At 38.0% G+C, this 71,499-nt stretch overlaps 6 protein-coding genes across 7 annotated transcripts; 3 read left to right on the top strand and 3 right to left on the bottom strand.

The window, feature by feature from the left end:
• Nucleotides 1-18,658: 18,658 nt before the first annotated feature.
• LOC104113406 (PLAT domain-containing protein 3) lies at nucleotides 18,659-19,906 on the top strand. Its single transcript, XM_009623553.4, has 2 exons — nucleotides 18,659-18,838; nucleotides 19,192-19,906. Exons 1-2 carry the CDS (start codon nucleotides 18,752-18,754, stop codon nucleotides 19,681-19,683), a joined length of 579 nt encoding a protein of 192 aa, XP_009621848.1. The 5' UTR covers nucleotides 18,659-18,751; the 3' UTR covers nucleotides 19,684-19,906.
• Nucleotides 19,907-22,628: 2,722 nt separating this feature from the next.
• Nucleotides 22,629-25,848, top strand: LOC138892934 (uncharacterized). The gene is made up of 5 exons (XM_070176691.1): nucleotides 22,629-22,794; nucleotides 23,371-23,499; nucleotides 23,556-23,737; nucleotides 24,993-25,184; nucleotides 25,282-25,848. Exons 1-5 carry the CDS (start codon nucleotides 22,629-22,631, stop codon nucleotides 25,846-25,848), a joined length of 1,236 nt encoding a protein of 411 aa, XP_070032792.1.
• A 4,932-nt stretch (nucleotides 25,849-30,780) lies between these two features.
• Nucleotides 30,781-31,344, bottom strand: LOC138892933 (uncharacterized). Its single transcript, XM_070176690.1, has one exon. The coding sequence runs from the start codon at nucleotides 31,342-31,344 to the stop codon at nucleotides 30,781-30,783; it is 564 nt and encodes a 187-aa protein (XP_070032791.1).
• Nucleotides 31,345-51,331: 19,987 nt separating this feature from the next.
• On the top strand, nucleotides 51,332-51,859 carry LOC138892932 (serine/threonine-protein phosphatase 7 long form homolog). The gene has a single exon (XM_070176689.1). It carries the CDS (start codon nucleotides 51,332-51,334, stop codon nucleotides 51,857-51,859), a length of 528 nt encoding a protein of 175 aa, XP_070032790.1.
• Nucleotides 51,860-53,026: 1,167 nt separating this feature from the next.
• Nucleotides 53,027-57,572, bottom strand: LOC104113407 (inactive TPR repeat-containing thioredoxin TTL3). The gene is made up of 5 exons (XM_009623554.4): nucleotides 55,940-57,572; nucleotides 55,644-55,839; nucleotides 55,380-55,552; nucleotides 54,387-54,720; nucleotides 53,027-53,643 (listed from the first exon to the last, which is right to left on the bottom strand). The coding sequence occupies exons 1-5, from the start codon at nucleotides 57,031-57,033 to the stop codon at nucleotides 53,518-53,520; spliced, it is 1,923 nt and encodes a 640-aa protein (XP_009621849.1). The 5' UTR covers nucleotides 57,034-57,572; the 3' UTR covers nucleotides 53,027-53,517.
• Nucleotides 57,573-58,776: 1,204 nt separating this feature from the next.
• On the bottom strand, nucleotides 58,777-65,130 carry LOC104113408 (protein SCO1 homolog 2, mitochondrial). Of its 2 annotated transcripts, none has more exons than XM_018776752.3 (8): nucleotides 64,756-65,130; nucleotides 62,612-62,732; nucleotides 62,411-62,489; nucleotides 61,630-61,830; nucleotides 61,428-61,517; nucleotides 61,101-61,233; nucleotides 60,824-60,976; nucleotides 58,777-58,980 (listed from the first exon to the last, which is right to left on the bottom strand). In XM_018776752.3, the coding sequence occupies exons 1-7, from the start codon at nucleotides 64,821-64,823 to the stop codon at nucleotides 60,868-60,870; spliced, it is 801 nt and encodes a 266-aa protein (XP_018632268.1). In that variant the 5' UTR covers nucleotides 64,824-65,130; the 3' UTR covers nucleotides 58,777-58,980; nucleotides 60,824-60,867. The 2 variants fall into 2 exon arrangements, with proteins under 2 accessions (XP_018632268.1, XP_009621850.1); XM_009623555.4 differs by having other exon boundaries at nucleotides 60,839-60,976; nucleotides 64,756-65,129.
• Nucleotides 65,131-71,499: the final 6,369 nt, after the last annotated feature.

Below are 71,499 nucleotides of genomic sequence, written 5' to 3'. Positions count from 1 at the left end.
AAGTGGGAGAGTGACAGAGTAGCATATGGGTTCTGTGGTAGGATAGCTGCACGCCTTGAGGAAAGTTTAGAGTGATTTCGGATTCATGGTGTGGACAGTGACTAGGTCTACGAGCTTATTTTAGAATATTGGATGCTATTCGGAGGAAGGTTGGATACGACATAAAGGAGTTGCTTGATATGAAGAAGGATACAACATGACTTTGGATTGGAATGTATTGTCGCACCTTTAGTTGGTGTCCATGAGGAGTGAACGGACTTGTAGAAGCCGGTGAATGAGCACGAGCTCAGGATGGTTTAAGGATTTCATAGTAATTGTACTCAGTGCAACGTTGTTGGAAGGTCTCAGCATGGACTTTCCACAGGTGGGTTATCTCCTGTGAGCAGGCTAGTGATTTAGAGTGTTCATAAAATGTGTAACAGAAAGATTTCGAGGAATTTGGCGGGTTGATTGAGCGAGGTCATATCAGTGAGGAAGAAGGAATCTTGGTGGGTTCCAGGGCTATGTAATTGTAGCTTCAGGCTAAGTGGGAGAGCCCCACCATCTACGATTGGATTGCATGGTTGTCTACTTATGAGGTTTCTGTTTATCAACATATTAGTAGGTTATTACGGCTAAGGAAAGAGAACATTAGTGGTAATTCGAGCAAAGTATTTAGGGAAAATGTGTACTATTTGGCATTAATCGATTCATGTTCAGGCTTTGGAAAGACTCAGAGTTTATGCTTCATGTAGATGTGATGTATAAGGAAAGTGATTTGGCCGGGTGCTTCCTTGAGAGGGTGTTCATGTGCTAGAAGAGCCTTAGAGTCGATTATATTCGAGACCAAGTCAGAGTGGGTGACTCTCAACAATAGTCCTAGTGCGGTGCCTAAGGATTTCGAGTCCGTAGTGTGGTTAAGTATCGAGCATTGCAGCAGATTATGAAAAGGGGCTTGGAGTGTTCTATGATACCATCGGTCTGCGATGTAGCACTGGATGAACGGGAGAAAATAGCCCTGGATTCATAGAGAAATTATCAGAATGGGTATACCAATTGAAGATGTGAATATGCGCATAAGGAGGGTATGAGATGGTTTGTGAGTTTTGAGACAATGTGATCTCGTGAAATGAGGTCACTCCGGATGAGTGCGGATTTGGGTTCGTTATGTTTGAAATGGAGCTACTATTATTCCTAAGGCAAGTTCAAAGTAAATTAGGAGAAGTCGGATCGGTTAGCAATGGTTGAATTGGCATGCTGGTGGCATCGATTAGTTCCTTCAGCATGTTAAGTTATGCACGTGATTTGTGGTGTACGTATGAGGCTTGACGGCCGCCATAATTGATTTTTTTTTGGAGGCATTCAAGTATTATGGCCTGTTATATGTAGATAGATCCCGGAAGAGTTATGGCGATTTAGACCACTACTAGAGGATAGTAATTTCTGTTGTTATGTGAATTCGGTCGCGTGTTGCTATGGTTCTCCTGAAATGAGTTAAGTGAAAGGTTCCTATATGATGAAGTGTTTATCCTACTAGTGGTTTTGGAATTATGATGAAATTCTTATACTCTCACGTATTGGCATGTTTGGTGCAGTGAGCGGCTTGGGAATCTGAAGTTGAGGATCAAGGTTGCAGTTTGGTGTCGACAAGAATGTCACGAGCTCGGATGAGAAGGAAAGAATTCAGATGTTTAGAGTAAGCTAGTACTGTCTTCAGCGTCACCTGAGATCAGTATCATGTGTAAGAGGCTTTGTGTACGGATTTGCGGATCCTTGAAAGGTTGTTAGCTCAGTACAGTATGATCAGAATCGGCTTGAGGTTCGTGAATGGATCTAAAGGTGAATGTGTTCTCTATATCGGGCCGGATGTGTTCATTTCAACATAGCGTTACTTGCGAAGGAGTCTTCAGGCCTGGGATGTAATTTCTGTCGATAGCCATTCTGTGTAATCTCTATTGTGCCACGTGGGTTGCGAGGCGGTTTGATTATTCGCACTCGTGTTGAGATCCCGTGTAATTTGTGGTGTTGTGAGGACAGGATAGCTCTCGAGATACAAGTCATTTATTGCACCTTAGTTGTGCTCGGGTTTCTTAGCGTATGGTGCTATCCGTCTCCCCGGGATTTGTATTATGCACTTCGCGTGCCTGTGGTTGATATTCAAGTATTTCGTAGGTATAAACATTTTTGGCTTAAAGGGTATTTCCCTATTTATTATTATGTGTGGATCGGGTTGCACGCCGCCACGGATATGTTGTTTGGATCGGGTGGCACGCCGCCACAGGTATCATGGTTGGATCGGGTTGCATGCCGCAACGGTATCCTGTGTGGATCGGGTTGCACGCCGCAACAGTGTGATATTGAGTACAGTTTCCCAAAGCTATTCTTGTGTGTTTTGTGTCTCATTTTTTAGGAAGGTTCATAATATCTTTTCGGTTATTAAATTAGTTATGTGGGTTGAGTAGTTCATTCCAGAGTTTGTTTTCCTTATGTATCATATTCGAGTTTGTAGCTTGTGGGCACATTGTGGCATATGAGATTTTTGGTAGTATCTAAGGTGGCTTATTGCCTGAGCAGCTTACTAGGTGAGATGAGATTATTGGACCTGGGATCAGTGCGATCAAATTTATATGAAGCATATTAAAGAGTAAATACTGTTATTCAATCCAGAATGAGGTAATGGTTCTTGTCGAGAGGAGAGACTCATCTCTATCGTGGCAGTATTGCAAGGGTTAAAGCAAGGCTTAATTGGTCATGAGGTACAATACGGGCTTCGGGTCAGTGAAAAGTTTAGTTGTTGTGCTTTGGAAAGATTGCCTTGGGAAAATGAGTTACGCGGTGCATGGTAAGAATTTAGTAAGGGTATACACTCGTGTTTGGTGCAGTGTGTAGTTATTGATATGGTGTTCGTATGTTAGAAACAGGCCTGGTGGAGAATTCCGGATGTTGGAATTTGGCACTAAGGCTTATTTGACTAAATAAAGGGAGGATCTTCAGACTGGCTCAAGCTAATGTGCTCAACTGAGTTGTGGTAGCATGGGTAGGTGCACGAGGTGTTAAACAGTGATTTCGGACAACTCTAGAGCATTTCTTAGCGTGTTCGAGGATGAACATATGTTTAAGTGGGAGAGAATGTAACGACCCGACCGATCATTTTGAGCTCTAGCACGCCATTCGGAAGTTTGAGGCCTTGAGCAGCTTCACTTCAGGTATTACGACTTATATGCATGGTCGGAATTGAATTTCAGGAAGTTCGGAGTTGATTTGGAAAGAAAATTCTCATTTCGGAAGCTTTAAGTTGGAAGAATTTACTAAGGTGTAATTTTTGAGTAAACGACCTCGGAATCTGGATTTGAAGGTTTCAACAGGTTTGTATGATGATTTTGTACTTGAACGTATGTCCAGATCGGGTTTTGGATGACCCGGGAGCGTTTCGGCGCCTATTGTGGAAAGTTGGCATTTTGGAAGGATTTCATAAATTTGAGTTGAAGTGTATTTCAATGTTATCGATGTCCATTTGGGATTTTGAGCCTGTGAATATCTCTGTATGGTGATTCTGGACTTAGGCGCGCGTCAAGAAGTGGATTTGGAAGTCCATAGGTCGTTTCGGGGTCATTTGGCGAAAATGGAAATTTGAAGTTTTTGAAAAGTTTGACCGAGGGTAGACTTTTTGATATCGGGTTCGGATTTCAGTTCCGAAAGTTGGAGTATGTCCGTTATGTCATTTAAGACTTGCACGCAGAATTTAGCATCATTCCGAGTTGATTTGATAGGAATTGGACGCGCGGGAGTATTTTTAGAAGTTCTTGAGTTCTTGGGTTAATCCATGCATTTTGGCGTCCGATTCGTCGGTTTTGATGTTGTTTCAGTGTTTCGATCGCTCGAGCGAGTTTATATGATATTGTTAGACTTGTGTGGGTGTTTGTTGTGGAGCCCCGAGGGCTCGAGTGAGTTTCAAACATTTGAGAGGATGAGAAACACTTCAGTTTTTCTGGTGTTTCTTGGCAGTTGTTGCAGGTCTCGCAAATGCGAGAATTTATTCGCATTTGAGAACCTCGCATTTGCGAACCTCACATTTGCAAGAAATTCTTTGCATTTGTGAAGAAGCCTGATCTGGGCATAGCTTGCATTTGCAACCTTGACAGGGTTCGCATTTGCGACCTTGGCAGTGGGAGCCCAGTTTGCATTTGCGATGTTTTGTCGCATTTGCGAACCAGATGTCGCAAATGCGACATCTGAGACCTATGCACAGCTTTATTAAATGCGAGACTTAGGCCATTTAGCTAATTTTATTTCATCTCTTCGGCAATATTTGGAGCTGTTAGAAGAGGGTTTTCACCTAGCACTTTGAGATAAGTAATTTCTACACAACATGAGTTAAATACATAGATTAGGGGTAGATTAACATGTAAATATTGATGAAATCAAGGGTTTAGATGAAAAACTTAGGTTTTGGATAGAAATTGGATTTGACCACGAAAATGTTTATGGAATTTGGTGAAAACCATATATTTGACTTCATGAGGTTATGGGTAACACTTTTCTTCAAAAATTTTCGGAATCCGGGCATGTGGTCCCGGGGGTGAATTTTTGGAATTCCTCAATTTGGGTTGGAAAATCACTTTAATAGTTAGGAAATGAACTCTTAAACATGTATTGACTATTTTAAATGTCATTTGTCTAGTTTCCGGTAGTTTGGCATTGAGTTGAGGGTTTAAAGCCCAATTGTGGACCGGAAAGTAAGCTTTGAGGCGAGATAAGTCTCATGTCTAACTCTGTGAGGGGGAAAGTACCCCTAGGTGATGTATTTGATGTGCGTAACTTGTTGCGGGGACTACGTACGCATGAGGTGACGAGAGTCCGTATGTAATTAGATTCATGTTATGGTCCGGGTAGACTTAGGTTTACATCATGTTGTACTTGTACTATAGGGATTATCCTTGCTCGTTTAATTCTTTTATTTCGCATTTTTGACTTGAGACTAGACATGCGTATAGTGATAGAATTGCTATTGTAAAGTTTCACGAGTTTTATTATTTGCCCCGGAATAACGGTGTTCTTTTGCGGATTTCTCGCGCGGTATGCGTTTTCATTGAATAATTTTCCTTAAATATTATAACTCACATGTTCATTCGTGAGTGGGGGGTCAAGGACCCGGTTACACTACTTATTTTAATGGGATCGGGTCGTTCGCCTCCGCGGAATTTATGAACCACACTGTAATGGGATCGGGTCATTCGCCTCGGCAAAATTTATGAACCACACTCTAATGGGATCGGGCTGTTCGCCTCGGTAGAATTTATGAACTACACTCTAATGGGATCGGGCCGTTCGCCTCGGCAGGATTTATGTATCACACTCTCACGGGAGCAGACCGTTCGCCTCGGCAGTTTAATAAATGCATCTATGGTTCGTGTCGTTCGACCCTCGGCAGTGCACAATTTAATATTTATGTTGGATCGGGTCATACGCCTCGGCATTTCTATAAAATATCCTCATGGAATCGTGTGTAATATTTGGCAAGAAGCCAGGGTATCTGTGAATCTTTCCCTGATTGGTGAGGTCCATTATATACATATACATGCTCCGGTTGAGGAGGAATTTGCTAATTAAGAGCTTGAGTTTATTGTAAGGAGGATAATTGTACCACATATTTACACTTGTTTATTTCATTTATTTACTTTGCCTCATATTTGTTCACCTCCTTATTATACATGATATTATTGAACCACTAGTGAGTGTCGATGTTAACCCCTCATCACTACTTCTCCAGGGTTAGATTAGATACTTACTGGGTACGCGTGGATTTACGTACTCATACTACATTTGTTGCACATTTGTGTTCATATACTCTTATGTCCGGTGGTCCTTTGAGCACGGGGCACGGATGATGGGGGGACTTGTCGCGAGTTGCATTTCAGGTTACGATCCGCAGCCAGTAGAGTCTCCTTCAGAGTTATTTGTATTTTTCCTGTCTAAGTTGTATTCCAGACAGATGTTGTACTTTATTATTACTTCTTAGTTGATGCTCATGCACTTGTGACACCGGATTTTGGAGTGATTATGGGTTGTTCTATATTGAAATTGTTAAAAATATTATCATTTACTCCATAAATTCCATCTTTTACTATTTAATGGAAGTAAAATATGATTTCAAAATATTAAAATGAGAACCAAATTAAGTATTTATTGTTGGCTTGCCTGACAGCGGTGTCCGGTGCCATCATGACCTTAAATTGATTTTGGGTTGTGACACCTGCGGCCCCTAACTCCGTTCCTGCGGACTTGCTTCTGCGAGCCACCAAACTGCTTCTGCGGACCCGGTTCCCATTTCCATTTCTGCTTCTGCGATCCCATTGCCGCATTTGCAGTCACGCAGGTGTAGTAATTCCTTCGCACATGCGACCACGGCACACTCCCCTCCAAAAGTCACATCTGCGCAACACAACCCGCACCTATGAGCTCCCACCTGCGATCAAAGCTCTGCAGGTGCGGTTACACCAGTAGAGTCCCAGCTTCAGCAGTCTTTCAAACTCAACTTTGATCCGAAAACCATCCGAAATCAACCCAAGGCCCCCGGGACCTCAACCAAACATACCAAAAAGTCCTAAAACTCGATACGAACTTAGTCGAGATCTAAACTCACATCAAACAACATCAAAAATACGAATCGCACCCCAATTCAACCCTATTGAAACTAAGGAATTTTAACTTCTACAAACGACACTGAAACCCATCAAATCACGTCCGATTAACCCCAAATATTTCACACAAGTCACAAATGACACCACGGATCTACTCCAACCTCCGGAACTCCAATCAGAGCCTGGTATCCACAAAGTCCACTTTCGGTCAAACTTTTCAAAAATCCATTTTTCGCCATTTCAAGCCTAATTAAACTACGGACCTCCAAATAACAACCAGGACACACTCCTAAGCCCAAAATCACCGAACGGAGCTAACGGAACCATCAAAACTCTATTCCGGAGTTGTTTACACGCAAGTCAATATCCGGTTAACTATTTTAACTTAAGCTTCAACCTTGAGATCAAGTGTCTCATTCATTTCGAAATCCCTCCGGACCCGAACCGACTACCCCGGTAAGTCATATAATAGCTATAAAGTAAAAAATTAGCAGTAAATGAGGGAACGAGGCTACAACTCTCAAAACGACCGGTCAGGTCATTACATAAAATAATCCTCACACAGAAGGCAAGTAGACAAGAGTACGTATAATGGACAATAACCCCAGGATTCATCTTCTAAAACCGATATGGGTGATTTAATTATGTGTATGCTTGTGCAAGTATTCTACCACAATTCAAGTCAACAAATAAGAATAGAGACAATGAATAGCTCATAAGAAACGATCACCACAAAATGTACAGTGTAAATAAGACAGCAATGAAGTGGACGCAACGACAAGCACAATAAGATTGACAACATAGAACTAAGCAAAGATTGCAACACGGAGGAAGACAATTAAAAGTACGTTGAGGAAAACAACAATCAAAGACAAGTACAAAAGAATGGGTAAATGACAACAGGAGCCCTACTGAGGTACCGCCTCGTAGTCTCAAATCGTAAAATGAATCACTTCTTTTCCTTATATCACTATTGGAGCCTATATATATAGTTTTTGAAAATTATTTTTCTCAAAATAGCATCCTACGTTTTAGCCCACCTTAACGCACTGCATGGCTTCTAGTAGTTACCCTACTACCCACGCTTTTCAAGCCCACCTTATCTCACCGCGTGTGTTTCAACACCCAGACCTTATACCACCGCATGCGTATCAATAATAACAACAACATGACACAAACCTCATGCAACACAATAACAACTGCCGGCAGAAACCTCGTGCAAACACAATAATAATTCTCTCAACAACAACAAGTGTGTCAAGCATAACAACTCAAATAAATGACCTTCACAATATATGCACACATGCCACAATATTTCCTCAAAATAGTCAACATCACAACCACACATAGCCCTCGGCTCAACAATACTGAATACAATAGCAACAACGACAATAACACGAGAATACGGCAAGTAAATCAACTCAGGAATTATATAACACAAAAAGACAGGAGAACGAGCTCACAAAGAAGAACACAACAGGGAATAATAGTCTCAGCAAGGAAGATATAATGTGTAGCAATGATTCTGCAAAAGTACAATTCGACGATAAGAGAGATAACACGAATCAATAATTCCTAATAAGGATAAGTCAACAATGATAAGGGATAACAAAACTTCATTTTAGTTGAGCAATTTCGGAAAAGATACAACAAATTCAATTAGGGATAAGTGATTACGGAAAAGATAATAATAACTTTAATTAAGGATAGATAATTTACGAAAAAGATAATAATAACTTCAATTAAGGATAAGTAATTTGGGAAGGATAGCATGGCAATAGAGGAGGCAACAACTTCAGTTAAGGCACATAAGAGTATAATCAGCAATAAGGGTGGAACATGAAGTAATTAATTCCAATTAAGACACGTAAAGGTAAAACTAGTAAATGGAGAATTTAACATGACAAACAACTTCACATCTAATTAGCAGAAGAACCTAAGAGCCCTAAACGGTCAAATTTCCACAATTAAGCTCGCACACATACTCGACACCTTGCGTGCACGGCCTTCACATGACACAAGTAGCACAAATGACTCAAATCCTAAGGGATAGTTCCCCCACATAAAGTTAGGCAAGATATTTACCTCAAGGAAGCTAGACCGTTACTTTAAAATGACCTTCTCGATTGAAACAACCTCTGGACGGCCAAATCTAGCCAAAATAAATTCAAATCATAAATAAAACTCATAGGAAATAATTTCGGATAATAAAGCTTTAATCTTTAACAAGAACTAAAAAGTCAATCCCCGAGCTCGCACCTCGGAACCCGATAAAATTTATAAAACCCAAACATCCATTCCGATACGAGTTCAACCATACCAAAATTATTAACTTCTGATATCAATTCGTCGTTCAAATCATTATTTTACACTTTTGAAAGGTTTTTTATAGATTTCCAACTTAATTCTCTTATTCAATGATGAAAACAAAGATAAAACCATGAAATAAAATCAAAACACGGTAAAGATCACTTACCCAAAATCAAAACAGTGTAAAGATCACTTACCCCAATCAACCACGTAAAGAACCCCTCAAACATCGCTCAAATTCGAGGTCTCTAGCTCAAAAGATGAAAAATGGACAAAACCCATGATTTTGGAAATATATTCTGACGCCTAGTGATTTACATATCGCGATCACGGAAACGCAATTACGATCGCGAAGAAAAAAATGACCACTGCCCAGAAATTGTACTACGCGGTCGCGAACAAATACATGCGATCGCGAAGAAGGGAACAACTGATGCCCCAAGAATGTACTACACGATCGCAAACCAGAATGTCTGATCGCGAAGAGAAAATACACCAGCTGCTAAAGATGAGCTACGCGAACGCGGATCTCTGAACGCGAACGCGATGCAGGAGAATGTACACCTTAATGATCGTGAACCTTATACTGTGAACACGAAGAAGGAAAATGGGTCACTCACCAAAAAGCCTACGCGATCGCGTCTGTGCCTTCGCGATCGCGTAGAAGGACATTAGACACCAGAACTTTAGCATTCCAAAACATAAGAAAATGGCATGTGACCCATCCGAAACGCACTCGGGGCCCCCGGGACCCCGTCGAAACATGACAACAAGTTCCATAACACAACACGGACCTGCTCAAGGCCTCAAATCACATCAAACAACGTCGAAACTATAAATCGCACTAAGGGTGGTATGTGGGCCGGGTCCGGTCCTAAGTGGGCTTCGTGGGCCCGGTCCTAAGTGGGTCGGTCCTAAGTGGTCCCGGGCTTCGCGGGCTTCTTGTTGGAACCAGCCCGGGACCACGAACTAACGGTCCCGGGCCTAAGTGGGCCCAAGTGGGCCTAACTGGACCCAACGGATACTTTCTATTTTTTTAAAAAAATTTATAGAAGTTAGAGAAAAAAATGGTAATAAAAATATCTAAGGCAATTCCTTGTAAATTATATTATAGAATTGTGACCTAAATTTTTTAATTCAAATTTAAAGACAAAAATAAGACTATATTCGATATATATATATATCGAATATAGCTTATATATATACTACATTATACTATATATACATGTTAAGTGTATCGAATATATATACTTACTTCGATATATACAGTATATATATAGCTTATATATAAACTATACTATATATATATATATATCAAATATATCTTATATATATACTATACTATACACTATATATATATATATATATATATATATATATATATATATAAGTGTATAGTATAGTATATATATAAGATATATTTGATATATATATATATATAGTATAGTTTATATATAAGCTATATATATAATATAACTATATATATATATATATATATATATATATATATATATATATATATATATATATATATATATATATATAGTGTATAGTATAGCTTTTTACTATATATATATATATATATATATATATATATAAAAGTTATATATATATAAGAAAAAGTATAATTATAAAAATATTAGGGTTAAAACAAAGTTGGGGGTTTAAATGGCTATTTTATAAATAGTCAAAGGCTATTTTGGCAGGTAAAACGGCCATATTTTAAATGCCATAACGGCTATAATGTGGCAAATTATTTTAAAAAAAAAAATTAGCCATGGGCCCGGATAGGCCCGTTTAGGATCGCTTGAACCGGCCCACTTCCCAGCAGGTCCCGGTCCCAACCGGTCCCGGTCTCGCGGGCCTCGCATATGGGACTTGCCCACTACCCAACCCACCTCCCTACAGTCCCAGTCCTATCCGGTTAGGACCGTTTAGGCCCACCGCCCATTTGGGCTTGCGGTCCTGGGCCGGGACCGATCCTAACTGGCCCACATGCCAACCTTAAATCGCACCATGAATTGAACTTATAAATTTTCAAATCTTCTAACTTCTATAACTCGCGCCGAAATATATCAAATCAACTCGGAATGACGCTAAATTTTGCATGCAGGTTTCAAATGACATAATAGAGCTAATCCAACTCTCGAAATCGCATTCCGACACTGATATCACCAAATGCAACTCTCGGTCAAGCCTCTCAACCTTCCAAAGCTTCAATTTTTCAATTTTCGCCGAAATATTTCAAATTACTCTACGGACCTCCAAATCCAAATGCGGACGCATGCCTAAGTCAAAAATTACCATACGAAGCTATTGGAATCATCAAAATGCCATTTCAGAGTCTTCTACACAAAAATCAAATTCTGGTCGACTCTTACCACTTAAGCTTCAAAAACAAGAATCATTCTTCCAAATTGACCTCGAATCATCCGAAAATGGAATTCGGTAACACACGCAAGCCATAACACATAATACAAAGTTGATCGAGACCTAAATTCCCCGAACGGGATGCTAATTCTCAAAGAGACAGGTCGGGTCGTTACATCACTATGCTTGGATATTCTTAGTAGGTGGAACTCCACCTACTTGATGTTAAATGTCGCAAAAGAATTCAAGCATGAATTTGCAAGTTATGGTGCTCTTGCTCATAGATTATTGCATTATCTTCTTACTCATGTGTGTGAAGATGAAAAATCGATATGTTCTCTTGTAAGTTCTGATTGGGAAAGTGTGAGATTTCTTGAAACTGTTTTTGTACTTATCTTAAAGATCTCTGGTTCACTTTTTGTTACATCAAATATTCACTTTGTTGAAATATGTGAACTTCATTATAATTTGAAAAGTTTGATAGCAGAAGATAATGTTGACTTGAGTTCAATGGCAGGGAAGATGAAAGAAAAAATTGACAAGTACTGGGGTACTCCAGAAAAGATGAATAACATGATCTTTATTGCATATATTTTGAATCCGCGCCATGAGTTTGAGTATGTTACTTATGCACTTGTGAGCATGTTCAGGGAAGAAACAGAAAAATATATAGTAGGCGAAGTGAAAAGTTACATGACTTCTTTGTTTAATGAGTATGTAAAGAAACATTCAAAAATGATCATGCTTCATCTTTTTCATTTACTTCTTCATCAAGTAGCTCATCAGAGATGTCAAGTGCAAGTAGTCATGGAACTCAATCTAAAACTTTAAAGGCAACATTTTCACAGCAAAACAAGAGGCACAAAGCTGAAAATGAAAATTCAAATGCTAAAATAGAGTTAGAGAAGTATCTGGATGAAGAATGTGATGATGGAGGTGATGGTTTTGATAACTTGCTTTGGTGGAAGGTGAACAAACCTAGATTTTCGATTGTTGCCGAGATTGCTCGTGATGTTTTGGCAATTCATTTGTCTAGTGTGGTATTAGAGAGTGCTTTTAGTACGGGAGGTTGTATTCTTGATTGTTTTAAGAGCTCATTGACTCCCAAATTAGTACAAGCTCTTGTGTTGTCAAGATTCGCTTCGAAATGAATTACTTCCCGTTAGAGTTGAGGAAGATATAGATTATCTCGTACAATTTGAACTTGGTAAGAATATTTTATTTGTATGCATTCTATATTTATATTTGCAATTAGTTTATTGTTCATATTGCATAAAATATTACCTTGAATTCTTTTTAGGATTGCCCAGCAATGGAACAGAGCCTTGCATCATTGATGTATAGTTGTTAGTTAATAACAGATATGGTAAGTAAGATTTTATTTAGTTGATAAATGTAATCAATTTATTTTGTTAGATATTAGATTAATTTTAATATTCTGTCATCCTTGCAACACGCAGTTACCAGAAAGCTTCAGGAGAATATTTCTAGTTCTATGCTCTTTTGTTAAAGCTTGTGCGCCACCTATTTTTGTCTATGTAGTTAATGAATATTACACGAATGATTTCTATAAACAACACTTGTGAAAAACTTATTGTGGTCACATTTTGAGAAGCTTACTTGTGTGGTGCATTATGGAGATACAAGTTAGAGCTTAGACCAGACATATTTGCATGTTGATGAAGTTTGTAAACATTATTCTAATCTTATGCTCTTGTTTATAGAATATCCATATATGATGTGTAGTGTTGTTGTATTCATAAGATTGATTTTCCTGGCTAGTTAAGGTGTTATTCTCCCTTAAATATAATGTTCAGAAGCTGCTTTAGAACCGAACAAACCGAAGTTACGTACCGAGTAAACCGAAACCGAAAGAAAAAAAATCGAACCATATCGAATTTAATTAGGTACGGTACTTATATAGCATTTTAGAATACCGTATACTAAAAATACCGAACCGAAATATCTAAATATCTTACCGTACCGACCGACAAATAGATCAATATTTTATTTAGCCGCAGGTATTGCAATTATGAACTCTGATTCGTAATTGTGATGTTCGCATATGCGAACCACTGATCACAAAAGCGATCAGTGACTCAATGCCTCAAATGATGCAAATGCGACAAATTGATCATATTTGCGAAGAGCCAAGATCTCGCAAAAGCAGCCCCTCCACCGCATCTGCGAAAATCCCTTACCCAAACCTGAGTCGCAAAAGCGATTGCAATATCGCAAAAGCAGAAACACAAGATCGCAATTGCGACTGTTTCTTCACATTTGCGAAGAAAACCATCCCCTCCAATTATCGTATTTGCGAGTCCGACTTTACAAAAGCGGGACTCGCAATTACGAACAGGTCATCCCAATTGTGAGACCTCCAGACCTGGTGCAACAGCTTCCCAACAACAATTCCAAAAATTATTAACGCATTAGAAATTCAACTGAGCCCCTCGGGCTCCAAACCGAACATGCACACAAGTATAATAACATCATACAAATCGCTCGTTGCCTCAATCATCAAAATAACATCTAAAATCACAATTCGTTCATCAAAACTGAAGATTTTCAAGTTTAATGCAGAATGTTCTAAGTTTTCACATAATGCGCCCAAATGCTCTTGGGTCACCCAGAACCCCAACCAAACATACGTACAAGTTCAAAATTATTATACGAACCTACCGAAATCGTCAAACATCGATCCGAAGTTGTTTGCCAAAAATATTGATTGTGGTCAATTGTAATCATTTTTAAAGTCAAAACTCCACTTTCTTTAAAAATTCATATTTAAAGTTTTCGAAAATCGACGCGGACCACACACGCAAGTCATAAATCATCAAATAAAGCTATCAAAAGTCTCAAAACATAGAAAGGAAAGTTAGTACTCAAAACGACCGGTCGGATCGTTACATAATATTAGGACTTCTACTAATACTCAAGATCATATTTCTTTTGTCAACCACCAATTTCTTAAAGTGCTTTTAATTTTCCAAAGGTTTTATCAATAGCCTATTGTTTTGGTAAACAATTAGTTCTGGTAACTAATTGTTTATCACTTAAACTATATTTTATTTCAATGAACGTCCAAGAAACCATCATTTGTATTAAAATAGGTGTAGTAGTTAGAATTCAAAGGCTATTTCAATCACAGCTGGTATACTTTTGCCAAAAAATTATAAGGGAATATTGATGGTGCTCATATATATTCTTTTTCTTTAAAATCTTCTTTGCAACTGAGTCACATACAAATATATTATATTTTCTATAAATACACTCAAATTTGAGTGTTTTCTATATTTTTCAATGCAAATATAATATTTTTTGTATTTTCGCCTATATTTATATATTTTGAAGGTTATTTTTTGTGGTAGATCCCTGTATTTTTTGATTTTTTTATTTTTTGAATACAGCCAGATTAAATACAATATAAAAGCAGCTACGAATGAATACACTGAATTGAATACAACCGAATATCACTTTTTTGGTGATTTTTTATTGTTTGAATACAGTTGAATTCAATATAATAAAATTGAATGCTATGTAAAATAGTTAAGAATGAATATAGCCAAATTGAATACAATGTATACAGTCAAATTGAATAGTGTGGTATACACTCTATTTCTTAATTTTTTGTTGTTTGAATACAACTAAATTCAATATAGTGAAATTGAATACAATATAAAATATATAAGAATGAATAATCCGAATTGAATACAATGTATACAACCGAATTAATTACAACAATATACATCCCACGGCAAGTAATTATTAGCTACAGAATATAATTAGCCAAATTATAACTATGTCCAACAATAAACCTCCTAACAATAGTCATTTTCTAAAGTTCTCCTTTTTTTTCTTTTTCTTTAATTAGCATTGACCCGTAACCTTTGGCTGTCACGTACACATACAATAAAATAACGTGAACCACCGCGGATAAAAAAGATTTATCCGAGATTTCTATTTTACACCTAACCCTGCGGGGGAGGGGGGGTCAAAGAAAACCCAGGACAAAAAAAATGAAGCGATTTAATTTCTTAACCCCGAAAAAAAAAACATCTATCTATTTTATTATGTACCCGAAGGAACTAGGAAGTGTGGGCATACCGTGTTCGATAAAATTAGGAATAATGTTATTCGGGACATGGCACAGCTGAAATTTACTGAGGACATGACCCTTGCTAGAAGGGTGTGAATGTCGAAGATTAGTAGGTAGTCGAGTGTTTTCATTTGTCTTCCTCAATTCGATAGCATAATTAGTGCTAGTATGATATCTTTTTATTTTTAGATTGCTATTACTACCAATTGTTTAATTGTTATCTTGACTTCGATTTTCTTAATATTTTATTGTTACTACTTGTTGCCTCTACTTCATTTCATTTTTTTTAACCGAGGGTCTATCGAAAACAATCTCTCTACTCTCTCAGAGTGGGGTAAGTTTGCAAACATCTTATAAGAACTTCTTAGACCCTACTTGTGAAAATTTCCTCCTCTCCCAGATTTGTTGCAGTTGTTGTCGTTGCTTTTAATTTTCCAAAAGTTTGACCAATAGCCTATCAAGTATTTTGGAAAACAATTAATTCGAGGATTCGAATGATGAATTGTTTAGCAATTAAACTCTATTTTTATTTCAATAAACGTCCAAGAAACCATAATCTGTATGAAAGTAGTGGAAGTAGTTAGAATTCTAAGGCTGTTTCCTCTCACAATTCAACAACTGTACTATATTATAGCTTATAAATATATCACAAAAGCTATGAAATTTTCAGAACTTCAATATATAAACGAATCAAAACAAAAGGCGTGGACAACCTGCGAGTGATTTAACGATTTAATTTTAACTATGAATGCGTAGTTATTTTTTTTAATTAGCATTGACCGGTAATCTTTGGCTGACACGTGCACATGCAATAAAATCACGCGAACCACGGCGGATAAAAAAGATTTATCCGATATTTCTACTTTACACCAAACCAAGCAAAGGGGAAAAAAACAAAGAAAACCCAGGACAAAAAAATAAATATAGAGATTTAATTTCTTAACCCCGAAAAAAACAGCATCTATCTATTTTATTATGTCCCGGAAGGAACTAGGAAGAAAGAAAAACATCTATCAAAAATGACAGTGATTCATCGACTCAGCTCGAGTCTAGGGTGTTTTTGGCACGTAGGAAAATATTTTTTAATTTTTCTATGTTTGATTGTCTTAAATATTTTGAAAAATATTTTTCTCATGAACTCAAATTGGAGGAAGATGTTTTTCCTATCAAGGGAAGGAAAAAGATTTTCCAAAACTCCTCTCAACCATTCCACCCTATTCCCCATCCCTACCAACCAAATAGTGTCAGAAATGTACCGATGGCTTTCCAATGGGGTCCATCGGTAATAATCGATTGTCAGTCGATTTTACCGAGGAAAGATTTACCTACGTACCATTTATCGACGGACTTCCTTCGGGAAAGCCTTGTTACCGACGGACGTCCCTTGGTATTTTGCGTCGGTAAACAGTTATTTTTTAGTGGGTACCCAACCCGCGCCCCACCCCACCCTAAATAAAAATATTATTAATAGTACTTTCTTTTCATATTATAGATAGATTTTTTTTTATTTTAACAAATGAGTATTTTTTTTTTCATAATATAAAAAAGCTTTTTTTTTTTTTTACCAAAAAATACTTTATTTTCATAATGTAGAAAAAGTATTTTCTTTCATTTCAACAAAAAGAATATTTTCTTTTCATGATGTAAAAAAAAGTATTTTTTTCATTTCGACAAAATGAGTATTTTCTTTTCATGATGTAGAACAAGTATTTTCTTTTATTTCAATAAAATGAGTACTTTATTTTCATGTTGTAGAAAGAGTACTTTCTTTTTCAATAAAAAAAATATTTTTTTTTGTTATAGAGCACAAATTTCAACGTTATTTCTACGTAAAAAAATAAAGAAGCACATTAGTTCTTTTGGGTTTAAGTGAATTTTTAGAAGAATAATTAACTACTTGAATTAGAAAATAGGAGAATAGCATGGGGATTTGGGGGAAGAGGGAAGGGGGTGAGGAGAGTAGTATAAAAAAATATTTTCTACTCTCTAACCAAATATTAGAAAATATTTTTCGAAAAACGTTTTCCACTTGCCAATCAAACAAGAAAAAATAAGTGATAAAATCACTCATTTTCCATGAAAACATTCATACCAAACACACCCTGTATCACATTTAATTTTCTGTCCACTTGTAATGGTTGGTTACTATATGTCCTTTTATTTGAAGAGATGATACCCTTCTAGTTCTCTACTAATTTGTTTGGTAAGTTTCTATTATCACACATCAATTTAATCCATTTTTATAACTAAATCAAAATTAAATTAATTGATATTTTTTCTAAAATCAAATTTTCATTACCAGAAACAACACAACTACTGTAGAAGTCTTATTTGGTAAAGAGAGAATTAATATATTTTAAAATTCATTAGTTTGAATCTCAAGTGCTAAAATTAACAAATACTCTGGAACAAAAGGAGTAGCTTAATTTTATTTTGTTTACAATTCATATTTACGGGTATGTTCAGAAGATATTGGAATATGTCAAATATTTAAGACATTCCAAAACAAAAAGTTCATTTTACCGTCTTGTTGTTTTATTCTGCTTTTATATGACTTTTTGGTACTGTCTTTTCTTGCCTATATTTTCATTAATGTGGTACTTATACTATCCTGAGCCGAGGGTCTATTGAAAACAGCGTCTCTATCCTCACAAAGTAGGGGTAAAGTTTGCGTACACACTACCCTCCTCAAACCCCACGGTATGGGATAATACTGGGTATGTTACTGTTGTTGTTGTATTCCAAAACAAAAAGTGTATAAAATGCTTGACATTCTTTTACTGAAAATGCAAAGAGAATTCAGTTAAAAATTAAAGAAAAGTTTCGATAATCGTTATTTGTAAAATCATGTAAAACATGGGAGAACGTTTTAATTTTTTTTTAGAAGTATCCTATGAATTTGGTTTGTTACTCAGCAGTCAGGAAGTAGGATTACTGATGGACTCATTAGAAGTAAATGTGCAAATTAGCTAAAAGCAAAAACTTAAATCATCTACTCTATATTGCAAATCTAATTAGGCATGATTCATATGGATGATTAATCCAAGATAACTCGATCTATTCTCTAACATGTGATCATTGTAACACTGTAAACTGTAAAGTGCTACCATGTGTAATGTGCTGCGAATATGCGTGGTACCTTGCTTATTGAGAAGAATTATGAAATAAAATAATACAATGGTACAAATATTTGTCTACTTCCAATTTAATATGGTCCCTTAATTAAAACTTGATGTGATCTATATATATCAAACTAGTATACTGTTGATACTACTACTACTACCACCACATTCTAGAGAGAAGACCAGAAAAAAGAGAGAAAAAAAAAGAAGAAAGAGAAAGCTGAAGAGCCATGGGAATAGCAGCTCAAGTCAACCAGTTTTGGTTCCATCTTTTCATCCTCTTCTTCTCTATCTCCATCTCCTCTATTTCTGGATCCGTAAGCCACCCTTACTAATTCTCACTCAGAGTTTAAGTTTTATACATTAATGATATAGATAATATTTATACTATTGGATCACTTAAAATATAATTGCTAGTAATTCTATTTAATACTATGTATTGTTCATAATCTAGTCTAAAATAAATGATAAATAACTTGTTATAACTTTTACAGGAGTAATAGGTTAAACTACAAAATTTCTTTCATTTTTATACTCCTGACTCCTAGGAAATTAGAACCTGGAATAACCCCTATTGGTATCCAATCCATATTCTCATTCCTTTTTCTTTTTCTTTGTTTTTTGGAAATCTATAATTTTTTAATTTTTCTGGGATGGAAACAAAATGCAGGAACCAGATTGTGTATACACAGTTTACGTCCGAACGAGTTCGATAATAAAGGGAGGAACCGATTCGATAATCAGTTTAACTCTCTACGATGCAAACGGATATGGTATTAGAATCAAGAACCTCGAGGCTTGGGGTGGGCTTATGGGCCCAAATTACGACTATTTCGAGAGAGGAAACTTGGACATTTTCAGTGGCCGAGGCCCATGTTTGACTGGGCCTGTCTGCAAAATGAACTTGACTTCCGACGGAACTGGCAAAGGCCACGGTTGGTACTGTAACTACGTCGAAGTCACGGTCACTGGAGTCCACAAAGAATGCAACCAACAGAATTTCCAAGTGGAGCAGTGGCTTGCAACTGATGCGTCTCCTTACGAGCTGACGGCCATTAGAGACAACTGTAAGAAGTCCAAGTCCGATGAGAAACTGTCCATCTCCGGCGAGAATTTGCCCGTTGCCGATACTGAATCCATTCCTGATGTCGCTGTAATTTAATTCATCATTTATTGGGCTTTATTGGGCCTGAGCCCATATTTTATAGATTTACGATTAGTGTGTGAATTTAATCAGGGGCAGAAATCAGGGTCAACGTTGCTCTGATGTTGTGGTTTGAGTGTAGTAGTATTGAGTATTAGAGAAGACAATGCAGTAAATATGTATGTTGAATAATACGGCCCCAATATATAATGTCATGAGTACGGACCCTTCAGAAAAATAAGAGCTTGTCTCTTCACTATTGCTTATGCTATGCTTTCACGTGCTATAAAATTATCACGACTACGTCTAGATTTTATGTGCCTTAACTAAAGACTGGTGAAGTGTAGATAATGGTTAGGAAGGTTAAGGTTTAAAATGCTGGCAAGCAGGGGCGAAGTTATGTTGGCCAACCCTTTGTCGAAAAATTATACTACATATAAAGTAAAATATTACTTGTTATTGATTAAAAATAGACTTTGAATACCCTTGCATAGCCCACGAGCAAAGGATGTTCAAAATTTGAACACTCTTACTGAATTTTCTGGTTTCGCCACTGCTGGCAAGGCATACGCTTGTGCCCAACATATATAACTACTCCCTCTGTTTCAAAAAGATTGGCATTTTTCTTTATTAGTCTGTTTCAAAAAGGTTGACACCTTTCAATATTTCTTTAATAAGAAATATTTATAGTCATACAAATGCTACAACAGATTTCAGACCACAAGTTTAAAATTTTTTACAATATTCTGCTCGCAACAATCCAATAAGTTCTCCGGGTGAAAAAATATTAGATATTCCATCTTCTGAAACCAACACTTTTGATGTTATTTGACGTACAATAATTTCTATATGCCTGTTATGAATCTGCACCCCCTAAACCTGTTGGATTTCATTAACCAAAGAGATTCGGCTTTGCGGGGTCGATCAGAGTACCCTTCCTCCTATTTGAGGCTATTAGGCCTCCGATCAGTCTGGGGTTGACATGAGACCAGATTTTTTGGGAATCCATTCTTTGCCTTATTGTCTGTGGTAAGTCAGTCTGCTTTGCCTTCTCGCTCGAATTATTTTCAACCTCACAAATGCTATAGTTTATTTAATATTACATATCTCAAAAGGCTTTCTTTTTTTATTAAAATTTATGACAAGTCAAACTAAAACAATCTTTTTAAAACGAATGGAGTATCTCTTTTCTAGTATGTGCCGAGTGAGCACCTTTGCTTATTTTATATGAACTTATTTGTTTATAAATCAGTTTTACTGTAGCATTTAAAACTGTTTTTTGGAACTTGTACAATCAGCTACGAATTGGGTTAGTTTGAGGTGTACTACTGTCAATCATACTATATTAATCATAATATATTATAAGTGTGTGTGAAAATTTTTAGTTAAATTATTTTATTAAAATATCCTTTAGAAACTGAATAACAGTATTGCCCTCTTAATTTACACTTTAAATTATCTCCTATTAAATACTTTATGCCTCTTTCTCCCTTCTTTCTATTCCTCCCTGCGAAATGTTTTAAAATATTACTCATAAATTAGGACTTTAATTAATTTACATTACTACATTGTTTTGTTTGTAGGTTATTTAAATATTTTGTAATTTTAATCCAGTTGGGGATTTATTATATATAATAGCTACTAGGGTAATAACCTAGTAGTATATTTGCTAAAAAAAAAATAAAAAATTACGTTCCATCTAAATGTATGATACTTCATTTTGTATGAATTGGAAATTAAATTAGCTATTTAATTAGAATCCTATTAAATGGTTTATTATGGCTGCCTTGAACGTGGGAATTGGACATTTAAACGACCAAAACGTGTTTACCTCCAACATCAACTTAATCTACTGTTTACCCGAAAAACGGATAGAGTTGAATTTATACGTGGTTCTAAAGATACGTAGTATAACTTGATGCAAATCGGAAAGATAAGTAGAAATATATCGAATATTGACTGTAAAAAGGAATGAATACAAACCCAAATCGAGTAGAGAATGACTTATAAATGAACGAGATAAATCAATACCAAAAGCTCAAAAAAGGAAAATATTAGCTAGATGCTACGTAAATCTCAATAATTTTTGAATATGAGAGTGTATGAATATATGAATGAATCTGTGAATGAATCAAATCCCCTCCTAAATCAATGATAACCTACTCCTAATATAGTGGAGAAATCCTACTTTGGATATAATTAAAAATACATAGTGAGGATCCCATGATAGATTAATTAATAGGTTTTTCCTTGATTTCCGTCGATATTCTCTCCCTAAATGCGATTATAATGGCTCTTTTGTTCCTTGGCTCCATCCCGAACTCGGCCGCTCTCGATCGTGATCGGCCTCTATTCCTTCGACCTTTATCTGGGCTCGATCTGGGTCTCGGCTGATTTCGGTCTCTATTTGCTCGACCTTTATATGGGCTCGATATCGATCTTTGTTGATCTCGACCTTGGTCAGTTTCTAGGGCTCGAACTCAGTATCTCGACATCACTTCAAAGCTCGATAATGACGAACCTCGGTCCATCATGCCCCAATATCGATTAATCACACGAAGAGAAAACTCGATTTTGACCGTATACAGATAGTCCTCACGTTTCTCGAAAAAAATCTGGCGAGAAACGATATGATTTTTCAACCTCTGACTAGATACACACCGATGTCTACGTCGAGCATGATTGTGACGTATGTGACAAATGTTCCGTCGGTTCAGTTACCAAGGCATTAAATGTGCCTCAGTCGATGGTCGGCCACTGCTAATTTTGAACCGTCATTGTGAAATCTCTAAATAGCCTCCCTTCTTCATTATTTTAAACCTTTACCTTCAAATCTTCTCATTACAACCTTCACAGTTCTTCGCCTCCTCCAAAGTTCTATATTTCCAGGTTTGAAAACTTCTTTGCTTGTTCTTCACCAAACACCAAAATATTTCCCATCTTCTTTATTCTTGAAAATTTAGATGTCCAAGATATCTAAAACCGTTCCTCAGAAAGAGGCCGCTTCCTCATCTCGACCGGCCGGTGAGAAATTGGTGGTGGAGCCACGTCAGCATGAACTCGTTCCCGGGGGATGTGTTATCGATTCTGACTTTAAGGTTGAGAAGCCCTCATCGGTTGCTGGTCGATGTGAGCCGGTATCGAGATATATATGCTCGATACCAAAAGCCTTCTTGATTTGGTAAAGAAAGATTGTGGTTGGAAAAACAAAGAGGTTGTGATACCGGCACCGAAGAAAGCGATCACTACCCACGTGGAAGGGTACTTGAGTGTTTACACTTATCTTTTCACATTGGGTCCCCTCGATCCGGTCATCATCGACTTCTGCAAGAAATACCAAGTGACCCTCGGCCAAATAGATCCTTCTTTTTGGAGGATTGTAATACTGCTCCATTTTTTTTGTGAGCAAAATCGACAGGCTTCCCTTCACCCTCGACCACCTCGTAAGATTATATAGCCCTCGTCTTTACCGAGGTGGGCTGATAAGCCTCAATGCCGCGCTACCAAGGAGTTCACCTCGAGCATAGATGAAGACAAAGATCGGGGTTGGATGAGCCGGTTTGTTCGAGTGAAGACCTCGGATCTAATCTCGGCTGAGAGTATGCCATTTCCCGAAAAATGGAATATGAACCGTAAGTGTGATTCCGTTTTCAATTTTTGTTGTTTTTACTTCATCTTTTCTTATCAGTATTTTTCTTGGCACAGCCTTTGCTTGGATGCCGGGTGCTGTCCCCCATCTCGAGAACTGGGTCAGAAAACTGGTTTCGACGACGACATATGCCGAGCGCGCATGGCGCGATTTATCAAAGGGCCGGTGGGAGGCTCGCACTCATGGTAAACCTTCTTCTTGGCTCACCGATTTGCTTATTGTTTAAGTGTTTTTTTTTCAGGCATAGGTTTTACTTACTCTTCTTTATTTGTCGGTCTCGGAAAAGATGCGGTTATGAGACCCCCATCAGGTGATGAAGAAGTTTTATCGCCTATCTCAAAACCGGAGAAGGTGATTAAGAGAAAAAGGGCCACGGACTCTGAGGGTCAAAAACCCAAAAAGAGAGTGGCTCGTAAACCCAAGGTAAACACAATACCTTTGACTATGGAGTCGGTCCTGAATTTAAGGGAATGGAAATTAACGCTAACTAAACATCAACATAAAGCTGGGCCGACAAAAACGTCATAACTACTACAGCTGGCAAACCAACAAAATATACATACAAGGCCTAGAAGCCTAAAATACTGCGCTAACTGAAAGGATATGTCTACAACCCTCTACTGATGGATATACTGTAATCGGAACAGGGCCCAGACCTACCCATAACATATATGCATATATGCACACGATGTACATAAAACTCTAGAACCGGCAGCTCCGAAGGATGTGGAGCTTACCGATCAAGCTGAACTCGGGCAACACCTACTGAGGAGGTCTACTCGTCTATTTGTCTGAACCTACACGCATGTAATGCAACGTCCCTAGCAAAAGGGACGTCAGTACGAAATAATGTATCGAGTATGTACGGCAATAGAATAACTGAAAGTTGAAACTGAACTGATAATATAATAACTGAAAGTAACTGGGAGTCAAAGATAATTTGAAGATATGCTTATTTGCTGATACCGACTCACCTCTCTCAATATAGTAAGTAAAATAGCTTTCCGGCCTTATAGGGCTCAGTATGAAGAAAAAGAAGAAGAAGAAGAAGAAGCAGAAGAAGAAGAAGAAGAAGAAAGTGATTTCAGACTGTTGGCCCGTGCACGGGCTAGCACCGATACTCAAAATACTTCGGTATCGGTGGGAGTTGACACTGCTCCGTCCAGGCTTGATGAGGTCGAGGAGGAGACTTCGACCCAAGTTACCGAGCAGAAGGAGATCGATCATGTTTTACCTCGGGGTAAAGAGACCGTTGAAAAGACGGTAGATGTCGGTGCCCAAACCGAGCTTGAGGCTCCCCAAGATGGAGGCGGCGCTCAAAAAGACCTACTCGGGGCGATAGAGATCGGGGATTTCCCCTCTTTCCCTTTTTTTTCCCAATTGATGATACGTGACACTCATGTTGTGGAGGCTTGTCACGGGGAAAGAGTTCATGGAAGGAAGGATCCTTTCCGAGGTTATTTTATCGGGGTAGAAGATGTCACCAGCCGGAGTGACTTGGAGGCCCCGGAGAAGAGCTCGAGCGAGGTGGGAGCGCCTTGACTTTTTAACGAAGCCCAACAGGCCCTGAATCGGGTAAGTTCATACTTTTTTTTGTTTTTGTTTTTGTTTTTTTTTTTTTGCCAATTTTCATGCTTGTGTTTTTCTTTCCTTGTATAATCCCTTCTTATTTTTGTAGGCTTCTATGCTTCATCATGAGGCATTTTTTCAATCCCGGGGGGAGCTGAGCCGGTATGAGGCCAAAATTCGTAAGCTTACAGAGGAGAGAGATGCCTTAAAGCTTCTCAATAAGCAGAGAGAAGTAGAAGTAAAAGGACTTCGGGCTGAGCTGGAAGCATCTCGGAAAGAACAAGCTGAGCTGGCTGAGCAGGTACAAAGAATCTTTGAATTTAATGATATTGATTCGGGAGTGATGGCTAATAATTCGGTCCCGCCGGGTCAAGCAAAAGTTCAATGTGATTAGGCAGTTTCGTGCTGAAGTGGATGTAGTGAAATCGAAGGCCGAGGAATGGAAGAAGAATATGGATTACCTCGCCTCAGAAAAGAAGACTGCCCGAACTCAACTGGCTTCGGCTCAGGCCCAACTCCAAAGCTTGAAAGAGAAAGCCTTGGTGCAAGCCAAGAAAATCGAGGAGTTCCAGTCTCATTTGAGCTCAACAAATTCTGATCGAGAGAGATTGGCTACAGAACTTGCAGAGGCCAAATCGGAGGTCGAGAAAACCATGGCTAATGCTGATGCAATGGTGGCGGTTTATCGCTCTGATGCAGAAGCCGCTCAAGTTCAAGAAAAGGAGGTTGTTGAGGCTGCTCAGGCTCTGGCAAACTGGGTTGCCGAGCATGCTAAATGCCAGTCTCAAAGGGAAACTCTCGAAGAGCTTCATGCTCGTGACTTCGATCTAACAGTCGAGATAGAAAAAGCTAAAGAGCTTGAAGCCGAAGCCAGAGTGCTGGCCTTTCCTGAAGATGATGATACCGGGAGTGCGAGCGGATCTGAAAGTGAAGGGGCCTCGAGGGAGAAGACGCTTCTCCCATAGAGGACTAAGTCTTTTAGTATTTTTTGTGTTTCTTATAAGACCGTTTTGGTCTTTTGTAAAGGAACTTGATCGGTCCATGTTGCCCTTGTAAATCATTTTTGACATGTATAAAAAACTTTCTTCTTTCTATAGCTTCTGAATCTTTCGCATTTTTGTTAATTTATACAAAGGTTGAAGGTACCTTAGCACGGAATAATTATTTGAAGGTCCGAGATTGAGATAGTAAGGACCGATAGGTGGTCCCCGAGTGAATGTTTGAACTCGAACTGAGGTGACTTTTAGGCAAGATAGATGTCAAATGAAATGATTTTCTCAAACTTGAAGCAGAGTAGCCTTTAATCTTGATATGTAGTCCCCGATACGGGGCAATAGTCTGAACTTCAATCAATGTAGCCCTTGGGCTTTGTAGTCGAGTGAGTGTTTGCTCGAACTCGAAGTAAAAAATAGCTCTTAGGCTTTATGATCGAGTGAGTATTTGCTCAAACTCAAAATAAGAGTAATAACCCTTAGGCTTTATGGTCGAGTGAGGACTTGCTCGACTCGAAATAAGGTTCCCCTTGGGCTTTATAGTTAAGTGAGAATGATTTCTCGAACTCGAATTAATGATAGACTTTGGGCTCGGTAGATAGTCCCCGAGTGAGAATGGTTGCTCGCACTCGAGTTAGGGTATCCCTTAGGCTTTATAGTCGAGTGAGGATTTGCTCGAACTCGAGATAAGGTAACAACCCTTAGGCTTTATGGTCGAGTGAGGACCTGCTCGAACTCAAAATAAGGTAGCCCTTGGGCTTTATAGTCGAGTGAGATTGATTTCTCGAACTCAAATTAATGACAGCCCTTGGGCTCGATAGATAGTCCCCGAGTGATAATGGTTTCTCGAACTCGAGTTAGGGTAGCCCTTGGGCTTTATAGTCGAGTGGGGATTTGCTCGAACTCAAAATAAGATAGCCCTTGGGCTTTATAGAGCTTGATCTTGTTGATTTTTCAGATGGAAGTCTCCGATTTATGGGGTAATCATTCGAACTCCGGTCATGGTCGGTCCTTAAGCCTGTTTATATAATAGACCGAGAACATGAAGTAGAAGAATATTTCTGAGATATGAAATATCGGTAAAGAAGAATTTTCTCTTTAAAAGTTATTATACATGTGTTCATATTTTGTGCCAGGGCTCAAGCAAACTAAGCGGGCATAGTTCGTTTGACCATTTGGCCCTTACAAATATTTCCTATCGAGACCCTGTTTCCATGAAGTAATTTCCTTGCATCGAACTTAAAATATTTGAGGGCAATGCCCCCCAGCATTTGAGGTTGATTGTAAAGAGGCCTCAGATACTGTTGAATTGTTCTAAGTTAGCACGATCAATGGTTGCCTCATTAAAAACCTCGCCGAAAAACCCATTTGGAAAAAAATCGGTCTAAGGGAAAAAGAGTGCAATGCGTGCTTTCAGACCTAAAGTCTTCGAGTTGAAGAATCCATCCTTGTTTCTGGTGGAATGCCTGCAAGGGTTAATTTCGAAATACAAATGAACATGGGAGGGTAGTACCTTAGCAGTAGTTTTTTTAGGTGTGATACGCTCCAATTGCTCGGTAGTTGTTTGCCGTTTATCGCACTGAGTTTGTAGGATCCTTTTCCGACGATTTTAAGAACCTGATATGGTCTTTCCCAGTTTGGACCCAGTTTTCCTTCATTTGGATTTCGGGTGTTGAGAGTGACTTTCCTTAGAACCAAGTCCCCAATTTTAAAATGTCAAAGATTGGTTCTTCGATTATTGATTGGTTCTTCAATTATAGTACCTTTCGATCCGTTATTTTTTGGCGGCCAATCGGATAAGAGCGGCTTCTTGTCTTTCTTCCAACAATTCTAGGCTCGTATTCATGGTCTCGTTATTCGACTCATTTGTCGTATATCGAACCTGATGCTAGGTTCTCCGACCTCAACCGGGATCAGAGCTTTGGCGCCATAAACCAACGAAAATGGCGTTGCTCCGGTACTGGATTTTGATGTTGTGCGGTTTTCCCATAGGACCTCGGGTAGTATTTCTCTCCATTTTCCTTTGGCGTCGGTTAATCTCTTCTTAAGATTTTAGATGATGGATTTGTTGGTCGATATGACTTGTCTGTTACCGTTGGGATGATATGGTGCTGATAGGATTCTTTTGATCTTGTGATCCTCGAGAAATTTAGTCACTTTGCTGCCGATGAATTGTTTTCCATTATCACATACAATCTCGGACGGCATCCCGAATCAACATATGATGTGGTCCCAAATGAAGTCTATCACTTCTTTTTCTCTGACTTTCTCCCAAGCCTGTGCTTTAACCCATTTAGAGAAATAATCAGTCATAAACAAAATAAACTGAGCTTTACCCGGGGGCCGATGGAAGGGGGCCGACGATGTCCATTCCCCACTTCCTGAAAAGCCATGGAGATAGGACCGAGTGGAGTAGCTCCCCAAGCTGATGAATCATGGGCGCATGCCTTTGGCATTTGTCGCATTTTCGTACGAACTCCCTTGCATCCTTGCCCATATCGGTCCAATAATATCCTGCTCTGATTACTTTGTGGACCAGCGAATCGGCACCGGAATGATTTCCACAAGTGCCTTCGTGAATTTCCCGTAGGATGTAATCGGTATCTCTCGGTCCAAAACATATTGCCAATGGTCCATTGAACACCCTTCTAAACAAAGTTCTGTCTTTGGACAGGGTGAACCGTGCTGCCTTTATAAACATAGCTCTCGATTCCTTTGGATATGATGGAAGCTCCTCGTTCTTGAAGTATTCTATATATTTGTTTCTCCACTCCCAGGTTAGACTCATGGAGTTTATTTTGGCGTGACCTTCTTCGATCACCGATCTTATGAGTTGTACGACATTCTCCGAGTTGAGTTCGTCATCTTCGACCGAAGAACCTAAGTTTGCAAGGGCGTCGGCCTCTTTGTTCTGTTCTCAGGGTACATATTGTAAAGTCCATTCCTTAAATCGATGTAGAGTCACCTGTAATTTGTCTAAATACCTCTGCATTCAATCTTCTCAGACTTCAAAAATCCTGTTAACTTGGTTTACCACGAGGAGGGAATCACACTTAGCATCTACGACCTTTGCTCCCAAGCTTCTAGCTAGTTCGAGATCTGTAATCATGGCCTCATACTCGGCCTCATTGTTAGTAAATTTTGTAGTTCTGATAGACTGTCTAACTACATTATCTGTGGGCAATTTTAATACGATGCCTAGTCCGGACCCCTTTGCATTTGAGGCTCTGTCCGTAAAGAGGGTCCAGACTCCCGGATTGGTACCCAATTTTATCAGTAGTTCTTTTTCAATCTCACGTACGAAGGCCGACGTAAAGTCAGCCACGAGGTCTGCCAAGATTTGAGATTTGATAGCAGTTCGGGGTCGGTACTCAATATCGTACCCGCTGATTTCTATAGCCCATTTGGCCAATCGACCCGAAAGCTCGGGTTTGTGCAAAATACTTCGAAGAGGATAAGTTGTTACAATATGTATCAGATGACATTGGAAATATGGTTTTAGTTTCCTAGAGGCGCTTATTAAAGCGAGCGCTAATTTTTCTAAGTGTGGATACCTAGTTTCGGCCTCGCCTAAGGTCTGACTGACATAATAAATAGGGAATTGCGTACCTTATTCTTCTCGAACCATAACTCTACTTACCGCTATCTCCGAGATAGCTAAGTACAAGTAAAGCTGGTCGGCCACTTTAGGAGTATGAAGGAGAGGGGGGCTCGACAAATACCACTTCAGTTCCTTCAAAGCCTGCTGGCATTCAGGAGTTCATGCAAAGTTGCTTTTCTTCTTAAGTAGTCAGAAAAAATAGTGGCTCCTATTTAAGGATCTCAAATTGAATCGTCCTAGGGCAGCTATCCGTCCCGTTAGTCTCTGCATGACCTTTACATTATCTACTATCGTTATGTCCTCGATAGTTTTGATTTTATCGGGGTTGATCTCGATTTCTTGATTGGATACCATGAAACCAAGAAACTTGCCCGAGCCAACCCTGAATGCATATTTTTCGAGGTTGAGCTTCATATTGTACTCCCTCAGTATGTCGAAAGTTTCCTGCAAATGCTTTAAATGGTCCTCTACTCGTAGGGACTTAACTAACATGTCATCAATATAAACCTCTATTGATTTTCCTATTTGTTTTTCGAACATTCAGTTTACTAGGCGTTGATAAGTTGCACGAGCATTTTTCAGACCGAATGGAATTAGGTTATAACAGTAGGTACCGTACTTAGTGATAAACGAGGTCTTTTCTTAATCTTTCGGGTTCATCTGTATCTGGTTGTACCCGGAGTAGGCTTCGAGAAAATTGAGAGTCTCGTGGCCGGCCGTGGCATCGATCATACGATCGATATTAGGCAAAAGAAAAGAATCCTTAGGGCATGCTTTATTCAGGTCTTTATAATCTATACACATGCTAAGTTTGTTTCCCTTCTTAGAGACTACCACCACATTTGCTAGCCATTCGGGGTATTTTACTTCTCGAATGGATCCTATTTTAAGAAGTTTGGTTACCTCGTCTTTAATGAAGGCTTGTTTGACCTCGGACTTGGGCCTTCTTTTTTGCTTTACTGGATGGAATTTTGGATCCAAGCTCAGTCTATGAGTGGTTATTTTCGGTGAGATCCCTGTCATGTCAAGATGGGACCAAGCGAAACAGTTCATGTTAGCTATAAGAAATTGAATAAGCTTTTTCCTGAGCTCGGGATCTAACCCCGTGCCCAGGTATACCTTTCGCTCGGGCAGATGTTCGATTAGTGTGATTTGCTCCAGTTCTTCGACCATTGATTGGTAGCATCGGAATCATCGGGGACCACGAAGGATCGAGGGACCCCATAGTCATCTCTTCATCAGTCTTCTGATTCTCAAGTTAGGTCAAGGCTGACATTTGTGATTGCTATTTGGTATCACGTTCCTCATTCGAATCCAATCTCTTTGTCCATAAATAGTGAAGATATCAGAATCACTTCATCGACGTCAAACATCTCTTTTGCGGCTGGTTGTTCCCCGAAAACAGTTTGGATTCCCTCCGATATTAGGAATTTCAGAACCTGGTGAAGGGTCGAGAGCACTGCTCTCATGATGTGGATCCATGGCCTCCCGAATAGGGCGTTATATCTCATATCGCCTTCGATTACGTGGAACTTTGTTTCTTGGATAATCTCAGCCACATTTACTGGCAAGATTATCTTGCCCTTAGTTGTTTCACATGTCATATTAAATTCGTTCAGTACCAGGGTTGCGGGAATGACCTGGTCTTGTAGACCGAGTTGCTCTATGACCCTTGATCGAATGATGTTGGCCGAACTACATGGATCAATTAACATACGCTTAACTTGAGTTTTATTCATAAGTACAGATATTACCAGTACATCGTTATAGGGTTGCATGATTCCTTTCGCGTCTTTTTCATTAAAGGAAAGGGTTCCTTTAGGTGTGTAATCCTGAGTCCGAGATTGCTTCTTACATACAATCGACATCTTAGTGTGTTTAAGCACCGGCCCCTGGGGGACATCGATCCCTCCGATGATCATGTGGATGATGTGTTGTGGCTCTTCTTGTTCATTTTTTCTATTAAAATCTCTATTTTTGAAATGATTTTTGGCCTGGTCACTTAAAAATTCTCGAAGGTGCCCTTCATTGAATAACCAGGCTACCTCCTCTCACAACTGCATGCAGTCTTCAGTTCTGTGGCCATGGGTGCCATGATACTTGCACATTTGATTTGGATTTCTTTGGGCTGAATCGTACTACAGAGGTCGAGGCCACTTAGTATCTTTGATGCGTCCGATAGCCGACGCGATGGCAGATGTATCGATGTTGATGTTATATTCTGATAATTATGGTGCTTCTTTAGGTCCGATATGCCTATCGAACCAATTCTTATTCATCAGCCCCCGAGACCCCTGGCCTCGATCACTTCTCCTTTCACCTCATACGGAGTTGCGTGCAGGTTCTCTACCCCTACGAACTATGTTATACGACCGATATCGGTCCTTGTTTGACCTTGGTTCTCGGTCGATGTCCCTTTTAATAACGGACCCAGAACCCAACCGGTCGTCTTCAACTCTAATCTTCGATTGATATCTATTGTGTACATCAGCCCAGGCAATAGCCGGGTACTCGATCAAGTTCTGCTTCAACTGCCGTAAAGTCATCGAGCTTCGTTCGTTCAATCCTTGAATGAAAGCTTGAACAGCCCATTCGTCTGTGACCGGTGGTAGATCCATTTGCTCCATTTGGAAACGAGATACGAACTCTCTTAGCATTTCGTTATCTTTTTGCTTTACCTTGAAAAGGTCCGACTTCCTGGTCTCGACCTTTATGGATCCGGCATGTACTTTTATGAAAGAATCTGCAAGCATAGCAAAAGAATCGATAGAGTTAGGAGGTAAATTATGATACCATACCATTGCCCCCTTTGACAGGGTTTCCCCGAACTTTTTCAATAATACGTATTCGATCTCGTCGTCTTCTAGATCGTTCCCTTCAATGGCACATATGTAAGCGGTGACATATTTGTTGGGGTCAGTCGTCCCATTATATTTAGAAATTTCGGGCATGCGGCACTTCTTGGGGATCGGTTTGGGAGCCGCGCTTGGGGGGAAAGGTTTTTGTACGAATTTTTTGGAATTCAAGCCCTTCAATACCGGTGGTGTCCCCGGGATCTAATCAACCATGGAGTTATAAGTTTCTACTTTTTGTCGTTTGCTTCAATCCTCTTTTCTACTGACTCAATTCGTTTTGTTAATTCCTCGAGCATCCTAATGATTTCGGGATTAGTCCCCGATTCTTGTTCATTTGATCTTACTACAACTGGCCCCATTTTGTGGGTGACTTCTCGGGGTCGGCCGAGCTCGGTCCTGCTTGGTGCCTGGGTTTGGCTCTGCAACTGAGCTATTGCTACCTGTTGAGCTTGCAACATTTCAAAAATTATACGCAGGCTGATCCCCTCTTCTCCAACATTTTGGGTATTTTGAACTGCAGGTCGAGTTCCACCAAGAATGCTATTTTCGGGGTCGGAACATTGGTTCGCCTCGATGGCCACATGTGAATTAACGTCGATTGGATCTGCGGCCCGAGTTCCAATGGGATCAACAAGTGGCCTTTTATCCCCGGTCGTCAGATTGTTGTTCTCATTTTGAAGGCCGGCTTCGTTGTCGATAGGTAGGGCCATTAATTGAGAGTTCGTCGTTTTTAACCTGAAATCAAAGATACTTCCAAGAGCAAGTGTAAAATATTATGTTTTGCAGAGATTCGTACCAAATATCCACTGTTATCCTTAGCCCCACGGTGGGCGCCAAACTGTTTACCTGAAAAACGAATAGAGTTAAATTTTTACGTGGTTCTTAAGATACGTGGTATAACTTGGTACAAATCGGAAAGATAAGTAGAAATATATCGAATATTGACTGTAAAAAGGAATGAATATAAACCCAAATCGAGTAGAAAAAGATTTATAAATAAACGAGATAAATCAATACCAAAAGCCTAAAAAGGAAAAATATTAGCTAGATGATATGTAAATCTCAATAATTTCTGAATATGAAAGTGTATGAATATATGAATGAATCTGTGAATGAATCAAATTCCCTCCTGAATCAATGATAGCCTACTCCTAATATAGTGGGAAAATTCTACTTTGTATATAATTAAAAATACATAGTGGGAATCCCATGATAGTTTAATTAATATGCTTTTCCTTGATTTTCGCCGAGATTCTCTCCCCAAATGCGATTATAACGGCTCTTTTGTCCTTTGGCTCGAGCTCAAACTCGGTCGCTCTCGATCGTGATCGGCCTCTATTAGTTTGACCTCTATCTGGGCTCGATCTCGGTCTCGGCTGATTTCGGCCTCGATCGGTCTCTATTTGCTCGACTTTTATCTGGGCTCGATATCGATCTTGGCTGATCTCTACCTTGGTCGGTTTCTAGGGCTCGAACTCAACAGCCCGACTTCACTTCATAGCTCGGTAATGACGAACCTCGGTCCATCATGCCCCAATCTCGATTAATCACACGAAGGGCAAACTCGATTTTGACCGTATACAACTACATAATGGTGTTTGAAAAATTTTTGGTTTCTCTATTATCATCCTTCCTCTATCTGCACCTATTAATGGCCATCCGTTATCCTAATTAATTGCTAATCAATTATTTTATATGCTAAAGAATATTATCAACCTGTTAACTATAACGATTCGATTGGTCGTTTTGAGAATATTAGCTCCAATCCCCTATTTATTGCTCCATCTACTTCATTTTGTGGTTATGTGACTTGGCGAGGCGTTTGGTGTCAGGTTCGGGAGAGTTTCGGGGTGAAATGGGACACATAGTCTCTAAATTGGAAGTTTAAGTCGTAAAAGTTGACTGTAATTTGACTTGTGCGAAAACGACTTTAGAATGAAATTTTGGCAGTTCCAATAGCTTGGTATGGTAATTTGAGTCTTAGGAACGTGTCCGGATGTTGATTTGGATGTCCGTAGGTCATTTCGGCGTTAATTGGCTAAAGTTGGAAGATTTTTGGAAAGATTGACCGGGAGTGGAACTTTTGATATCGGGGCCAGATTTTGATTCCGGAAGTTGGAATAGGTCCGTAATATCAATTAAGACTTGTGTGCAAAATTTGGAGTTAATCGGAGTTGTTTTGGTATGAATCGGCGTTGGCTTCGAAATTCGGAAGTTCATAAGTTTTTAGGCTTGAATCGATGCTCGATCTGTGATTCTAGTATTGTTTGATGTGATTTGACGCTTCGAGCGTGTTTGTATGATGTTTTAGGAATTCTTGGTATGTTTGGTCGAGGTCCCGGGGGCCTCGGGTGAAGTTCGGACCATGTTCGACGCATTTCGGGTCTTTGAGAATATAGCTGAAGTGCTGGTTTTCTTCAACGCGTTTGCGAAGGTGTTCCCGCGTTCGCGTAGAGTAGTCTGAGATTTGCTAGAAGATTACCCTTCGTTTTCGCGAAGGAGGCCACACGTTCACTAAGGGACATGACCTTATGCACTGCGATCGCAGACTTGAATCCACATTCGTGAAGAGGAAAGGCAGCCTGGGTGGACTCTTGCGTTTGGTCTATGCGTTCGCGTAAATAGGCTTCACGATCGCGAATCTTGTGAATCATTTGCACCGCGTTCGCGGGTGGATCCTCGCGTTTGCATAAGAGGAAATCTTGGCGGTAGCATCTTTTTGCTTCGCGAACACGAGAAATTTTCCACGTTCGCGGAGAAGGAATTAACTGGGCAGTAGACTTAAATTCCAAAACGAGGGTTCATTCTCTTATTTCACATTTGGACTTTGAGAGCTCGTATTAAAGCGAGATTTTGAGGGATTTAAAGAGGAAGTCTTGGGGGTAAGGGTTCTTAACTCATTTTTTAATTAAATTTCACTATTATATCATTGATTCCATCATGTAATTAGATATTTGGGGTGGAAAATTGGGAAAAAAGTGTAGAAGTTCTTAGACCATATTTTTGGGTTTTGAAAGGCTAAATGATGTCGGATTTGGATAATTCTTATATTGTTCGACTCGATATCGAATGAGTGTTCGAATTTTATAATTTTGGTCGGGTTTTGAGACGTGGTCCCGGGTCGACTTTTTGGAGCAATTTTTCAATTCTTAACTAAGATCATTATTTCATTATTAAAATTAGTTTCATATAGTTATATTTATAGCATAAAATTGCTTTTGGCTAGATTCGAGCCGTTCGGAGTTGGAAAATCGAGGTAAAGATCTTCTAATTGATTGGTTGAGCGTGTTTTGAGGTAAGTGGCTTGTCTAACCTTGTGTGGGAGAAATTATCCTTAGGATTTAGTACTGTGGTGATAAATTGTGATATGTTAAGGCTGTGTACGCGAGGTGACGAGTGCGTACATGGGCTAAATGTTAAAATTCCGATTTTTGCTACGTAGTTTCTGTTTCATGCCTTAATTGAGTTACTTTAGCATGTTGTAGTCATCATGTTTAGACTAATTTCACGTGTCTACTTGCCTTATCTCCTATTTGCAACTTGTATCACATGTTTAGCTGAATTGCTTGCTTTTATTGATTTCCGTATTCCTTACTTAATTGTGGAACTCCTTACTTGAAATTGTTGTCCTTGAAATATCTTGTTGTTGAGTTTGGTGTTGAATTGCAAGGTCGTGGTTCTTTTGAAGAAAGGTGTAAGTTGTGAAATATCATTTACTTAGTTGTTGTGTCCTGGCTTTCATGTTATTGTTGAGGTGATTGTTTGGTTATTTGCACGAGGTTTCTATCGTGTTGTTGTTATTGTTGCACGAGGTTTCTGTCGTGCGGTTGTTATTGATGCATGAGGTTTCTGTCGTGCCGTTGTGATTATTGATATGCATACGGTGGTATAAGGTCTGGGTGTTGAAATGCATGCGGTGAGATAAGGTGACTTGATACGCGTGGCTAGTAGGGGAATTACTAGAAGCCATGCGGTGTGATAAGGTGGGCTAAAACGCGGGGTTCTATTTGTGATGACCCAAAATATTATCTTTAAATTTAATAATTAATTTCATGTTCTAAAACTTTGAAAAGCACTATACATCATTTCGCGACTTGCGTGCGCAGTTCATATAATTTTTCGGAAAGTTTTTATATGAAAATTTGATTAAAATGTGAAATAGAGCCTTAAAACTCAACTGAGTTGACTTTGATCAATATTTTGAGCAAACAGATTCGGATCAGTATTTTGATAGTTCCGATAGGTCCATATCGTGATTTGGGACTTGGGCGTATGCCCAGAATTTAATTTGGAGGTCCCTAGCTTAAATTATTGCCAGTTGGCGAAAACTATAAGCCTAAAGGCTTAAAGATTTCAAAGTTTGACCACAAATTGACTTTTATTGATATCGGGGTCGAATTCGAGTTCTGAAATTTTTCATAGGTCCATTATCTTATTTATGACTTGTCTGTCGAATTTGATGAGAAACTAAGTTGATTTGACGTGATTCGGAGGTTCGGTTGTGAAAATAGAAATTCTAAAGTTTTCTTAAAAATTTCATTCGATTTGGCATCCTATTCGTATCTAGGTGTTAAATTGGTGTTTTGATCACGCAAGCGAGTTCGTATGAGGTTATTGGACTTGTGTGCATGTTTGGGTTGGAGCCCCGAGGGCTCGGATGAATTTCGAATATGATACGGGTGGTTTGGAACTTAGAAAATCTGGTTTTTTAGCTTCAGCTGTCATCTGGTGCATGGTGCTTCGCGATCGCGAAGAGGAAATTGTGAGCCGTGATTTTTAACCTTCGCATTCGCTAAGATAGGCAAACGATCGCGGAAGGTTAGCTTCCAGTACACCGCGAACGCGAGGGCCAAGTTGCGTTCGCGTAGAAGGAATGAAGGCAGAAGCTGGGCACGCCATTTGTGCTACGCGATCGCACATGGCAGTACGCGATCGCGTAAGGCTGAGAAAATATTTTCCGCGATCGCATGACCATTTACGCGATTGCGTAGAGTTAGAAATTTGGGCAGCTAAAATATGCTTCGCGATCGCAAAGAATTATTCGCGATCGCGAAGAGTAAAATGGACTTGGGTAGAGATAGTTCTACGCGATCGCGAACGAATTCTCGCGATCGCGATGAGTAAAAATCTGGACAACAGAACTTAAGTTCTGGAAATTGAAATTCATCCCATTTTCTACCATTTTCGATTTTGAGCTCGGATAAGACGATTTTTCAAGCGATTTTCACGAAAACACATTGGGGTAAGTGTTACTTATTCTATATTGATTATATTTCATGATTTCATACTCATTTATATCATGAATTCGTGAATTTATGGAAGAAAAATCAGATTTTTATAAAATCTTCCAAAAATATAAAATTGAGATTTGAAGGTCAATCCGGTGTCGGAATTCGATAATTTTTGTATGGTTGAACTCGTATCGGAACGAGTGTTCGGATTTCGTAAGTTTTTTTGAGATTCGAGACGTGGGTTCCACTGATGATTTTTGAGATAAATTTTGGATTTTAATCCGAAAAATTAGTAAATTCATATGGAATTAATTCCTACAATTTGTATTGAATATATTGAATTGTTTATGACTAGATTTGAGGATTTCAGACACTAATTCGCGAGGCAAGGGTGTATTAAAAACTTGAATTTGGTTGCGAAGCGAGGTAAGTGTCGTGGTTAACCTTGACTTGAGGGAATAGAACCCTTGAATTATTTGCTATGTGAATTTCATGTGTAACGATGTATAGGCAAGGTGACAGGTGCCTATACTTTGTCAAATTTATTATTTGCTTAATTATTTAAATATCTTAAATTATTTTAAAACACGAATTAATCATTATAATAATTGTTTCACTCATATTCCTTGTCAAATATTAATTCTTGAATTCCTGCAATGATTGGTACATGCTTATTTGATTTATGTGTCTTAATTGCTACTTGACATTTAGCATATTAAATATTAAACTGCCTATTTCTTCCTGATTTCCACAATTAATTGCTACCTATCATTGTTTGTTTCATAATTAAATTATAATTATTGTATACCTTGATGCTTAATAATTTTTCATTGAACGTGGTATTTATTGGAGTATTTTTATTACATTTAAGAGTTGTAAAAATATATGGGGGATCGGGTTGCACGCCGTAACAGATTTATTTAAAGTTTATATGGGGGATCGGGTTGTACGCCGTAACAGATTTATTTAAAGTTTATACTGGGGGATCGGGTTGCACACCGCAATAGATTTATTTAAAGTTTATATTGGGGGAACGGGTTGCACGCCGCAATGGAAACAAGTTGAGGGATTGTGACTGCTGAATTGACTTCAAGTATTGATATTATTTACCGATCTTACTACTATTCCTGTTATTATTATTATTATTATTATTATTATTATTGTGTACAGGTTAATGTAAGCGACCTGCCTTAGCCTCATCACTATTTCGTCGAGGTTAGGCTCGGCACTTACCAGTACATGGGGTCGGTTGTATTGATACTACACTCTGCAGTTCTTGTGCAAATTTCGGAGTTGGTCCCAGCGGCGTACTGTAGATTTGCTCGGATACAGCTACCAGTGGAGACTTGAGGTATAACTGCACAACGTTCGCAGTTCTGAAGTCCCCTTCTATATTATCTCAGATGTGTATTATATTTCAAACAGCTTGAATTTTATTGAGCCCTTTATTTGTATTATTCTAGAAGCTCGTGCACTTGTGACTCCAGTTCTGGGATGGTGTTTAGATATCACGATTATTATAGATTATTCACTTCATTTCAGATTTTATTTCCGCATTTATTTTCTTGTTATTAATTAATTTAAAATTTGTTAAAATGGCTAATTATATTCTAACGTTGGCTTGCCTAGCAAGTGAAATGTTAGGCGCCATCACGGTCCCGAAGGTGAGAATTTCGGGTCGTGACACTATTTAAAAAAAATAATTTTCAAAACTAAATGTAAAGACTCGCGCGGTGATAAAAGAAAAGTGAGCGATTTTATGATTTGGGACTACGAGATTGTACCTCGAGAGTGCCCCTGTTGATCTTCCTTATTTGCTGTATTATTGGTTGTTGTTTCCTTAACATGTAAAATTCTTCTTTTCCTTTCGTGTTGAATTAGCTTTCCTTGATTTCGTGTTGTTACTTTCCGTAAATTCCTTATTGTTTCACTTCCCTGTTATTTCATTATGGCATTATATTATCTGTCTTGTTTCTTATTATCTCCTGTAGGGCATTAACCTGACCTCGTTACTACTCTACCGAGGTTAGGCTTGGCACTTACTGGGTACCGTTGTGGTGTACTCATACTACGCTTCTACATATATTTTTGTGCAGATCTAGGTACATCCTATCAGCCTCAATATTAGTGCACTGTGTTGCTGCTTTGGAGACTTCAAAGCACACCTGCCCGCGTCCGCAGGCCTAGGAGTCCCCTTCTATCCTGTTATTTTCTTGTTCCTTTATATTTTTGTAGACGGTGATGTATAGGAGCATTCCGTACTATATCTAGAGCTTGTGACTTATACTTCATCGGGTTTTGGGAGATGTACATGTTGGGTTACAGATTTACTTTATATATATAGTTGTGGATGTTTTGAGATTTAAATTATTATTATTATTATTTCGGTTATTCCGTATGTTTTGTTAGGCTTACCTAGTCTTAGAGACTAGGTACCGTCACAACATCCTACGGAGAGAAATTGTGATCGTGACACTAACGAAATTATATAAATGGACTTATAAATCAACAGTACGTATATAACCATCACCATTAGAAAAAACAACAAAGGAAAGTTGCACATCTTATCATGTAAGTTTATTTTTCTTTGTTAGTTCTTATGAGTATTCATACTGTATACTCTTGTTTATTCAAATTCTTAATGCGCAATACTCTCCACTATTATTAATCATTTTGCTGCGATAAATGAATAGAAAATTAAGTTCTTCTACTGAGATTAACGGTAATAAAAAGCTGCAAAAATATTGGATCATCACTGAAGATGATAGCAACCTTTCTTCCTCCCAGAAACTACTAAGGAATTAAGAATGAGGACGTTTTTAATTTTGAGTCATATTATAGTGGGAACTGCTTTAGGCTTATATCTATAGGACTACTTTCTTTCTTTTTTCTAATATTTGTTGCCTATGACAGTCGATATTGGAACTATTAATAAAGTGTTGTATTTTTTTATGAAGTACAATAAAATCAAACTACAATATCTAATGATTATGCTATATTTCATGACACAGTTATATTTATACAATTTAATTAATATTTATTTATGTCAATTAAATTCATAGATGAAAGGACTAACAATTTAAAATCAAACAAAGAAGATAAAGGATACATGTACGTGTAATCATGATTTGTATACATCAGTTAAATATTTCAGCGACTATCTATATCACAAATAATTGCTACTTCTATGTAGGTATACATCACGAAGTTGACGATGATCTACTACTCATCCTAAGGAATGCATATATTGATCGAATTTTTGTACAACTTTTACAAAATATTACTCTCATTCGACAATAATTTCTGGATATATATGCGGCTGTAAAATGGTGGAGACTGCAGTTTTCGGAAAAAAAAAAAACTTTAAAACATAACACATTTGTAACCATAACCAACACTTGAATTATATATATATATATATATATATATATATATATATATATATATATATATATATATATGTTGTTGACATACAAAAAGAAGGAATTACTGTCAAGTTAACTACTTGATATATTATAAGAATTGCATAATTGAAGTCGTTCTAATGTTACTTTGAAGTTCATTTGGTAGCAATTTTTCAGAATGATGTGCCATGCAATGATAACAAATATCGGTTGAATATGAGACATCATTCATCAATTTGAGAGTTTGTATTTTCTCTCTTCAACTTTTGTGCAACTTATCGCACACTTACTATAATATTTTAAAATATTTATACTAATTAACGTCTGTTAACTAGTCTAACTTAAAAGAGCAAGATGGAGGTTTTACCCGGTAAAAACATAACTCTACCGGGTCTTTAATTTTAAGAATCAAAGTGTCGCTTAGTTATAGTTAAGTGTTTAAAAGTGTGTATATAAAATATATGTATTGCATTCATTAAATTGATGTAAACACTTAGTGCAAACAAATTTTTATGATTTTACCCTTTACGTTTGTTTATCCTAAAAAATTAGTAACAATTAAATTTATATGCGGTTTAAAGAATATGTGAATTAATTCAATACGAATAGTCTAAGAACAATAAGTAATTAAGTTAAAGATAAAATAAAAGATCAAGCCAATCGTAATGTGATGATCAAGCATGATCTTAGGTTGAACAGTGGGATTCGTCCTTGATCGGACTCTCGATACAAGCTCGGTGGCGAATAAAGAAGAGACCAAATGAAGAACACTTTGAATAATAGCTAGAAGACAAAAATAAACTTTTATTTCTTTGATTTGCATGTCACAATGTGTCAAAATAAAAGAAACCTTCCCCTTTATATAGTAGAAAATTTTCAGTTCTAGTCCTAGTACAGGTCTAAATAAGGTAAACAATCTCCTCTTTCTGGTAAATGTCGATCTGCAATTGATATTGGACGGGATTCGCGTCGTAATATCCGGTTGAGGGCGAATATTACGGTTGATCCCTACTCGTCATGCATAACCGTTCTCTGTATATCACCGTGCCCAATCCCAGTTACATCGTTCACTCCTCCCGGGTTCCGATACGAGGGATCCTTCGGTCTCATTTGTAGTCGTAAAACGCTTCTCTTTTGTTTCCTCATGAGTGAATCGGGAAAAACTCTTCCACCAATTTTATCCATATACAGATAGTCCCCTCCTCGAATAGCAGATTTATCGAAGCGATGGAAAATGATGAATTAACCCCGGTTCCTTCTCCCGTACGCCACAACCAAGCTGACGGGTCAGTGAAATGCCCCATCAGTCATGTCGTTCGGACTTCAGACACGTGTCAGCCGCCGGTTGACTGTCCCCGAATACAAAATGTCACGCGTTGATTACCCCTTCTCAATAAACACTTCGGTCCCTTTTTTACTTTTGTACTTTCTGATTCTAGAGCTCCTTAATTTACCTTCGAACTCTTCACTTATTCTTAACACATTGAAACTGTCATACATTGTTTCTTAGACCTTCATATATTTATCTCCCCATCTTCAAATCTTCATATTCCATCTTCAAATCTTCAAATCTGACCTTCATACCTTCATCCTAGTCTTCAAATCCTCATTCTCACCTTCAAATCTTCATATTTTCCAGAATTCGATAGCGAAGACTTCAAAATCTATGTCTCAACAGACTGTCTCTTCAACTTCTAACCCGGCCATGGATGCCGAAGTGGTCGTGCCTGAGGTGGCCCCGGAACCTCCCATGAGGAGCTTCATCCCCGATGGCTTCTCCATTGAGAACGACTTCAAAGCTGAGAAAGCCTCCGATCAATAGGACCGAGGCGAGGGGGTATGGAGGTACATATGCTCCGTTATCGAGGATACACTCCCTACAGTTCGGGAGGACCAAAATTGGGAGGGAACTGAAGTGGTCGTCCGTGGTCCCGATGAGGACATTACCACTCATGTGGAAGAGTATCTAAGTGTTTACACTTGCCCCTTCACACTCTATAATCCTTAGCTTTTGCAAAAGGTATGGCGTCTGCTTTGGGCAAAACCACCCGTCCTTTTGGAGGATCGTAATTCTCCTCCTCCATTTTGTCAACAACACCGAAGCACCTCAATCTACCATCGACCACCTGCTTCGTCTCTACAGTCCCCAAGTTTTTCGGGAGGGGGGGGGAGGGGTTGATCAAGCTCGTTTATCGAGCAAGTAAAGCTTTATTCTCAAGTATCGATGAAGATCGGGATCAAGGCTGGCAGGGGAGATTTGTTCGTGTGAAAATCGAAGATCTCATCCCCCCCCCCCCCAAATTTCTGTCGTTCCACAAAAAGTGGAAATCAGCCCGTAAGTTATTTTTCTTCCTGAGTACTTGGAATTTCTTTTGGTCCTTTTTCTTATTTCCTGCTCCTCCCATCGTACAGTGGTCGCCCAAGTTCCCAACGCAATCCCTCGCTTCAAGGAGTGGATCGAAGGGATCTGCAAACAAAGGTCGAATTTTGAGTGTGAATGACGCAAACTTTCAAAGGGCAAGTGGGAGGCCCGTTCCCATGGTGAGTGCCCCTCCCGAACAAGTCTTCTTTCATACTCAATCTTTATTTCTGGTGCGTAGGGATTTTGATTCCTTGGTATCCGATAGCAATTTTCATGTCTTCAAGTAGTCTATGTATTTGTTTCTCCAATACCAAGCCAAACTTGTTGATTTTACCTCGGCGTGACCTTCTTCTACCATCGAGTTCATCAATTGTACCACTGCCCCCGAGTCAAATTCATCTGAGTCGACAGACGACCCCAAGTTGGCCAGTGCATCGGCCTCACTATTCTGATCCCGAGGTACGTCTTGTAGAGTCCATTCCTTGAATTGGTGTAAGGTCACCTGCAAATTGTCCAAGTACCTCCGCATCCGTTCCTCTTTTACTTCAAACGTTTCGTTGACTTAATTTACGATGATGAGGGAGTCATATTTGTCTTCAAACACTTTGGCCCCCAGGATCTTAGATAGTTTTAGACCTGCAATCATAGCCTCATACTCGGCTTCATTATTAGTCAATTTCACAGTTCTAATAAATTGTCTAATTACGTTACCCGTAGGTGATTTCAATACGATACTGAGCCCGGACTCCTTCGCGTTGGATGCATCGTCTATGAATAGGGTCTAGATCCCCGAGTTAATACCTGAAGTGAGTAGTAACTCTTTTTTGACCTCGAGTATCAAGGTCGGTGTGAAGTAGGCCACAAAGTCCACCAAAATCTGAGATTTTATGGTGGTCCAGGGCTTATTCTCGATATCATACCCGCTAATTTCTATGGACCATTTGGCCAATCGGCCTGAGAGCTCGGATTTATGTATGACATTCCTTAGTGGATAGGAGGTCACAACACATATGGGGTGACATTGAAAGTACAGTTTTAATTTCCTAGAAGCGCTTAGCAAGGTGAGCGCTAATTTTTCTAGGTGAAGATACCTTGTTTCGGCATCGCTTAGGGTTCTACTAACATAATAAGTAAGAAATTGTGTACCCTCTTCTTCTCGGACCAGGACACCGCTTACCGCCACCTCAGAAATCGCCAAGTTGAGGTATAACTATTTGTCTGCCTTCAGAGTGTGTTGATATTGCCCAAACTCACACCACTAATTTAGGTTGCGAGGCGGTCGATGCAATAATAAAAATCCAAATCGAGTCGGGGTCGATTCCACAGGGAGCTTGGTGTGGGATTAGGTATATACCTAGTGTGAATGTATGACGTGCCTAAGATTATACTTCCATATTTTCAATTGTTGTTTCTACTTCTACTTTTATGCTAATGCTTGTAACTGTAATGCTAAGAGACAATGTTTTTGATTTTGGTTGTTTTTCAAGTTATAGAAGATCTAGGGTTGCGACTTCCGCCTAGTTGGTTACCTAACGGATTTAGAGCTTTAGGGCATGTTTGGTTGATCGGGATAAAATATAGCAATCAAACGCAATTACTCACTCTATACCTCTTGATAGTTTGAGTGATTTTGCCCAATTTGGCTTTCTCAAGTCCAAATGGGTATCTCACGAAATAAGTGATAAATGCTCAAGTCGGGTCTTACTATCTCTAGATTTGACCCTTTAATTGGGGCTATCAATTTTTTGAGTTCACCCCAATTTCTTGTTAGCCAAGTTTTTCTAGACTTAGTCTCACTTTCTCAACTATAGACTAAGTCAATTAGGCATGAATCATTATTTGCAACCATCAATTCTCAAATTCAAGCAAGAATAAGGCTAAATATCATATACCCAATCATAAATAAGCCCTAAATCAATCACCCATTAAGTACCCATACTAGGGTTTGTCACAACCCTACCTAAGGATTTAGCTACTCGTGGAAAATGAAGAAATTAAAGAAAAAACTAAGATAAAATGCATAATAATTGATTAAAGAAAGAAAATCTAATGTTTAAATGCTAAACTAGTACAAAGTTACCTAATACAGTAAATAAAAATGGCTCTAAGTGTTCAGGTGCACCAAACTTAATCTAAAAATGACAAAAAGATATGTTAATACCCGCTAAAAATATCTAACAAAATTGCCCCTGCGAAGGTTGTGTGACCGCACAATTCTGTGTGCAGTCTGCACTTTAAGACTGACTGGTCAGGTTAGATATCCGCGGTCGCATAAAAGTGAGATGCAGCCGCATATCCTCTAATTGTGCGTACCGCACATTTTTGAGTACGGCCACACTCTTGCTCTTGGACTGGATCTGGGCTTCATTCTGCGGACCGCACATTTATGAGTGCGGCCGCATTTCGGCATCCTACGGCCACACAATAATAGTGTGGTCCGCACATCTTCAAGCTCCCAAACTACAAGTCTCTGAATCTAGTCTTCTGCGGCCGCGCTATTATTGTGTGGTCCGCACTCTGTGAAGAAATTCTATTAGTACATCTTCAGAGTTTGCGGCCGCACACAGTATTATGTGGTTCGCACTGTAGCCCTTTTTGCCTTGTTTTGATTCTTGTCTAATTTTACTCCTTTTTGAGTTGATTTTTACTTCTTTGGCTCGTTTTCCAATATTCCTGCAAGAAAGCACATTTCATTAGTTCTCGGAAATACGTTTAAGAATTTTTGAGCTAAAACGTAAGTAAAAGAGAGCAAATAAATGGTCAAAATCCCTACTTATCATGTGCAGCAAGGGGGGTCAATAGGTATCGCTTGAGTTCTTCCAAAGCTTGCTGGCATTCCGGAGTCCAAGAGAAGTTGTTCTTCTTTTTCAATAGTGAAAAGAACCGATGACTCTTATCCGATGATTTTGAGATGAACCGTCCCAATGTGGCTATTCGCCCGGTCAGTCTTTGTACTGCCTTGACATTATCGACTACGGTGATGTCCTCTATGGCCTTTATTTTGTCCAAGTTGATCTCTATTCCCCGATTAGATACCTTGAATCAGAGAAACTTGCTCGAGCTGACCCCAAATACACACTTTTTCGGGTTTAGATTCATGTTGTACTTTCTTAGTATGCCGAAGGTTTCCTGCAAATATTTTAAATGATCCTCTCCTCGTAGGGACTTAACCAACATATCGTCAATTTAAACTTTCATTGATTTTCCTATTTGTTCTTCGAACATCCAGTTGACTAGTCATTGGTATGTGGCATCGACATTCTTTAATCCAGACGGCATTACATTATAGCATTAGATGCCGAATTTGGTTATGAAAGAAGTCTTTTCTTGATCGCCCGGGTCCATCTGAATTTGGTTGTACCCGGAATAGACATCGAGAAAACTAAGAATCTCGTGTTCGGTAGTTGCGTCGATCATTCGACCGATGTTAGGAAAAGGGAAAGAATACTTTGGACATGCCTTGTTTAAATCCTTATAATCTACACACATCCTCGGTTTATTTCCTTTTTTAGGCACTACCATTACGTTAGCTAATCAATCCGGGTATTTAACTTCCCAGACGTAACCTATTTTCAGAAGTTTGGATACCTCATCCTTGAAGAATGCGTGTTTGATCTCGGACTGTGGCTTTCTCTTCTGCTTAACCGGATGGAACTTCGGATCCAAGCTCAACTTGTGAGTGGTTACCTCCGGTGGGATCCCTATCATGTCTAGAAAGGACCAGGCAAAACAATCGACATTAGTTTTAAGAAAATCAATAAGTTTTTTAGTGAGCTCGGGGGTTAACCCCGTGCCCAGGTATACATTTCAATCTGGTAGGTGGTCGATCAATATAACTTGCTCCGACTCTTCGATCATCGATTTGGTGGCGTCGGTGCCATCGGGTGCTATTAATGATCTCGGGACACTGTAATCATCCTCATCATCCGCTCCGTGCTCCTTATGTTTTTCTGGATCGGATGAGGCTGGTATCATTGTTTGCTATTTCGTTTCTTCTTTTGTGGCCAGTTCCCTGCTTTTTATGTTGAAACCGCGGGCACTGGGATTACTTCATCGATAGCGAACATTTCCCTTGCAACTGCTATTCTCTGTAGACCATTTTGGCTCCTCCCGAAGTGGGAAATGTCAGCGCTTGGTGTAAGGTCGAAGGCACCACTCTCATGTTGTGAACCCACGGCCTTCCGAACAAGGCGTTGTACCTCATATCCCCTTCGATCACGTAGAACTTTGTTTCTTGAATGGTCTCCGCAGTGTTTACCAGTAAAGTTATCCTATCTTTCGTGATCTCGCATGCTATGTTGAATCCATTCAATACCCAGACCGTCGGTATGATTTGACCCCGTAACCTAGTTGCTCCACGACCCTCGATCTAATGATATTGGACGAGCTACCTGGATCAACCAACACACATTTAACTCGAGATTTATTGATAAGTACAGATATTACCAGTGCATTGTTGTGAGGTTGTACGATGCCCTCGGCGTCTTCATCGCTGAATAAGATATCTTTTTCCGGGACGTAATCCCGGCTGCGTTTTTCTCTCGTGATAAAAACTTTGGTACATTTTATCATCGACCCTTGGGGGACATCAACTTCTCCAATGATCATTTTGATTACGTGTTGAGGCTTCTCTTGTTCAATTTGTTTGTTGTCATCCCTGTTTCTGAAGTGGTTTTTAGCTTGCTCGCTTAGGAATTCTCGAAGGTGCCTATTGTTGAATAACTAAGCTACTTCTTCTCTCAGCAGTCGGAAATCTTCGGTACTATGACCGTGAGAACCGTGGTATTTACACACCAAACTAGGATCTCATTGGGAAGGGTTGGACTGTAATGGTCTTGGCCATATAATCTCTTTGATGTGCCCTATGGTCGACACTATACTTTCAGCGTCCATGTTAAAATTATACTCCGATAATCTTGGTGCCTCCCTACCCCCGAACGACCTGTTAAGCCCGCTCTTGCTTATCAAGCCCCGACCGCTCGGTCCTCGTTCATTTCTCTTCTTGTTCCTTGTCGTGTGGCGCCCGGATCCATTTTCCCTTCGATTCGCGTAGTATGGATGATATCAATCTCGGACCGGCCTCGGCTCCTAATCAATGGTTCTCCTACACCTGTCATCTGTTCTGATGGGGTAACAGATCCCGAAGGGGCCCCGAGTTGGTCGTCTTTAACCCTGATCTTCGATTGGTATTTATTATGGACGTCGACTTAGGTAATTGCTTGGTACTCCACTGAGTTTTGCTTTAGCTGTTGAGCGGCCATGGAAATTTAGGGGTTGAGACCTTGAGTAAATGCCTGAATGGCCCAATCATCCGCAAACGGTGGTAGATCCATCTGTTCCATCTTGAACCTTGACACGAACTCCCTAAGCATCTCTTTATCACTCTATTTGACCTTGAAAAGGTCCAACTTCCTGGTCTCGACCTTGATGGCACCGGCATGGGCCTTTTTGAAAGCATCTGTAGGCATATCAAATTAGTCGATAGAATTCGGAGGCGAGTTATGATACCATATCATTGCTCCCTTGGACGAGGTTTCCCCAATTTTTTCAATAAAACAGACTCGATTTCGTTGTTTTTCAAGTCCTTTGATTGCGCACGTATAGGAGGTTACATGCTCATTCTGAATGAACTTTTTAGAGTCTGGCCCTTTCAATATCGGAGGCGCTCCCAGGATCTGATGGATCCTGCAGTTATAAGTTTCTACCTTTTTATCGCCAGCCTCAATCTTTTTCTCGCCAGACTCCACCCGTTTTGTCAATGCTTCGAGCATCTTCATCACCTCGGAAGGTTCCTGGGGCCTGAATTTGCTCGGTTCCACAGTAACTTATTCATCCCTCCGAGTATTTTCCCATGAGTGCTCGGGTTCGACCCTGTTAGGGGCGTGGCTCTAGTTCTGTAACTATGCTATCATCGCTTGTTGAGCCTGCAACATTTTGAAAATTAACTGCAGGCTAACTCCATCACCTTCGCTTTCGGCCGTCTCTCGAGCCGCTGGCCGGGGGTCCCCCGCGAATGCTGTTTTCGGGATCAGTTGGTAGATTGATATTGATGGCCACCTGTGAGTTAGCATCGACCGGATCGGCATCTGGGATACCATTGGGATCGACATAGGGCACATCATTGCTAGGCATCACGTTAACGTTCAAGTGAGCAGACTGAGAATTTGACATCCTTGGGCTAACCTGGAATCAAAACATCAAAGAACAAGTATAAAATAAGGTGTATTATGGAGATTCGTATCAAACCACCACTATTATCCTTAGCCCCACGGTAGACGCCTAATTGTTTACCCTAAAAAATGAGTAACAATTAAATTTATATGCGGTTTAAAGGATATGTGATTTAATTCAATACAAATAGTCTAAGAACAACAAGTAATTAAGTTAAAGTTAAAATAAAAGACCAAACCAATCGTAATGTGATGATCAAGCCTGATCTTAGGTTGAACAATGGGATTCGTCCTCGATCGGACTCTCGATACAAGCTCGATCGCGAATAAAGAAGAGACCAAATGAAGAACACTTTGAACAATAGCTAGAAGACGAAAATAAAATTTTATTGCTTTGATTTGCGTGTCACAATGTATCAAAATAAAAGAAACCTTCCCATTTATATAGTAGGGGAATTTCAGTCCTAGTACACGTCTAAATAAGGTAAAAATATCCTCTTTCCGGTAAATTTTGACCCACAATTGATAATGGACGAGATTCGCACCGTAATATCCGGTTGAGGGCGAATATTACGGCTCCCTACTCGTCATGCATAACCATTCTCCATATTTCCCGTGGTCCAAAAACCTTACTTGATCTAGGTCCATTATTTCAATGTGCCCGATCCCAAATACATCGTTTACTCCTCCCGGGTTCCAATACGAGGGGTCCTTCAGCCTCGCTTGTAGTCGTGTCGAGCCGCGCTTCCCTTTTGTTTCCTCATCCGAAAATTGGGAAAAACTATGTCCCCGATTTTACCCGTACATAACGTTCAGAATAAGATCAGGAGTATGTGCTTTTAAATCATGAGTCCAAAACCCATTTGTGATTCTTTCTCACAAAAGGAACGGAAATACGTGTAAAAAAAGAGTTACCTAACTATGTATAACGCTCTTTTAAAGAGCGCTATACTTTAACGGACGTTTTGGATATTAAAGTATAACGCTCTTTAAAAGAGCATTATACATATAACGCCTTTAGAAACAACGCTATATATGTATAGCGTAGTTATAAAGAGCGTTATACCTGTTTTGTGGGCCCACCAATGTGTTTCCATATTTTTTTATTTTTTTTTGCGATTAAACTAGTATGTTATTATTATCCGGACTAAGATATTAGTGTTCTAAAAAATATGTAAAAAATAAAAAATCATTATTATTTGTTAATAAAAATATTTAATAAATTTCTTTTACTGTTTTAAATGTATTTTCGTGAATGTTTTGTGATTAAATTTATTGTTGTTTTTATCTAATTTAGATTATTTATTTGCTTAATGACTAGTAATATAGTGCCCTTTTAGCATAGTAAAATGTAAAGCCTTTTAGCGTAGTTACCCTGTAGTTTAAGTATCTCTTATATTGATAGATCAAACACAAACTCTGTCTAATTTACAAAAATATAATTATTTAATTTACAAAACAAACATATAAAATTATGAAACTAACATGTAAAATATTAAAATTGACACATACAAGAATTCAGGATAGCTTGGTGCTACTAGGCCTCAAATATCGAGCCTGGAACCCATAGATATATACTTTGTCCAATTAAATATTGTAGAATTATAAAAAATAATTATTTAATTTACAGAACAAATATACGAAATTATGAAAATAATAAAATTGACACATACAAGAATTCAGGATAGCTTGGTGCTACTGGGCCTCAAATATCGAGTTTGAAACCCATAGATATATACTCTGTCCAATTAAATATTGTATAACTTTAAAAATTAATTATTTAATTTACAGATCAAACATACAATTAATGTTGTTTAATTTACAGTAGACGACATGGACGTGCCGCCTATGCATCCCGAACCTTTTTCCGATGAGCTATTAGTGTTACAGGGCGATCATAGGTCCGCCTACGTATGGGAGGGAGAGTTACTGGCCCAGACTCTCCGCGCCAGGAGAGTGGACGACATGTGGGATTTTATGAAAGAAAGAGATCTCCATCCCCGTGTAGTCCAGTGCCTGCGGGATACAGACTTCTACAGGATTTTGGATATCGGGCGGCTGCAGCTCGACTGGTCTTTGGTCACGACCCTGATAGAGCGGTGGCGACCGGAGATGCACACATTCCACCTGCTCATTGGCGAGGCCACTATCACGCTGCAGGACATGGAGGTTTTATATGGGATGCCTGTTGATGGACTGCCCGTTGCACTGCCTCAAGCCATGAGAGAGATGACGCGTGGGCAGTATTTGGACATGCTGCAGCAGCTCACTGGTTTTAGGCCACAGGATGAGACTGCACACTCAGGGGCCAGTCGCATGAGTTTGACAGCTCTTGAGAATTTAACAAGAAGAAAAATTTGAACGGGAGTTAGGAATATTTTTGAATGGATTTTAGTAAAATCCTAACGCCTTTAAATAAGGCAATGCCTAGCTCGGGGGGTTGAATGTTTTTAGGTATAATACTCTTTTAAAGAGCGCTATACCCATTTGAATTATTGTTATGTCAGTTAAACGCAGGAGACTTATTGGTGGTCCTACAAAACAAGTATAGCGTTCTTTATAACTGCGCTATACATATATAGCGCTGTTTCTAAAGGCGTTATATGTATAACGCTCTTTTAAAGAGCGCTATACTTTAACGTATATAGCGCTGTTTCTAAAGGCGTTATATGTATAACGCTCTTTTAAAGAGCGCTATACTTTAACGTCCGTTAAAGTATAGCGCTCTTTAAAAAAGCGTTATACATAGTTAGGTAACTTTTTTTTTACACGTATTTCCGTTCTTTTTGTCAAAAAGAACTACAAATGAGTTCCGGACTCTTTAAATCATGGGGAGGGCAGTCACTTTCATCGATTTTGTCATAGCAGAAAGGTCTAGACGTGCACGAAGAATTGGGGTGCCAGCACTTGTATTTAAGCTCCTTTTTCCACCTACCATATATGGATCATGTATGTGAAATTAAATTTTCGTGTAGTATGGGCATTCCAATTGTGCTCATATGCCTGTCTATCGAAGTTTTCGTACATCAATTAAGATTAACGTCACACTAGGATGTTGATATAGAAAACCTTAGTAAATTATTCTGAAGACTTGTTTAACTTGCTAACTTTGAAAAAGGTTCACCCTTTAAAGAGATGGAGATATCGAAAGAGAGATTAAGCATTATAGGTGGAGGGGCCAAAAGATATCCATAATTTTCTATTTATTCTTCTCGATCATGGTGTTTGGTTGATGAGACCCACAACTATAAATAGTAAAAGTAAATTTTATTAGCTAGAATTTCTAGTTCTTACCAATCCGACAAGTTTGAGAAAAATTACTTTTAGTTTAGCTCACTTTACATAATCTTGAAACAACTTTAACTTAGCTGTGATGCACTTTAATTAATGAATATAATTAGAAGGACCCTTGCACTATATTTTATCGAATAATGATTGTTCAGAAATTTATTTGTTTTTAACAAACTTTAAGGGAAGAAAAGCAACGATAAGGATAGTAAAAATGGAAAAAAAGCCAAGTCGACCATCTTAAACAAAATAATTACATATTAAGAAAATGCAATAAATGGTAAAGAATTGTTCTCATTCACTAAAATCCATAGTGCTTTAATTTTTTTCAAAGCACCCTAATGAATTCCTTTCTTTTCTTTTTCTTTTGCCTAATGAGATGAGTCAATATATCCTACCAATCCTAGTTTGTAACTCAAACCTTTAATCCTTTCGTCTTCTCCCTTCTCTTTTTTAATTTCTTGTTCCCTAAAAGACCTTATGTAACCTTCTCTTAATCCCTCCCACTCCACTTTTTCCTCATTATGGTGTTCTTACTATTTTTCACCTTTTTTTCCTTTTGTGGTGGGATTGGAATAGGAAAACAAGTGAGGATATCATTCAACTACGATTCTTGGACTATCAATATTCTAGTAATGAGCTCTCATCCACCACCTTGTGAATTTATTATGGAGATTGACAAATTAAGGACAACCATATAATATGTTCATGCTCTTCACGTCTTTTGCTAATTACTTCCTCCTTTCTTGAGCTAGCTGTTGTTGGGCATCCTTAATCATCTGTCCCACTTCCTCATTTTCTGGTGTTTCCTTTATCAACGTTTCACATTCTTGTATGCATGCTTCCCATTTTCCCATCTGGTATATATATACATATGACACATAAAATAATGCACATTATCGTCAATTATTATTTAAAGGAAAAATAAATGATCAAATAAATTCCCAATCATAGATTAAGGGTCAACTATGATTTTTTACTAATTATTCGTGTTCAACACGTTGAGCACCAGCTAATTTGTTCAGGGGTCCGATTGTTCCAAAAAGAATAATATATCTAGATTACGAGAATGGAAGCATCTACATTTTACCATGAATTCAGACATTAAAACTTAAATATTTAAAATAAAAATTAAATATTTAAAAATATATAAAATATATATATAAATCGATACTTTTATATCTAGAAATAAAACAAAATATTGAAAAAATCATGTAAAAGAAGAAAAAACAATTTAATTTCTCAAATAGTAATGCGTCACATAAATGTGACCGAAAGAATACGTGAAATCTGGTAGCATAGTGTTGTGATTGGGTGAGTAATTAATCAGCCATTTGGTCAAAAGAACAAATTTCAAAGGGCTAATGGTTCACGACACAAGTATATATTCTTTTCTTAAAGCAAAATTAGAGAAGTTAAAAGTGTCTTCTGGCTACCAAACAGGCCTAAATTATGATTCGTTGAATATATATGTTGAACTAATATGTCAACAAATCTTTGTATATATATAGTACTATACATGGAAATGTCATTTCATGATTATTTGAATAAAATTCTAACTAACTAGTCATGTCAAAGCATAAAGAAAATTAGAAATCACCTTAAAATAACAATCTGCCTTCCTCAACCTAGCCTTGGTGAAAGATGGTCGGACAATAAGGGCAGCATTGCAATCCTCAAGTGCTTTCTCAAATTGGCCAAGTTTTGATCGACAAGCTGCTCTATTGCACAATAAGACTGAGTTGTATGGGTCATGGTCTAGTCCTTCTCCATAAGCAATACTAGCATCTGCATATTTTCCAGCTTTGAACCGCTCATTGCCCTTTGTTCTACCACTCGCTACTGCTCTTGTCCTCCTAGTTACCGTATTTACTTCCTTGTTGTTCCCATCTAGCTGGGCTGCTCGTTGAGCCGCTGCTAGGGCATCGTCGATCCTATCACGTCGTTATTATCATAACTATTATTAGCCAACGAGTAACTACTGAAAAATAATTTGTCTGTACATAATTGACTCAAACTAGTTTGAAATTGAGATTGTGTTGTTTTGTATATTATATAAGACGATCGTCCACAGAGGGATGGAGGCATATAATCAGTAATACATTAATAATAAATAAACAATATGTTTAAATCCTTAAGATCAATTTTCAAAGCTTGTTTGATTTTGTCTTATAAAGTGAATGAATAGGTAAATTTGGCTGGATCAAACTAAGAGTCCAAAAGAAAGATTAGTAGGAATTGAAAAAAAATGGCAAGTAGGAATGTTGATTCAGAGTGATTTGCATATGTCAAATTGCACCTAAGGACCAAATCCATACTCAAGTACTCATCTTTTGGTTTCGCTTTTCTCCTACACGGTTTTCCCTTTAGAGTTGTTAGCTAAATAAATAAAACACTTTCTTTCTCTATAATTATCCAATATTCCATTTCTGTCTCAAATCTTGTCATTGGCATCTCTAGGTAACATAAATCCACTTTATCATTTATTTAAGGGAAATGGGGGTGAAATATTGAATGGTTTGAAAACTTTGAATAGTTCCTTTTCCCTCCAAAGTAAAAAAAAAACGAAAATTTTTAAAACAAGAATACTAACCTGCCAGCAGCCAAGTGAACTTGAGCTTGAATGACTAGCAAGCCTGCATTGCCAATTGGGCCAAAGAATTTTGTACATTCGTCAAAATCAAAATTCGGACCACTCTTCAGAGTTTGATCTGCTTCATGGTATCTATGGAGCTTCACCATCGCCTCAGCTTTCAAAGCAAATATCTTTTTTTTTTCCAATCAAGAACAAAAATTAGCATGTTTTTTAAAGAAAATAATAGCAAATTCTTGTGGTTTAATAAGTAAAGAAAATAACCTGAGGTGCAGAATCAGCACCAGCCGATATGGCGAGGGCAGTTTCTTTTAAAATAGTGTTCCAATCTCTTTGCCTCTTGGCCTCAGTACACTTGTTGAGATGAATTTGAATATTTTTAGCCTTTGTTACAACATCAGGATCAGCTTCTGCTCCTGCTTGTTTGTAATGATACATAGCCTTCTCTGCATCTCCTAATCTAAACACAAAAAAGCATAGCAATCTCCAAAATTATAAAACTAAGGGATCATGAAATTTACAATGAAAATTAGCAACAAAAAAATAATATTTGCATTTACCTGACAGATAGAGTGGCTAAACGATTATGAGCTCTTTGATAATGAGGATCAATTGTGATAGCTTCTCTGCACTCAAAAACAGCTTCAAGGAGCCTTCCTAAAGCGGTCAAAGCAGCGGATTTGTTGCTTCGATACGAAGCCTTATTAGGATCAATGGAAATTGCAGCATCGTACAAAGCCAAAGCCTCAGCAAATCTCCCATTTTTGTAATCCTCATTTCCAAGAATCTTCAATTGCTCAGGGTCCATTCTTGTGGAAAGTGCACGGCAAAGGGAAACAGAAGCGCCTGTTTTCCCCTGCTCGTGATCGCCCTGTTTCTTCACCACATTTCCCATAACACTCGTCGAATATTTCCCATTATTCTGTGGTGCTGGTGTTGTTGGTTCTTCTTTAGCGGTTCTTGGTAAATAATCAAGAACATGATTAGCTGTTGAAGTTGTTGTGGAAGCAGTACCATTGCTCCCACCTTGCTGCCTAATATTACCCAAATTTCCAAACAACATCACATTGCTCGACGATGCACGGACTAATGTATTAGCACCCTTTGATCTTTGATGATCCTGGATCATGGTTTCAAGCTCCCCTGATATCCCTGTGGCGGCTTGAGGTACTTTTCTTCCTTGATTATTATATCCTTGTACCACCTGACCATTTTTCTGTTGATTATGAATAGGTGCAGTTTGAGAGTTAGCTTTATTCTGAGCTGCTGCTGCTGCTGCTACCGCGGCCTTGGATTGGTTTGGATTAGGCCTTGGAATGATCCTGTCCGCTTGTTTCTCCGATTGGTTCTCACGGGAGTCTAAAAATGCCTCGTGGGAACCATTGCGATGCCTTTTAGAATTTTGAGTGCTAGAAGATCTTGTTACATTGTTAACATTGTTGGTATCTTGTGTAGGAAGTGAGCCTGTGGATGTTGATCTTCTTGTCCAAATGTTTCTCCTTCCAAAAACAGCATTTAACAGGCCACAACCTGTTTTCTTTTCAGGAGAAATGTCTCCCATATTTGATGTAATTGAGATATGTTTCAATGTTTTCTTGGATTTCTTTTGATAGAAACTGGTGATCAAGAAATAGGTGCAATGTGACAAACACATGCACAAGTCTTGGAAAAATACTTATGAAGGAGCTTCTTATGTAAGAAAGACAAGATGAAAAATATAAAGACAAAAGACTTGTAGGCCAAGGAAGAAACAGAGAACTTGTACATAGAAAATGAAGGACCCATGTACATAAAAAGAAGTTATTGCATTTAGAAATTGTATAAAGAAAGAGAAAGGAGATTGATTGTGGGGTAAGATGCAAAGGTACAAAAATGGTTAATGCCCCCCAGGAGAGGAGTTCATAATTGTCAAAATCTGTTTGTTCCTATATGATCTCCTGGAGTGCTTGGCTTAAACAATAGTAATATCTTTCTTTTTTGTTTTTTGGTTTTCTTTCTCTCTCTTTCTAGTAGAGGAAAGATGGATATGGAATGATTGCACGAGAGAGAGGAAGAGAAATGGTATGTGAAAAATGATAGGAAAAGAAAAGAAATAATTAAGTAACTTTTTTAGGGGGTAAATGACAAAAATAATAGTAGTAGTAATGATGAATGTATGCAAAGGGAATTTTTCAACACCTTTTCTTTCAAACTTTTTTTCTGCTTTTGTGTTTGGTTAAAATTAAAATTGTTAATTTGTGTTGGTTTGGTATTTGTGGTGTCAAAGGGGAGACCAAAAGACCCGGTCATGGAACAAAGGAGGATCTCAAGATATTTAGAAGAAAAATAATTTGAAGGCTATTTATTACACCCACTTTCTTCGAAGAATCTTTTATTTCACTCTCATTCTTCTCTTTTCTTCTATTCTTTTCTTTTTTTTGTCCAAATACTCAAATGTCACGCCGTTAGAATACAATAGTTTCAACAAATTCCAATTTGGGAGAGGAGTTCACGTAGGAGACTTCGAGCAGCTCACGTATTGTAGCCAGCTGTTTTGTAATCGAAGGATTTGGAACATAGATCGACCTACTCTTTGCATTACTTTTTGTCCTCGTCTTTAAATGGTCAAAAAAAAATTATATTTTTCTCATTGAAAAAAAAAAGAGCAAATAGTAACATTATCACCGAGTTTGACTCAGCTCCCTTCTTAAGCTGCTTTTCTCTCATTAAATGTCAATAGTTTTTTAAACCGTCAACAAATATACCAAAAGAACTACGTGAAATTGACTTTACGTTAATTGTGTGTTTAGAAATTTTGAAAAAACAGTAGTTGAAGTAAATTTTATTTAACTCCCTAAAATAATAAAGTGCCTTTCTCTTTGGGACATACTTTATTATGGCATATCCAAGCCATTCCGTGAGAAAGATATACAGTAGGAGATAAAATCTCAAAAATCAAACTTCGATCACATCCATCAATTCATTCTGATTTAAAAGCTTATCTTATTTCCAAAATTGTCTGCATGTTTTACCACCGCCTGAATTTCATATTTTACTGTTTTCAATTTCATTGACCACTTCCCTTTTTGTTCTCCTAAGCCAACAGAACGGTGTAAAACATCAGCTATTTTGTCAACAACGGGGCTGAAATTCATGCCCAAAAACCATTAAAGAAGTTACTGCTTGTGCAACATCAAAGTCCTCGTCAGTTAATGTTTTCAAACTTGAATGTGTCTGCTCTCAATTTATTATAGAGGCCACTATGCAACCAAACAACCACCTACTTTGCATTACCCATCGACCAAGTCAAAATTCATTAGGCCCAGAACAGAAAGAGGTGGGAAGTGGGAACAGGTATTACCAATTTTGAAAGGGAACGGAGAGGATAATAGAAGAATTAACAATCTCTCAGAGAAAATGTATCAGAACCAATTTGCTTTATCTGAAGGATTGCTAGTTTTTTCCAGCATCTGACATCTTAGCATCAGAGAAATTTCTGTTTAAAACTTTTTCTAAACAACTAAATTGTTGACAGACAATTAGACCACCTCAGCAAACTCAGATAAAAGTCCAGGATGATGGACCAAAATTGAACGTCTGGCTGCTCAGAAACAACATGCACCTGTTGAGGGACATGTAAATGTTAAAAGTGAGAACGTATAAAATCCGTACAAGCATAAGCATTTCACTGAAACAACTTGACATGTTAACCATATAACACCGAGGGTTTGAAACACTCTGGCCCCTCTCATGGACTTACTATAGAAGCTCTAGACAGCCCCTTCCCTGATTCAACCCCCTTCCCCCAACCAAAAACACCCTCCAAAATCACTTCGGAAAAAAATGTCACATTGTACAATTTGCATAATCAAGAATTCAGTTAAAATTCAATAAACTAGGGTGAAGATAGGTATACTTCACCAGAAAGAACAAATAAACATATTGAGGGTTCAAGCAAAAATATCACAAAGAAGCAGGTATTAGGAGATTGCATCTCCAAAATAATGGCCATGCATAAATCATTCCATCAACTTCGCCATGTAAGCTTCGTATTCTATGTGAGCTCACATTGTTGGTCCCAAACACAGAAAAAAGAGGAAAGTTACATTAGGTTGATAGACAGTGTAATCAATTCATTCTGAATCCTCGTAATAATGTATGTCCAGACATACTCTCCTAGATACACGTCACGTCGGTTTATTATAGCAGCTCCAAATAGAGCGAAATGGATTATAGGATTGATACACTGGCCTACTCTACTTGGTACCTCTCATATGCTAAATTCGACTTAGTTATTCAAATTCTCTCAAGCTGCACGGTACATGGTAATTTAAAATGGAGCACACAAAGAAGATAAAAAATTAGTATACAATGCTCTTCTGCGACTGTGACAGCAGAAAACTGAGGATCTGGCTGCTTTCCAATTCGTTAACCATTTGGAGGATTCCCAATTCATTTGTTAAGTAATTCCGCGTCAAAATCTTAATCAATTCGTGGCTTAACTTTCATTCGGCAGCCAACTCTTTTTCTGTTCTTTTCTTTTGATATACTAAACCCCAGCGCTAGACCCCACTATATGTAGGAGTCAAGAGTGGTTATTTCCCACTTTGCTCACTTGGTGACTTGGACCCCCAATGTCAAGGTTTGAGACGGACCATTTTATCCACTATATTTGTCAGGAAAAAAGAAAAAACCGTGTTCTACAAGCTAAAAGCTATCTGCTATAGCAGTTATGATAGAATTTAAGTAGCCATCACATTTGGGACAATAAACCATTTTGTTGATTTTTTTTTTAATTTTTTTATTTTCTTTAAATAGAAAAAAGAACATATGGATCAACCTTGTTCTTGAACTTCTTTTACAGTAAAATGTAAAACTAGACTAAATCAAAACAAAGCAATAAAGAAACTGGCAGCATCATTATGGGGAGGAACAGAATATTTAAGCCTAATCCCATGTCGTCTCTCATATGGGTTTCATAATTATAAAACTAGTTCCATAACCAATATGTGACTTAATGGAGCCCTTATACAAATAATATCTCATGAATTTTTTCGTGCACTTCTTTTCTTGGCAGGAACACCTTATGATATAATAGCTATCTTTTCCCTTTGTGTGTGTCTGTGTATGTTTCCATTATTGACAAAATTTAGCAGGATTTTCGTCACTAGTTCACTATCTTTATAATTAATACTTGTTGGGTCGTATGCAGATAACTGAAATCTTAGCCATAGATTGGCCGAGAGGATGATAATGCAACATTTAACAAAAGAATTGGAGAAGAGCTGGAGACAGCAACAGACGACAAACAAGATTCTTTTTAAAAGAAAGGACAAATAAAGTTATTGGCACTTGTGTTTATTTTGTGAATTGAAGTTGTACATCTAGAACAAATAAACAAAGTACGACACTTAGACCATTGAATATGATGCTGAAGAGATGTATGGGTGATATAAGAACCTAACCAAAGCAAGACTTACTTAATCTGCCAAATTCACCCAAAGTATCACTATGTTTCGGCCTTCTTTAGCTCCTTGACAATTGCATTCGACAGTTCCTCCCCATTGTATTCCACACCGAAGCATCTAACTACTTCCATTTTTGGATTCACCAAATACCTATTACATCAATAACCATTTATACTCTGGGAAAACTGCTGTAGCGCAAGTAAAAAAAAAAACTGAAAGAGTTTATTCTCCTTGAGAATGCTGCATGTATGACAATATAGGACTTAAGGCTTACATGTTGTGAGAAGATTCCACCAGATAATCATCTCCTTCTTCGTCAACCTTCTTAAAGTACACTCGGTATTCTTGTGCCATCTGTCTAACAGCAGTAACCGGTCCAGTTAATCCCATTATTCTTGGGTCAAACTCTGCATTTCATGCAAATAAAATTACCAAAAATAAAGTGCAGAAATAAACATCAAATAAAAGGACAACTATATGATTGAATCCCTTTCTCTTCAAACCCACGACCCCCTGTAGGATCTCTTTCCACAATTCTTTCAGTAAGACATCCATTCCAGAACCTGGAGAGAGAAAGAGATCAGAGAGGCTAGATGCAGACCTTTAAGATAAGCTCGAAGTTGTGAAGGCGTATCACGTTGAGGATCAATTGTGACAAATACTGGGAGAATTTTAAGGTCCTGTTTTGACCCTTGTTTAAGTTAAGCAAAAAGGACCACAAAGCAAAAAGGAAATTACTACATCAGTAACATAAGTCAGTAAATAAGAAAATATCATTTCTATTCAAAGAAACTGAGTAGAACCTAGAATATCAATAGCCTTAGCCATCTTCTGGACTTCTGCTGGACCAACATCAGGAGATGAAGTATAACCAAAGTAGAGAAGAACCCAGTTTCCCAGCAAGTTGCGCTCCGTTATAACACGACCGTCTGTATCAATTAAACTGAAGGGGCCTCCAATTATTGGCCCTTGGATTGCACTTCTTTCAAATTTCTCGCCTTGACCTGAAACGAGTGAAGCTTTATATTTATTAAAATTTACATGCTCCATAAAAAGCATGATTCAAGTGGACGAACATATCATCACTTTCTGATAAGAAAAAAATAAGTAGAGAGGAGGATAGTTCTACGAATTCTTATGTTTAAACTAGAAAAGACACTGAGATTGCCATGAGAAGTCTATCAACGAGCTCATTATGCCTCTTTTTGGCTCAATTATAAGCCGGACTCCGGGAAGAAAATACCACTTAGACTGTAGTTCTGGTAGATGGAAGTTTAGCAATCAAAAGAGGCTTTAGTTCTTGCGCTCAATTGTTAAACAAAGGCTGATAACCACTTTTAATAAAGGATGTATGATATTTTCAAGCACTGTCAGTACATCTGTTCAGGTACAGATGCTGTACAATATACGGACTCGTCAATATTGTCATGTCTTCTATGAAATGTCACATTCTGAAAGAGGATTACACCACATTCAAAGGCACATAAGTGATTGAGACATAGTAGATCGAAAGACACATAAAAGTAGTTCCAAGGTCAGGTTCAATTTATAGAGTTTTGACCAAAAATATTCCGGAGCCCCCACCTTTTGGAATTGCTCTCCTTTCATCATTATAATGAAGAAAAAGGACCAGTCCACCGAATCCCCCCAAAAGAGCTCCAGGCTGCAAAAGTAGAAATAAGATGAAGACATTTACGTTAAAGGAGGCAAAGACAAATGCACAGAGCACATGCATTACAGTCACAAAGCAACATTCAGTAGGAAAATGGAGTTCAAATGCAATACTAATATATAAGGGTTCCAAGATTTTGAAGTTGAGGATGATCCAGTTAATAAAGGCTGATCATTAGTCTTTCTAGCAGATCTCATGCAGCTGGATGAATGGAAGTGCTTAGGTGTGATAAACCTACACATGAAACAAGTAATCAGAAAAATTGCAATACACTCCAGAATTTGAAAATGAAATGGTTTACTTTTACCCTTTCTCTTCTACATGTATTTGAATCTTTTCTCATTTCTGTTTTCTCTTTTTTATTTGCCCTTTCTTTTTTATTTGGGGGGGGGGGGGGGGGGGTGGATACCATGGCAAGAATCAGCTCTGAACCTACTGGGGCTTGATTTTGCATCAAGAATACAACATAACTTTCTTTAGGAATAAAACTTAAACAATTTGTTCCAATTTCAATTGAAGTGATGACTAGATAGAGTGTCTCTTCTTGCATATTTTAGATTCTTTTGCCAGGATTCTTGCAAGTAAACTTCGAAAAAATTATTCATGACTCAATTTCATTTTTATCACTCACGTGGTAATGCATCTCTCCTCATAGATACATCTTATGCATTCAAAATGTACATTCTCTGCAAAATTTATAAGCAAAGAAGCTCCACATATATTTCCCTATTTTAAACACGTCAAGCTCACAACAGTGAAGAGTCATCTCTTTTGCCATACTTTACAGTCACATAATGAAGTTGTCGCACTCTAAACAGGCTATAAATGTGCACGAGCATAACTACAACCTTGAATGAGCCACAAATCCTACAAAAGCTCAATCTGATGGAGAGTTACTTTAAGGCATTCTCCACATCAAGCTTCTGAAGATTGGAAGCCTACAGATTCTTTTTGACGTGCCATGAAACAATCCTCGCCCTCTTTCTTTGTTGCAAACAAAAGATCAAGGTTCCCCCCAACTTAGCTCTTTGTGAAGCGGTAGTAATCATTTGCCACCTTTTAGACTTATAGTTTCTCCATTACTTTCCTGATTAATGTTGCTACTAATCATTTAGTCAAAATCAAATTTCGTGTTGGATCTTACAAACTTACAACTAGCAAAATCCCTAAGGGAAAACTAGAAAGTGAAAGTTGGCCACTGTAAGAACTACATAGTGGAACAGGTCAACTAAGAGTTACACATAAATCGAAACTTCACAAGTTTCCTTATAAGGTGTCCTCCAAGTCTCTTGTTTAATCTATCTTAACCAAGACAGCCTCCTGTGCTATCAATTGAAACTCATTAACCCAAGACACCACAAGTGACTCATTGGGTTAGACCAGTTTTAAGTCTACAAGACTCCTTAACCACAAACGTTCATCCAAAGGAACTTTAGTAAGTCATCTTGTAGTCCAAATCAAATCTAAAAGCAACCTTAACGGTAATGTCACTTATACTTCCCCTGTGTTTACAAGTCATACGATTGGATTTTTGCCCAGATACTTCAAATTCTGTTTTATTTTCACTATCTTCTTTGCAGAGAGAGGTATTCTCAGCATTAATATTCCTATCATTCATGTTTTAGGAGATAGATGTTACTAGCTCCAAGTCAACCAATATTGAATGCAACAGAACACTAGAGCCAGTGTGTTCATCAAAAATTCATTTCTCCAATTCTTCAACCAAACATCAAGAATAATCACAGTTAGAGCTTTCAACAGTAACATTTTGTTCTCTCATATTGCTATGCTTGGTCTTGGTGAAAATAGGAGGGGCATCATTTCTAGGGTTTGCTAAGAAAGTGAAACTGGAGAATTTTCAACTAGCAATCATAGTGTTAAGAGTTAAGGTTCATCAAGGGAACTTTCTTCTCACAAATTTTCATCCACTACGTCGCGTCATTTTCAAAATCTAAGTAGATTATTAACATACTAACACACTACCCAAAGCATATTTGAATTAGCCACACTACACAAAGCATATTTAAATTTATCATACTACAAAAAGCATATTTGAATTTAACACACGAAGCATATCTGAATTTATCACATGGTTTGGATTTTAAAATAAAGAATAATTAAATCCTATAACATTTCCACAATCCATAATTCAACGACATTAAAAATGCTCATAAAAGATCAAAGCCATAAAAATTCAACAAGACAAAACCCACAAACTTTCAACACTGTTCAGATTATACAAAATGCAGCTAATTACCTTTTGTACGGATTCAGGGTCTGTATAGAGCGATTCTTAGAATTCAAGAGAAACCTGGGCACTTGCATTTTTGTATTAGCACTAACTTGACAAAATATGAGAAGTAAAGGGACTAAAATAAAATTGGGTATCTTAGAACTGAAACTTCTGGGGCAAGAAATTGTAGGGGTTAAGCACCATTTTGTGCTATATTCTTTTCTACTGAATATCAGCTACAAGGGACTGGGGTTCATGGAAGTCTAATGAGGAAGGCGAGGTGTACACGGCACCGTTTTGGTGGCTTTTGCCACAAGAATTAGTTCAGTTATTCGCAAGATGTCGTTAGTTGGGAACTTGGAATTTTGGTTATACAGATTTGAAAATCTATACTTCAAGGTCAGGTCTATTGTTTTTTTAACCCATTATTTGCCTCTTTAAATTATAGTTCTTGATATATAATTAGCATAGTTCACTGGTCAAAAACCAAAACAAGGTTTACCCAAGTCCCAGCAGATCCAAAATTTTAAATCTGCATCACTAATTTTAATATAATATTTATCTTGATCATAATGTCAAGTAATGTGAAAAATCTAATATTTTATGAAATAACTTATCCAAAATGTATATTTTTTGATTAATTTAAATTTGTATTTTATTTCACTAATGTTATCAGATATATTATTTGTACAATTAATCGAATAATATTGTCTAAAAATGTATTAGAAAACGAAAAGCAAAAGGAGGTTCAACCTATGGTCTAATAAGATAAAGGGGAGATAGAAGAAAAGGTTACAACAAAGACAAACCCAGTGTATTTCTATAAATGGGGTTTGGGGAGAGTAGTGTGTACACAGACCTTACCCCTATCTTATAGAGATAGAGCGGTTGTTTTCGATAGACTCTCGGTTCAAGGAACAATGGAGATAAAGTAACAAATAGCAAGCAATAGTAACAACAGTGTATTATGATAACGGCGTGAATGATACAACAAATAATAGTAAAAAACCATGAATAAGATAATAACAAAATAGTCCAAGTTCTACTGGTAAGCTTAAGAAGAACACACTACTATCCGTCAACCTACAACCCTAATCCTTGACCTCCACACATTTTTATCGTGGGTCATATCCTTGGTAAGCTGGAGCAATGACATGTCTTGCCTAACTACTTTCCCCAATACTTCTTCGGCCTACCCCTTCCCTTTCTCAGACCCGCCATGGACAACCTCTCACACTTCCTAACCGGAGCATCTATGTCTCTCCTCTTCATATGTCTGAATTATCTCAGTCTCGATTCCCGCAACTTGTCCTCCACAGATGTCACTCCTACCTTGTCCCTAATAACTTCATTCATAATCATGTCTTTCCTGGTATGTTCACACATACATCTCAACATCCTTATTTCGGCTACTTTCAACTTCTGGACATGGGACTTCTTGACGGGCCAGCACTCAGCCACATGCAACATAGTCGATCTAACCACCACTCTAGAGAACTTGCCCTTAAGTCCAGGTGGCACATTCTTATCAAACAAAACCCCCGAGGCGAATCTCCTTCTCATTCAACCCACTCCAATACGATGAGTAATATCCTTGTCAATCTCCCGGTTGCCTTGAATAATAAACCCAAAATACTTGAAACTATCTCTTTTGGGGACAACTTGAGTACCAATCTTCACTTCCACTCCTTTTTCATGCATATTATCACTAAACTTGTACTCTAAGTACTCAGTTTTTGACCAACTTAGCTTGAAACCCTTAGATTCCAGTGTATGTCTCCAAACTTCCAACCTAGCGTTAACTCCATCTCGCGTCTCGTTAATCAAGACTATGTCATCAGCAAATAGCATACACCATGGCACCTCCCCTTGTATGTGTCGTGTCAGCACCTCTAACGCTAAGGCAAATAAAAACGGGCTAAGAGCCGATCCCTGATGCAACACCATCTCCACTGAAAAGGAAAAAGAAAGAAAAAAAGTGTACATGAATCGATCTGATGAAGTGGAGAGGAAAAATGAAAGGAATTTTTTTTTTTTTAAAAAAAGAGCTAAAAAGACTAACCTTTTATGAGATAGCAAATGTTTTTCAAGGAGTCTTGAACTTGGCACTAGACCTGTTAAATAAGCCATTAATTTTTGGCATGTGGGTCCTTAACCGAATTTGTTTAGTTCACTTTCTAACAAGAGCTGGTCTGAGTCCGACTCGTGAACCAAAACCTCTTGACCCGGCCCGACCCTTGAACTCCTAACCCTTGAATGGAAGAAGTTCATAGATACCCACTTTTGGGGCTGCCAATGAAGTTATACCTGTATTGCACAAAAAATTGACAAAATTTACGCACTTGGATATGAAGTTCTTCCATCTTTTCAATGCAACTTCAGAATTGGATGTGAAGTTCTTTTATTTTTCTAATGCAACTTTAAAAAATCGGATATTAAGCAGTTCTATATTTTCAACGCAACTTCAGAAATTAGATTTTAAGTTCTTTTATTTATTCAATGCTGCCTCAGAAAATTCAAATTTTAAGTGGTTCTATCTCTTCAATGCAACTTCGGAAAATCGAATCTTAAGTTCTAAAATATAAACTTGTTCGTCAAATTTTAATAATCCAACACACGATTCAATGCTCAAATTTACTTCAAATACGCTCAAATTTGAAGCATAACTTTCAAATAACATAAAGAATCTCAATTATCAAATAGTCAAAACAACAACAAATCTAAAAGAAGAAGAAGAAGAAGAAGAAGAAGAAACAGAACGACTCTTGGATACATGGGACATGAATACATTGAAGAAGAAAGCAACAATGAAGCTCCTGGATATATAGGACATGAATACAGAGAAGAAGAAAGCAGCATAGAAAAAGAAGAGAAAAGCGTATGAAGTTACCCAAAAATTAGTTATTAGTTAAATTTTTTGAAGAAAAAAAATTAGTACAAGTTAAATATGGGTGACTAAATAGGGTACCCCGTGAAATTTTTAGGGGATCTTTTATAAATACCCTCCCATAATAAATTATTTACCTGCCCTACCCATAAAATTTTTTCTCTACCCATTTTCTTTTAATGCCCAACCCTTCCAACCAAATAAAGTCAAACTAAGCTACCAAAACTAAGCCAAGCCAAGCCAAACCAAACCAAATCAAGCCAAGCCAATTCAATTCAAACCAAGCCAAATCAAGCTATGTTAATCCAAATGGGTAAGAAAAGTAGGTTGGGTAATTAGTTTTAATTTGGTAGGTATATATTGTAACTAGTTTTAAAATGGGTAGAGAAAGTTAATTAGTTTAAGCTTAATGGGTATTTGCATAAATTGCTCAAATTTTTACCCCTTAAACCCGGCCCTAATGGGTCAAATCAAACTTAAGAAGAAAAAGTCTAATATTTTAAATTTTGTATTATAGTTAAATAAAAATCTTTGAAAAATAAAAATTAGTTGGATTAAACACATCAATATAAAACTTGCTTTTACTAACAACAATAATAACAAACTCTATAGATTTCTACAGGTGGGGTCTGAAAAAGGTAGATTGTATGCAAATCTTACTTCTACCCTGGGAGGGCAGATATGTTATTTTCATTATAACCTCGGCTAAAGAGAGGATGAGCTGAAGTAGTGGCAAAAAGCAATAAAAATAACTAGATATTAAGAAAAGCGAAGTGAAAGATAGCAATCAAATAGTAGGAAGTGATAGCAATCTAAGAATAAAAAGATATCGTACTAAAATTAAAACAACCGGTACGAGAAGGAAAAAGTAGAACGCTCGACTATCTACTAACGTTTTACTCTAATTCTCGACCTACATACCTTCCTATCAAGGGTCATGTTCTCTATAAGTTCCAGTTGTGTCCTGCCTAATCACCTCTCCCCAATACTTCTTCGGCATACATCTACCTCTCCTTATACCCACCAAGGCCAACCTCTCACACCTGCTAACTGGAGAATATGTGCTTCTCCTATTCACATGTCCGAACTATCCCAACCTCGTCTCCTGCATCTTAGCCTCCACGAGGGCCACTCCTACCTTTTTTCGAATATTCTCATTCCTAACCTTATCTCTTACCTTGCATGCCCGCACATCCATCTCAACATCTTTATTTTAACTATTTTCATCTTCTAGATATGAGAGTTCTTGACTGACCAACACTCTACCCTATACAATATAATCGGTCTAACCAGTTATAGAACTTACCTTTAAGTTTTAGTGGCACATTCTTATCACACAGAACACCGGAGTAAGCCTCAATTTCATCTATTCCGTTCCGATACTATGTGTGACATCCTCATCAATCTCACCATTTTCTTGTATAACTAATCCAAGATACTTCAAAATTTCTCTATTTGGGATGACTTGTGTATCAAGCCCCACATCCATGTCTGATATCTGGGTTATGCTGCTAAACTTGCACTCTAAATATTCTGTCTTGGTCTTACTCAACTTGAAATTTTTAGATTCTAGGGTCTGTCTCCAAACATCCAGCCTCTCATTAATACCACCCTGCATCTTGTCAATCAGAAGTATGTCATATGCAAATAACATATATTGTGGTACCTCCCCTTGAATGTGTCTTGTCAGGGCATCCATCACCAAGTAAAATAAAAATGGACTAAGGGTTTATCCATGGTGCAACCCTATCATAACTAGAAAGTATTCTGAGTCTTCGCCCACTGTCCTTATCCGGGTCTTAACTCCATAATACATGTCCTTTAATCATCCTAATATAGAGTACAACTACACCTCTAACCTCTAAACATCTCCATAGAACATCTCTCGGGGCTTTATCGTAAGCTTTCTCCAGATTAATGAACACCATATACAAGTCCTTATTCATCTCGCTATACTGCTCCACCAATCTCCTTAAAAGGTGAATGGCTTTCGTAGTCGAACGATCCAGTATGAATCCGAACTGGTTGTCGAATATGGCTTTCATAGTATGGCTTCACCCTCACTTCTACCACCCTCTTCTAGACTTTCATAGTATGGCTTAGCTTCTTGATACCCCTATAGTTATTTCAATTTTAGATAGATCCCTTGTTCCTGTATAATAAAATTATCGTACTCCACCTCCACTCTTCAGGCATCTTCTTTGTCCTAAACATAACGTTAAACAACTCAGTGGCCAATTCCATGCCTGTCATACTCGCATTCTTCTGAATTCCACATGTATTTAGTCTTGGTCACTCTACCCCTATTCATCTTATACATAGCCCACTCAACCTTCTCAACTCTTATGCGCCACAATATCCAAAATCACAACGACTCTTGGAGAGCTCCGAAGCACCCAGCACAAAACTTGCTTTTACTAATATTTCAAATTTGAGTTTTGAAATTTAAAAAAAAAAATGTACGTTCTATTTATAACAAATTGAATTAGAACTTTATAACTTAAAATTTTGAAATATATAAGGAGAAAATGAAACAAACACAAGATATGTTAATTAACAAATAATAAAAATTTCATACTTTATACATATACGATCTTGAAAATACATGACCGTACGAAGTCAATTAGAATAAAAATAAAAGAAAAATTAAAAAATTTAATATTTGAGAAGCATACTAAATTAGACTATTTTTACAGCTATTATTTCAATACATAAGAAAAATGAGAAAAGAGGGAGAGATGGGGTTTTGAAAATTGGATTTCGCATAATATTTGCTATTAGGAAATGAATTTAGTTCGTCTTTTTTTAAATATGTGTAATTATGCTTGATCAATTTATGTAAAATACCCATTAAGCTTAAAATAATTACTCTTTCTTACCCATTTGAAAACTATTTACAATATATACCTACCCAATTAAAATTAATTACCCATACCTACCCACCCATCCCAACTTTTTTTAAGTCATTTTGTTTTAGCTTAGCTTGATTTGGTTTGGCTTTGTTTGGCTTGGCTTGACTTGATTTTGGCTTGGCTTTGTTTTGGCTTGAATTGGCTTGACTTGGCTTGAATTGACTTGGTTTACAGTAGCTTAGTTTGACTTTATTTGGTTGGATATTAAAAAAAATTGGTAGGAGAAACTAAAGTGGGAAGGGCAGGGTAAATACTTATCACCCCATGGGTATTTGCTAAAGAACCCCATTATTCTTTTTAAATAATGTCTTAATGGGCCGAGCCGATTAACCTGCAAGTCAGATATTGGTTTGGGGCAGGACTGATTCAACAAGTAAAGATATTGCATCCTGACCCGGTGCATAACAGAAATAAATGCTTTAGTGAGCGTTTGAACATAAGAATGGCAAAATTTCAAAAATAAAAGTAAAAAAAAAAAATCAAGTGGAAATTGTATTTGAAAATTAGAGTTATATTTGAACATGAATACAATTTAGAGCTATTTTTGAATTTTTGTGAGTGATTTGAAATGAAAATATTAGAAAACAGTTTTTTGGAGTTTTTAAAATTTTTGAAAATTCCAAATTTAACTTCAAGTGAATTTTTTCGAAAAAGTGAAAAACATTTATATGGCTAAACGAGCCCTCAATATCACTATTGAATTTTGACCTCGCTCGCCCCATGGCAAAATTTCAAGTTTAACAAGTGTTGCTCCTTGCTTACTATAACGATCCGACCGGTCGTTTTGAGTATTATAGCCTCGTTCCCCTATTTATTGCCTCCTCTATATCATATTGTAGCTATGTGACTTGCCGGATTGGTTGGTTTGGTTTCGGGTGAGTTTCAGAGTGAATTGGAATACTTAGTCTCAAAGTTGAAAGTCTAAGTTAGAAGAGTTAGTCGGAATTTGACTTTTATATAGACGACTCC

This window comes from Nicotiana tomentosiformis, chromosome 5 (assembly GCF_000390325.3).
Source record: "Nicotiana tomentosiformis chromosome 5, ASM39032v3, whole genome shotgun sequence".
NCBI classification, from domain to species: Eukaryota; Viridiplantae; Streptophyta; class Magnoliopsida; order Solanales; family Solanaceae; genus Nicotiana; species Nicotiana tomentosiformis.
Note: the sequence above shows the minus strand (reverse complement) of the source record. Positions and strands in the feature narration are given on the sequence as shown.

What these genes read in the sequence shown, in the direction of transcription:
- LOC104113406 (XM_009623553.4), top strand. Translation starts at nt 18,752, where the DNA reads ATGGGAATAGCAGCTCAAGTCAACCAGTTTTGGTTCCATCTTTTCATC. An exon ending in TCTCCTCTATTTCTGGATCC is followed by an intron (nt 18,839 to 19,191) that starts GTAAGCCACCCT and finishes AACAAAATGCAG; the next exon opens with GAACCAGATTGTGTATACAC.
- LOC138892934 (XM_070176691.1), top strand. Translation starts at nt 22,629, where the DNA reads ATGTCCAAGATATCTAAAACCGTTCCTCAGAAAGAGGCCGCTTCCTCA. An exon ending in CTCATCGGTTGCTGGTCGAT is followed by an intron (nt 22,795 to 23,370) that starts GTGAGCCGGTAT and finishes TTCTTGGCACAG; the next exon opens with CCTTTGCTTGGATGCCGGGT. An exon ending in AAGCTGAGCTGGCTGAGCAG is followed by an intron (nt 25,185 to 25,281) that starts GTACAAAGAATC and finishes GTGATTAGGCAG; the next exon opens with TTTCGTGCTGAAGTGGATGT.
- LOC138892933 (XM_070176690.1), bottom strand. Translation starts at nt 31,344, where the DNA reads ATGTCGATTGTATGTAAGAAGCAATCTCGGACTCAGGATTACACACCT.
- LOC138892932 (XM_070176689.1), top strand. Translation starts at nt 51,332, where the DNA reads ATGGACGTGCCGCCTATGCATCCCGAACCTTTTTCCGATGAGCTATTA.
- LOC104113407 (XM_009623554.4), bottom strand. Translation starts at nt 57,033, where the DNA reads ATGTGTTTGTCACATTGCACCTATTTCTTGATCACCAGTTTCTATCAA. An exon ending in GTGCTGATTCTGCACCTCAG is followed by an intron (nt 55,553 to 55,643) that starts GTTATTTTCTTT and finishes GAAAAAAAAAAG; the next exon opens with ATATTTGCTTTGAAAGCTGA. An exon ending in GTTCACTTGGCTGCTGGCAG is followed by an intron (nt 54,721 to 55,379) that starts GTTAGTATTCTT and finishes ACGACGTGATAG; the next exon opens with GATCGACGATGCCCTAGCAG.
- LOC104113408 (XM_018776752.3), bottom strand. Translation starts at nt 64,823, where the DNA reads ATGCAAGTGCCCAGGTTTCTCTTGAATTCTAAGAATCGCTCTATACAG. An exon ending in CTTGGAACCCTTATATATTA is followed by an intron (nt 62,490 to 62,611) that starts GTATTGCATTTG and finishes CTACTTTTGCAG; the next exon opens with CCTGGAGCTCTTTTGGGGGG. An exon ending in AAGGAGAGCAATTCCAAAAG is followed by an intron (nt 61,831 to 62,410) that starts GTGGGGGCTCCG and finishes CACTCGTTTCAG; the next exon opens with GTCAAGGCGAGAAATTTGAA.